At 37.0% G+C, this 72089-nt stretch overlaps 2 protein-coding genes and 1 pseudogene across 6 annotated transcripts; all 3 read left to right on the forward strand.

Moving 5' to 3' along the window:
• Positions 1-8297: 8297 nt before the first annotated feature.
• On the forward strand, positions 8298-8996 carry LOC147482756 (uncharacterized). The gene has a single exon (XM_086579411.1). It carries the CDS (start codon positions 8298-8300, stop codon positions 8994-8996), a length of 699 nt encoding a protein of 232 aa, XP_086435537.1.
• Positions 8997-31981: 22985 nt separating this feature from the next.
• Positions 31982-39999, forward strand: LOC147482757 (protein WVD2-like 4). Of its 4 annotated transcripts, XM_086580205.1 has the most exons (14): positions 31982-32004; positions 32236-32356; positions 32465-32523; positions 32880-32957; positions 33051-33135; positions 33235-33306; positions 33403-33513; positions 33802-33878; positions 36900-37044; positions 37230-37360; positions 37671-37941; positions 38103-38191; positions 38627-38942; positions 39268-39999. In XM_086580205.1, exons 1-9 carry the CDS (start codon positions 31997-31999, stop codon positions 36952-36954), a joined length of 666 nt encoding a protein of 221 aa, XP_086436331.1. In that variant the 5' UTR covers positions 31982-31996; the 3' UTR covers positions 36955-37044; positions 37230-37360; positions 37671-37941; positions 38103-38191; positions 38627-38942; positions 39268-39999. The 4 variants fall into 4 exon arrangements, with proteins under 4 accessions (XP_086436331.1, XP_086436333.1, XP_086436330.1 ...); XM_086580207.1 differs by lacking the exons at positions 36900-37044; positions 37230-37360; positions 37671-37941; ... (1 more) ...; positions 38627-38942; positions 39268-39999 and adding an exon at positions 33583-33671 and having other exon boundaries at positions 33802-33873; XM_086580204.1 differs by lacking the exons at positions 36900-37044; positions 37230-37360; positions 37671-37941; ... (1 more) ...; positions 38627-38942; positions 39268-39999 and having other exon boundaries at positions 33802-33969.
• A 28582-nt stretch (positions 40000-68581) lies between these two features.
• Positions 68582-69630, forward strand: LOC147482758 (dehydration-responsive element-binding protein 1B pseudogene; annotated as a pseudogene). The gene has a single exon (XR_015205821.1). The product of XR_015205821.1 is annotated as a dehydration-responsive element-binding protein 1B pseudogene (transcript).
• Positions 69631-72089: the final 2459 nt, after the last annotated feature.

Genomic DNA, 72089 nt, shown 5'->3' on the forward strand with positions numbered 1-72089 from the left:
GTAAATTCAGAGTCCAAATTCACTCAATCATTCTTCTGTGCTTAAATTCATTGTATGGTCTCATTTTTTTCTTATTTTGGTCAATCACGAAGTGACATCAACTGGGGAGATAGCCATTAGGTCTTGTAGTCTATTCGAAGCAGAATATCATACTGATAAGTCAAGTAGTGAACCAATTAGCCTTTATCTATACCACCTAGTATGATTTTCATGGTAACCCTTTGAGCCTTAGATATTAAGCCTTTTCTTCTTAAACCAACTATCCTTAACCTAACTCCAAATAAGGAGTGTAAACCCATATTATTAGCCTTACCCATATTTCTGAGGATTTCTAAAGGACTAAAAAGAAAGCTAGAAGAAGAAGATTCTAAAGGGAAAATTTACTAAAGTCAAATGAAGAAAATCATTCCTTTTGCTCAAAGTGATTTAATAGAAAAAGAATAAAAAAAAAAAATATATATATAAAAGAAAAAGAAAAAAAAAATCATTGAGCAGAAGTAGTGAGAAAGTCAAGTAATGTGATCTACAAAGTGAAGAAATTTTCCATAAAGGTTAAGTACAAGATGGTCTTTAGTTTATTCTCAGAAATTTTTTATTCCTTTTTACCTTTTTCTTGTCAGCCTATCCTAAGCCCCGTCTTAATACCCAGACTTATCACAAAAGTATGATATGAAGTGTAAAATAGGTGAGAGGATGCTAAAGTGAAGGACCCGACACTTCACATGTGATTGATATTCTTTTCATGAGACTAATTTGTTTTTGAAATTTCATATGTCCGTCTTTCTGGCTAAGTATGTGGGATGTTCTACTATTTTACTCATTTCCCTGCATACAGAGGTAAAATTGAAACTTATCTGAGAGAGAGACTTTCTTGTGAGTGTATGAATGGTGAGGATTGAGGTTGATATATTCTTTGGATAGTAAGTTAGGGATTCCGTTACTTGGATAAGAGATTGTATCATTTTGACTAAACACACACACGCTTTGGTTTGGAGCAGTTGTAAATCTTTTCTATCTTTGGAAGTAGTAATGCGTGTTGGTGATAATGATGGAAACTGTGATAATTAATAATTTTTGAACTTGTGTCGTAGTGGGCGAAAAAGATTTTATCTTTGAAAAAATTATATCACCATTGGTTATGCTATGTTAATGTTTGTGGGTACCGTTTCTGAAAACCCTCACGAGACTAAACTCGTCCACTAGGGGTAACCTAGGGGTTTAAAAGGCTTGTTACACATGCTAAGTGTAATCGTGATTCCTACGAAAGTGAGTTAGGATTTTTGTTAATTAGTTTAGTGTTAGTTTTTCTCGAGGACTAGCAAAATGTCCCATCTTGTCCTTATGCCTCGTAAACTTAAAAGTAAAATACATAATTCATTAACGGTCTGATTTTTGCGAATGAGTTATGAAAATGATTAGCAAAGAGAGTACAAACCAATGATTTATAAAAAAAAACTCAAATCTAACCTTGGTTGACATATAAGAAAATGGAAAACTCCTTGAAGTGCGTGAATGACATAAGTTCTGTAATAAAAAAAAATCTAAATTCATAAATAGTGTCAATCCAAATCAAAATACGACTAAACGACATAAACAACAATAATAAGAAGTTGAGAGATCAAAATGGAAAAACCAAACACCCCACCCCCAAACAAATTTTGAAAACAGGGTTTACAAAATTTGTTTAAACACGCGGGTCTTTTAAAGTCAGATCCCCGAGACTTACTAGACTAAAACATGTATGTAACATGCAGTTTTCCATATATCAACAATCTAAAGAGTTGCAGGTCTGTCCATAAATAATTAACACAGACGGTTGCATGCACTAACCTAGCATGCAATTTCTTCTATTTTCTCCGACGAAAGGGTAGCCAAGTGAATGAATGTGAGAAAATGAATGGTTGTGGAAGATATGGTGGATATGGATGAATTTTAGAAGTAAGGAATGGAAGAAATGAGAGTGTGAGGTTATCACAAAATTCAGTGGTGGAGTGGGTTGGTATAATCACACAACTGAAAATGAAAGTATCAGGTGGCTCTTTAGGTAGTATTCTCTTACTAGGAGAGTTTAGAAAATCATGAAGCACAGAAAAAACAAGAGGGTCAAGCGCAAATGCAAGGTTCCTTTGAAAAGGTGGAGGGCGAGAAACATTGATGGAAGGTGAATGAGTGACAGGATGATGTGAGGTGGGTGAATGGTCAGGTGGTGTGTGAGGTAGGTCTTGAGAGGGTGGATCATCATAGGCTCTAAGAAACTCGTCAAAAGCCTCATCTAGCTTGGTCGCATCCACATGATTATGGTAGACTTCTGCATCTTTGAGAAAGTCAAAAATATCATCCAAGGAGTCGAAATTGTGATTTTTGTTCTCGTCCATAAGAGAGGTATCTACTAGTGTAGGGACAAAAGTGTCGGAGTTAGAACTTCCGAAGGTTAGAAATTTGGGCATCTGATTATCAGGAAACGTGTTGTCGAAATAATCTTGAGCTAAGCTCTCGATCATGCTAACCTCTCCATCGATAGTCGTATCTGGGAACTGTTGTATCGTTTTGAAAACATTTATCTCAATAGAAAGATGGCCAAAGGACATGGACATCGAACCATCGTGGCAGTTTATGAGCGCGTTGGCAGTTGCCAAGAAAGGACGCCCTAAAATGATAAGAACAGAGTCGTTAGCGACTTCTATGTCGAGGATAACGAAGTCGGCTGGGTAGTAAAAATTTTGAACTTTAACCAGCACATTTTCAACCACACCCTTAAGATACTTAATAGAAAGATCAGCTAATTGCAACGTCATTTTAGTTGGTTTCATCTATTTTAAACCTATTTGTTTATATAAATAATAAGGGAGCAAGTTAACATTCGCCCCCAGGTCTAATAGCCCAGTCGTCGTGTGGGTATTCCCTAAGGTGCATTGTACAGTAGGACGACCAGTGTCCTTGTACTTAACAATTCCATTATGTTCAGATTGAGTTGGAAACTGTTCAGTTAAAAAGGCGTCTTTTGGTATATTGGTCTTCCGCCTAGTAGTGCACAACTCTTTTAGAAACTTAGCATGTTGTGGTAACTTTTTAATAGCGTCAAGAAAAGGTAGGTTTATTGTTAGATTTTTAAAAACTTCCCTAATCTCATCAAAGTTAGTATCCTAGTGTAACATGGCTAGTCTCTGGGGAAACGGTGGGTTCTCTCTATATTTAGCATATGGATCAATATGAGTTTTAACCTTGGTCGCTTTCCTTTTGGGTTGAGGTTTGACTGGCACCTTTACAAGAGTAGGATTGTCAGTTACTACATCGGTATCTAGTAAATTATCAGGTGCAATGACCACAGGTGGGGTAACAACAGGCATAGTTACGGCGTTATCCACCACCTTGCCAGAACGAAGAGTGGTGATGACATTTAACTTACCTATGTTTAAATGTTCATTACTAGTAGTATTGGTTACTTCAAAGGTTGTGTTTGGCATTTTAGGATTAGGTATGGCTTGACCTGGAAACACACATTTGGGTTGGATTTTCTCTTGGGCTAACTGTTAGATGGAATGATTAATGGATTGTAAAAGCTATTGGTTAGAATGATTAATAGATTGTAAAATCTGTTGGTTACACTAACACATCAAGTCTTATGTGTTATGGGGACCTTTGTGGTTTTTATCTCGGATACATCAAGTCTTTAATCTCGGATACAAATCTTTGTGGTTTTCTAACCATGGGGACCTTAAGTGAGAGAAAAGGGGTAACTTAAGTTTATTCTAACCCAACGATCTGGTGCGCCTATATTTCCTAAAATAGAACTTTTTAGATTAGGTTTCTCAATCCTATCTTCTTTTCATCTAGTTTCTTTCCTTTTCTGGGTAGTTTCAGACCAACTGAGAAAAGGATTTTTTATCGTTTTCTGTCAACCTTTTCGATATGGCTTCATCTTCCGCTTCCCACCCCTCTCTCTCTCCCCCCCCCTCCACCATTCCTTTAGAGTTCGCTGTTCCAGAACTTAAACTGAACTTCTACAGCTACCACGACTTTAAATAGCTATTCACCCATCATAGAAGATGGCGCTGCAGTTGTCCCGCAAGAACTTATTGAAGAAGGTATTGATGAATGGAAAGATACATTGGTAGGGTATTTCTTAGATAAGCGAATGGGATTTCCTTTTGTTAAGAATACTCTGGAAAGAACCTGGAAGATCAAAGGATCTATGGAGATAACAACAGACAGAGATTTATTTTTCATCAGATTTTCCATGATTGAAGACAAATAGATGGTGATGGAAGGTGGTCCTATCTTCATTGTAGGGAAGATATTTGTAGTTAGGTCTTGGTCACCAGAGATAGAAGGGCAAAGGAACAATACTAACACCGTACCAATATGGGCAAAAATCTTCAAAGTCCCAAAAGAACTCTGGACAAAAAATGGGCTCTCATACTTGGCCAGCTTGATTGGTGAGCATCTCTGTATGGATGGCACAATATCGGAGAAAAAAAGACTCGACTTTGCTAAGGTCTACGTAACTATTCCCCTGTCTTTTGATTTTCCCAAATCAGTAAAACTCAAAATCGGGGGTAAATATGTGTATCTGGATGTGGAGTACCCATGGAAGCCACCCTCTTGCACCATATGTTGTCGGTTTGGGCATACAACAACCAAATGCCCTGCTTCCCCACCTCAGGTCTGGGTTCCTAGGCCAAGAAATGTAAGAGTCCAAGAAAGGACTGCACTAGCTACAGTTATGAACTCTGACAATTCCCCTGAAGCTCCTCCCCTCTGACTCGAACTCTGAAATATCTCTCGATGATCTTTGCTGCTTCTGGTTGCAAATTCTCGATCATTTCTTTGTTATAGTTGTGAGCTCTGACATTTCTCCTGATACCATTCCAAGCTCAGCTTCTGACAATACTTCAACTGCAAGACCTAGCCCCTCTTTACAGTTGGTAACCTCTGAGATCACTGCGGAATTACATGGAGTCACAAATGGTCATGCAGAGTCAGCCCCCAGTAGTAGGGGGCCTTTATTAGCCACTCCGACACTCCTTGTTAGGAACTTACCTCCTTCTGGAGGCTCGCTGCTCAACTCTCTTCAGGGCAATACTCCATTTGCCCTGAGAACACCCTCATCTAGAGACAGAAATAGTGATGCTGGGCCTCGAGGTAAAGAAGTAGTGATCTATACCACTTCTCAAGAGCAAAATGAGACAACAAGGAATGATAATAGCATCCTTACTAAGGAAGAGTTATTCCACTTCAATGTAGAGAATAACACTTATGCAACCCTTGTTCTGGAGGAAGAAGGAATAGCAGATGACGATATCTCTGAGCAGCAAGAGGAACCATTTGATGACCAGAATGTGATATTGAATCTAGCTCCACCTTTGCGTATGCCATCACAGGTTACCACTAGAGCTCAACTTCAACAGCAGCAGCTATTAGGCAAAAGAGGTAAAGGAAGGGCCAAGGGCTCAGGTAGCAAAAACAAACAAAAAAGATAGATTTTTTTTATGAAGATATGTATATATAATATTAGAGGAATAAATGATCTGAAAAAAGCAAGAGATCTTAATAGTTTCAAAGTTTGGAATAAATTATCATGTTTTTGCTTCCTAGAAACGAAAGTCAAAAGAGAAAAATTTCATGGTATAAGTAATGTTTGTTGTCCTTCTTGGACTTTTGAGAACATTTACTCTAGTGATTTCTCTGGTTGTATTTGGCTCGCTTGGGATCCTTCTAAGCTATATGTCTCTAAAATCCTGGAAAGTGCTCAATTTATCCATGCTCAAGTCACTGTACTAGCTTCTGCACAAGCTTTTCATCTTACGAGTATCTATGCAAGCAATAAAAGATCGAAAAGCGGATACTCGGCAAGATCTCATCAACTGCATGGAGCGATTCTTGGGCCTTGGTGTGTGATGGTGACTTTAACAATGTCCTTTACTCTCATGAAAGGATCAGATCAGAATTGGTTCATCCTAGGGAAACTACTCCCTTTGCTCACTGTCTCAACACTGTAAGTCTTTATGATCATAGCTCTAGTTGTTTTTTTTTACTTGGACTAATAATGGAGATGGCTTTTTTAGAAAGCGGTCCAAGATAGACAAGTGCATGATCAACCCTATGTGGGTAACTATGTTCCCCTCTTCTGGAGTCGAGTTCTTACCATAGGGTCTCTCTAATCACACTCTAATTGTGTTAACTCTTTCTAACAAGATTACTTGCAGACCTCCTTTTAGATTTTGCAACTACTGGGTGGTCAATCTTTTATTCAAGGATACTCTTTGCAAATGTTGGTCCATACCAATCCAAGGAAATTCTTCCTATATGCTCTCAAAAAAGCTTAAACTTCTAAAGGCGACTCTCAAAGGATGGCCTAGACTCAACTCTACAGATCTTCAGAATTTGCTGAACACTAGAAAAACAAATCTTAAAGAGATTCAAAAGCAACTGCATGCAAAACCTCTAGACATCCATCTATGCAATCTTGAAAGAGTAAAGAGGTCGGAGCTATGTTCTCTCATGCTCATGGAGGAATATGATCTCTTGCAAAGAACTTACACTGATTGGCTATCTTTTGGGGACAAATGCAATTCTTTCTTTCACAACTCTGTGAAAGAAAAAAAGACCAGAAATAACATTTGGTCTATTATTGATTCACAAGGGGATTTACAGGAGGGGCAAGACAATGTTGCCCAAGCATTCATTTCTTATTACTCTGATCTCTTGGGTGAAGCCTCTCTATCTACATGCTCTCCTCAGTTCCTCGAGCAGCTAGACCTCCATGTGTTAACAGCAAATATGGCCAATAACCTGGTGAAGGATATTTCAGACTTGGAAATCAAAGAAGCAATATTCTCTATGGATGATAATAAAACCCCGGGACCAGATGGGTTTAACTCCTTCTTCTTCAAGAAATCTTGGGATATTGTGGGTAAGGATTTCATTCTTGCCATTAAGCATATGTTTTTTTATAAATCCATCCAGAGAGGTACAAACTCTACTCTTCTAAGCTTAGTACCTAAAACTCTTGCTCCTTATAGGGTTGATAAATTTTGACCCATTGCTTGTTGTAATACTATCTATAAATGTGTTACTAAGATTCTTACAAGCAGGATGAAGGATTGTATCACTTTCTTAATCTCTGGAGCTCAGTCTGCATTTGTACTAGGTAGAAATATCCAAGATAATCTCATTCTGGCCCATGAACTTATTCGAGGCTACTCAAGGAAACATGGAACAAGAAATTGTGCAATCAATATCGATATCAGGAAAGCATTTGATTCAGTCAACTGGAATGCAATGGAGATAATTCTACATAGTTTTGGATTCCCCTTCTCTTCATAGACTGGCTTACAATGTGCTATGGCTCTCCATTATATTCCATTATTATAAATGGCACTTCTGAAGGCTTCTTCGAAGGCGAAAAAGGTTTGCAGCAAGGTGATGCTATCTTGCCATATCTATTTTTTCTGGTTATAGAGATACTATCTAGACTTCTAAGGTAAGCACTCATCTCTGGGCAGATTCATCCTCACTCTAAGTGCAAAAAATTAAGTATCTCGCATTTGTTTTTTGCGGATGATGTCTTACTTTTCTGCAAAGGTGACATGAACTCCATGCTAGCAGTGAAGGAGATACTCCAGAAATTCTCACAAACTACAGGACTGAATATAAACTCTGCCAAATCCACTCTTCTTGTTGGTTGTATGTCTCACGCTGTTGGTGAGGATCTAGCCAATGCAATGGACATCTCTCTCATATCACCTCCTATCTCTTATCTTGGTCTTCCCTTGACATCATCAAGACTTGGAATAAGAGATTGTCTCCCATTGGTGGAAAGATTAACTTCCAGAATATCCAACTGGAAGAATAAAACTCTATCCAAAGCAGGTAGACTAGAACTCATTCAGTCAGTTCTATCATCCTTCCAAGTTTATTGGTCCAAAAATTTTGTTCTACTTAAGAAAGTTCTTGACAAGGTCTCCAAGATTTGCAATCGATTTCTTTGGTCTAACCCTAGCATGACAAACAAGATGCACCACGCAAGTCATGAGGCTCTTAGATACTCAAAGGAGCAGGGTGGTTTGGGCATAACAGATGCAAGAACATGGAACAAGGCTGCATATTGTGGATTAGTTTATAGAATTACAGTGAAAGAGGATTCCTTGTGGGCTACCTGGACATGGAGTTAGCAAATCAAAAAGCAGTATTTCTGGACTATGAAAATTCCTTCCAGCTGCTCTTGGGTTTGGAGAGGAATACTACAGCACAGAGATATAACCAGAAATCATATTAAGTATATTAATGCAGACGACATGAATACTTGGTTCTGGCATGACCTATGGTGCACAAGCAAACCTCTGTGGGAGATACCGGAAGCAAGGAACCTTATCAATCTCAATGAGGATGCAAAGGTCAGTGATGTATTGGAACAAGGAGAATGGACTTCAGCTATCACTTCTCTTCTAAATGGACACATTAGGAATTCTATTATGGGGACTGAAGTAAATAGATACCTAGAGAAGGATGAAGTGGTATGGGCTCCTAGTACCACAGGTGAATTTACAGTGAAATATGTGTATGCAGTGCTAAGGAAAATGCGATCTAAGGTGAAATGGTATAGAGTAGTGTGGGGGAAGCTCTCTGTACCTAAGCATTCTTTCACTTTATGGCAGTTACTCTCAAACTGCCTTCCTACACAAGACAGGCGGACCCAAAGGAAAGTTTTGCAACACTCTGAATGCAGTCTCTGTAATGCTTCGACAGAACACTCTAAGCATTTATTCTTTGATTGTCAATATTCAAAGAAAGCCTGGGAACAAGTTAAGAGCAGATTTGGGATAGGTGGGAATGTAAAGGGCTCTACTGAAGAATGGTATAAGATCTTCAGACTTTGTAGAATCAACTCATCCAGTGTTGATATCTATAAGGCATGCATTGGTGCTACTATCCATGAAATATGGTGTGAGAGAAATAGAAGGAAGAAAAAGAATCAAAAGGTCCCATCACAGTAGTTAAGTAACAAGATTATGTCCAATATGAAGCTATACTTTCAAAGGAATCTATCAGATGTAAATGAATCCGCATCTCTGAGAATATTGACAGGGAGATTGGGACTTAAGCTAAACTTCAAATACTCAGCTCCCAACTGGATAAAATGGGCACCAGCAGAGGAGGACTCTTTCATGTTAAATACAGATGAATTAGTTCAAGAAAATGGAAATGGATTTGGCAAGATCTTTAGGGATTCTCTGGGGAATGTAAGTCTAGTGTATGCAGGAAGTTCGCATAAACCTTCGATACTTTACCAAGAACTCCTTGCTATAGCCAAGGGACTTCAGTTCGCGAAGGAGATAGGAGTATCCAAGCTCAAAGTCAACTCAGATTCTTCAGGAGCGGTAAGCATCATTAGGGGCCCAGGTCAAAGCCCATGGTACTGTTCCAATATAGTGGCCCAAATTGAATCGCTTAGAAAACACTTTCTCAAATGTTGTTTTAAGCATGTATATAAGGAGGGTAATCAAGCAGTTGATTACCTTTTAAAGATGTACAAATCTCGAGTTGATCTTGGCATTTCCTTTTATCCTCCTCTTGATTTTAAATTACATAACATTGTCGAAGAGGATAGAAAATGAACTATGTACTTGAGAATTTCTTAATACAGGTTGAGGTCTGCCATAACCTTTAAACTTTTGAAAAAAAACAAATCAAGTCTTCATCAAAGTTTTAATCAAACCCCTCTAATGGGGGTTTAGCTAAGATTCATTAGACTATCAAAATTAAAAGAATAATAATAAGACATAGTTGAAACAATATAAATAACTTGGCTTTATTAATGGTGTCTAGGCTAGAAAACAATAATTACATTTTTAAACTAAAGAATAAAACTAATTTATTATCTAATAGGAGAGAGAGTTAGAGAACCCTAATTTACAACTAAACTAAATAGGGGAGTAGCCAAGTTTTGTTTAGCCTTAACCCTCTTTATATAGGAGAGGGTTAGGTTTACAATTTCGTGCATGGGCTTTGGAGCTATGTTTTAGGCCATTAAATCAAGCCCAAAACCTAATTACTTAAGTCCAAAAAGGATTTATCTACTGGAAATTATTGCAATAGCCTTTGCATTTATTTTTACTCTTCTGATTGGATCAAGATCAGAACCATTAGAAATCTCTTTCTGAGCCGGTCGTTTTGACATACAGTAGTCTCCATTCTGAGGTATGAGTCCAAAGATACGGCTTGCGGAAGTTCTATTGACTTTTCTACTCTATTTCTACCCACGTTGATTTTGACTTTTCATCTTTGACTGGGATTTAAAAAAACTTTTTCTCCTTGAAACTTGGGCTTTAACCATAGAACTTCTTAGCAACCAACCTTTGCTCCTTTCTCTTACAAAAGTGACATATTTCTTCATATATTTGACTCCAATACCTGAAATACACAAAAGCACGTAAACAGTACTAACTCTTATTTATTATACACATAATTGGTCTAAATATAATATTATTAAAGGGTTAAAACTACAGTTTTGGGCTCTTATCAAACCAACCCCAAACAGCATTTTGCTTGTCCTCAAGCAAATATGAGAAATTAAAATAAGTGACCAAAAATAGAGTTCTAACTAATCTTGTTTCGCCAAGTGCGATTGCATTAACCATATGCAATAAGGCCTTAAACCACTAGTAATTCCCTAGTGGACTAGTTATAGCATCGTGAGAGTTTTCCAGAGAAGGTACTCACAAACTTCATCTATACTACAACGACTAAGAAATAAAATTATTGTTTTCTTATTTATTCTCAGATATCTATACATTTCACTAGCAATGAAAACAGAATAATCAATTCGAAATCTAAACTAATATGTGTGTAATAATCAATAATCTACGGATAAACATATATATAATGAACTAAGCTATGAAATGCAATAACTGGTCTGTTTCTGAAACTTTGGAATAACGTCCTTAAGTAGGTCCTCACATATATGTCAAGACAAAAACACTCTGATTTTTCCACTCAAGTTTCGCTTACTCCAGTGTGTAGTGGGCACACTTTACCTTACAATCTCAATGACGTACAAGAAAGCCGAAGTCGATCAAACACATCTGTCACTTACTATCACACTAACCTATTCCTAATTGAGCTAGAGGTCTTTATTAGGTGTTGCGGGGATTAAGTGATGGTTTAAGAAGGAAGAAAATGGATATTCAAAAGGACAAGTCAGAGATAATAAGGTCTTCAAAATATGTAACTAGAGAAAACCTTGTTCTTAGTTTGCTTCTATACTTTGTTTCCATCCTTAGCCATTTTTTTTCTTTTTCTTTTGGCTTTTGACTCTTTTGATTCTGTTTTTAGAGTTCTAACTTTTTTTTTTCTTTTTTTCTTTTCTTTGGATGGAAACTGCCTTTTCTTTTCTTATTTGAAGCAACTAACAAATTCTTGGTTTTCCACAGGTCTTTCTCTTTTCTTTTCTTCATTTCATCTCTATTCTCAGACTCATTTAAAAATTGGTAGGCTGATTTTATTTTTATTTGTTTTTTATAAAAGGGTAAAGGATTGTGGTTTATGAAAAGGCTAAGGAAAGGCCTCAGAGGGGCGACTAACGGAAAATAACTTCATATAAGTTTGAATTTCTGGTTATATCGATCCAAAAAGGGCATAAATTCTCGCTTAGGATATGGTATAGTGATCAAACAAGTGGTCGTGTTATTTCTCTATTCGGAATTTACTTCTCCCTTGTGTCATTACTTAGATACTTCACTCATATAAGACTTTTAGGCTATATTCTCAAAGGATTTGTAGAATAAGTACTCTAGCCTAGATTTCAGAAACTTACTGCCAATACAAACATAGATGTTCATGCAATATATTTATGGAAAGATGCAATGATTATTACCTACATATTAACCTAAGTTTCTAAAAACTATTCTAATTTAAAAACTAAAGTGAAACTTCTAGACTACTATCATCACAGAAAAAGAAACAATACCAATATTCCTAAGTGCATAATATATATATATCTTACTCGGTGCCTAATTTTTGCAAATGTTTTTATCCCACCCCCAAACAATCGAACGCTTTGTCCTCAAAGTGTAAAGAGATAAGGAAATAATTTACCATAGAAACGTGATAAAAATTGGCAATACCTATAACAAAAATATGATAACATGAAGCACAATTAAGCTGTTACGTACTAACTAACACAAATTCTACTGGAGTAAACATGACAAGCAAAGGGTGAAAAACAAATTTGAAATGAAATACCAAAATATGCCACCACCAAACAAAATTTGAAAACTCTTTATAAGTTTAAAAAAATTCCATTAAGGTGGTATTTTACAAAAAATTGTATAGGTCTTTTAAAGTCAGATTCCCCTAGACTTAATGTGGGGTCGTTTTAAGTTAGATTCCTCTAGACTGTGCACACCCCCAAACAAGCAAGAAATTGGGGTGGCACAAAAATGGATGATGCGTGGTCAACTATAAACTAATAGTCGAAAGAGTTGGGTCTAGCCATAAAAACGTGATGAAGTTGTATAATTGGAAGCAATCATGTAGAAGGATGAATGAAAACTTATGCAACCCATCAAAGAACATATGCAAATCATCATGTTGTACCTATTTTAAAGAGTTAGAATGACCCAAAAGATGAATTAGTGATACTTTAGGTGAGAAAGGAATGAAGTATAGATCCTGATGTCTTTTATGAGGCTCAGATGAGGAAATATAAGACAAACTAGGTTTCTCGCTACACTCGGTCAAAGCTTGGCTCTCAACTATAGGAATGGTGTACTCATGGGATTGTGTGCTAGGCAAACACTTTTCACCATGAGGGTTGAAAAAACTATAGAGGGTCTCTGAGGCAATTGGCTCAAGTGCAAATTCGAGGTTCCTCTGAAATGGTGGGTGAATGGATGGCTTAGTTGTGGTAGATTGTTTGATTTTAGGAGGTGGTAACTCAAGTTGATGGTGGTCGGTTGGTGGATCCTCAGCTGCCAAACTAAATTGAGATTCACATTGCACTAAATAAGTTACTTCATCTTTTTCTTGCACATTAACTTGTTCATGCCTTAAATTAGAATTGTTAATTTCTATTTCCTCACCCTTTTCCTCTAAAACACTATAAGTATCCTCAATGGCATCATTCAAATGTGTTGAGGAATCATCCAGCCAAGTATAGTTAGCAAACACAAAGTCCTGGACATGCGCAACAGGAAGGTCCATATTAAGAGAATGTCAATAGTTATCAAATTCTTCCTCCGTCACATCTTTATAAATATCTTCTGATGTCTCATCATTATATTCATCTTCAGATGGATCAGTGGGAGGTTCCTCGGAGGCATCTCTCAAATTTGAGTGGTTATCCAAAATAAGTCCTAAAGAGTCATCTTCAAGAATTTCCTCATCTAGGTGGGGTGTGGAGTCAACATAATGGTTAATGGGAGGGTCATGGGTAGGTAATGGTTCATGAAATTCAGGGTAGGTCTCAACTAGGTCGAATGGTTTGGTTGTGGGAATAGGTTGTTCTACTTGTCTGTCGATCTCTAACAAGGTTGAAAGTTCTGTGTTAAGTGAGGGGAACATGGAAATCATTTGGGCTAGATTCTGAAGCATAGTTTGGGTTTTGGCATTTTGTTCTCTAAACAATTTTTCATTGTTGGTTATTTTTTCCCTAAATGTTTGTTCAGAGTCAGTCATTTGTTGGGAAATTTAGTCTGGGAAGGGTGGCGAACTAGATGGGTGGGTGATTTCTGGCATGGTGGAAGGGTCTGGCGTAGGTGAGGTTAGCATCAATCTTGTCCGTTCTAGATCCTGAAGTATTATTTTGTTTTGGGCCATTATTTTGTCAAATGTCGTTAGCAGAGGGGAAGCTTGGTGGTGTGGGTTTGGTTGGTATGGTGTTTGATAGTCATAGTTATTGGCGAATGGATATGATTTGAGTCCTTCTTGGGATATGGCGTTTGAGTGACTCTGGTTGATCTCGTACTATGATGGCCGGGTTAGGCTGAGGCTGAATAAATATGGGACATTAATGGGCAGTGTGGTCTAGATCTGAACAAATTGTGTACATAAAAGTGTTTAGTTCGTTGTACACACTCATCACGAAACTAGAAGTAGACGACACTGGTTGACTCCATGTATAGTTTGGATGACTAGAAAACTCTTGATTGTATTGGTTACTATGAAAATTTGAAAATTGAGGCTCATAATTATTATTATATCCTATAGTAGGTCCAAACTCTTGGTATGATGGGCACTGAGAAGCCCAATGGTAAGGACTACTACAGCATGAATATGGTGAAGAGTTTGCATAATAACCACATGATTGTTGGTCTATATATTGATATGCCATATTGGTTTTAAAAATATATTCTAAGATAATTAATATGCAAACAAAACTCTAACTATAAATATCTAGATAGGCGTGTGCGTTGACGTTTACGATAGATAACGTTAGATGGTTTAGTCTTACTGGACCTTAATCTCATGCAAGGCTAAGGCCAATATGAAACAAAACCACTAGCAGCAGTCAAACAACCACCTGATATACTAGAATTACAACTCTTCTGACATAAGAGACGAGGAGTGAAAGAAGGAGTACATGAATGCCTCCTTGCTACGCGTATGAATAGCGTCTTTGATACGCGATCTCAGTGTATTAAAGAAGTTCGGAATACTGAATAGTAAAAATAACTTGAACACAAAGAGAGCCTGTAATTAACCTGTGAATTGGCCTTTTTCGGAAGGGGCGCGGGCGCGCTCAAGGTACTGTTCGATTTTTTTTATTTTATTTTATTTTTATTTTTTTTGAAGAGTAACAAGATGGCGGGAGCACTCCTAATATAGGTATCATAGGGTGCGGATGCGCTCCAAAAAGTTTGAAATTTTTACAGTAGTTTTCTAAGACATCCAGTAAGTCGCTTATAAAATTTCAAAACAATTGGAGTTATGAAAGTCCTTCTACTGCCCTGAAAAGTTTGTTAAATAGTTTTCAGACACAATACAAACAACCGAATGATTAACCAATCAAAACAGAACCAAAAATCTACAAACTTTTACTGGAGACTCCTAAAAATCATGCGTGTTTCTGTAAAATATTTAGAGCAATTGGAGTTCTACAAACCCTTTTTATCGGTTGTTGTTCCATAAATTAAGTGATGCAAAACTACAGAAACACACTAGAAACAATCCACTAGTTACGTGGTCAAAACAAATCCAAAACTCTTCAAAATTTTACTGCAAACTCCTGACTTATAATAGATACTCCTGTAAGAAGTTTAGAATTTTTGAAAGATCCTAAGTAACCCTACTTGTTTGTTTTTCCAGAAACTTACGGTGTGAAAACTGAAATATAGCAGTGTAAATATGGTAATAGTTCACTAGGTAAAACCACTAGGAAAACTATTAAACAATTCCAGTAAATCAACAACACCTTAAAGATTATGGCTGAACAATTTCAGAATTTTCATAAATTAAAAAATACATTTACAGTAGTATTCTTCATTGTGAGTCCGCAGTCTTAAGGGAGCGCGGGCGCACTTTGTGCAAGGCAAAAGGGTGGGCGAGCGCGCTCTTACTTTAAAACCGTGAATTTCAAGCTTGAACAGTAACAAAAATATGAGAAACAAGAACAAAAAATTAAATGGTGGGTGGGTAGAGAATGGGGGATTGCCCCTTGGATTCAACCAATTGAATTCTTATCCTGAATGAGTTTAAAATGGCAATGGCGCCATTTGGTAACTCGTAAAAACTCGACTAGATTTCTCTAACTTTATTCTTACGTTATCAATTATTTATTTCCTACTCTCACATGTATATTCATGGAATATATAGAGTACGGAATTATTCCACTCTTAACTATCTAGACTTAAATGAATTCAACTAATCAAACACAAGGAAACAATGGTGAGAGCAATATTTATAGATGTGAATTTATACTATGAAACTAAATATATGAATTTAACTTATACTAATTTAATTAAAGCAATTGAATATGAATTGAATAAAATATGGAGAATAATAGAGAAAGAATAAGAAGGATTTGATTCCACCTTGATTAATTCTTAATATGCTAGTATAAATTTGTTGTAATCCTAATCTTTATGTTTTCACATAAAGGTTAGGTATTTTTAATACCTAATTATTCATGGCAATCTCTACCAACTAATAATCAGCATGTGAGGCAATTTAAACCCATTCTCATGATGAATTAACTACCTTCTAGAGTGGAATAGATTACTATAACTTATTCTATACTAACACATCAAGTCTTCATCAAAGTTTTAATCAAACCCTTCTAATGGGGGTTTAGCTAAGATTCATTAGACTATCAAAATTAAAAGAATAAGACTAAGACATAGTTGAAACAATATAAATAAATTGGCTTTATTAATGGTGTCTAGGCTAGAAAACAATAATTAGGTTTTAAAACTAAAGAAGAAAACTAATTTATTATCTAATGAGAGAGAGAGTTAGAAAACCCTAATTTACAACTAAACTAAAGAGGGGAGTAGCCAAGTTTTGTTTAGCTTTAACTCTCTTTATATAGGAGAGGGTTAGGTTTACAATTTCGGGCATAGGCTTTGGAGCTATATTTTGGGCCATTAAATCAAGCCCAAAACCTAATTACTTAAGTCCAAAAAGGGTTTCTCTGCTAGAAATTACTCCAATAGCCTTTTCATCCACTTTTACTCCTCTGATTGGATCAAGGTCTAGACCATTAAAAATCTATTTCCGAGCTGGTCGTTTTGACATATAGTAGGCCCAATTCTGAGGTCTGAGTCCAAAGTTACGGCTTGCGGAATTTTTGTTAACTTTTCTGCTCTATTTCTGTCTGTGTTGACTTTGACTTTTCAGCTTTGACTGGACTTTAAAAAGGATTTTTCTCCTTGAAACTTGGGCTTTAACCATAGAACTTCTTAGCAAGCAACCTTTGCTCCTTTCTCTTGTAAAAGTAACATATTTCTTCACATATTTGACTCCAAGACCTGAAATACACAAAAACACATAAATAGTACTAACTCTTATTTATTATACACACTAACAAAATGCACGTGTTCTGCACATGAACGATACACAAAACTTATTGAAGAGAATGTGAACATAGTTAAACTTATCAAGAGGAGAGTTAAGCTGCTCTATATTTAACCATAATGTCTTCTACGAAATTTTCATAGATCGTGTCTTTTTGCATCTCAACACCCAAAGTTTTTATAGCTGTAAGTATGTGAGTAATTCTCGTGTAATTTAAATGGCCAGGTTAATTATGGTGTATTTTATCAATAGAGATACATAAAATATATACTGACACATCATTAAATTAAACTCTTGCTTTAGGGTGCATCTCGTTCAAAGATAGTCGTCACTCAAGTTTGGACTTGCTATATACATTGGTGCATGCTTAAGGTTGCATTCCAATTCATCCGCTTTGAATCTCCAAAGGATGAGAAAAGACCTATTCTTTGTATAACACAAAGAAAACCATTGTTAAATCAATGCCTGATAAAATCAATTTATATACCTTTCAATAAATGCGAAACGGGTCTTACAACAACTATAGCAAGTGCATTGGCAAGTAGTTCAACTGCTAATAGAACATATTAAGTAAATAGATCCTCGACTACTGATTTGAATATCATTATTACATCTAGCCCGGGAAAAACTCTAGTACATATGGAAAAAGAAGTAACATGAGCAGAACATGCTAATGGCCATGATATAGTAAAAGGAAAATCATAAATTATGTATATTTGAGATATTAGTTATTGTTTAAGCTGCACCAAAACCAATAGCTACGATTATGGAGCTCAAATTTTATCATCGACTCTATTTCCCAAACAAAAAATAAACCCTGTTCAATATGTGATTTTGAGTCAAGATGACCATAAACCATTTCTTATATTAGTATTAACTGATTCAATAGTTACTATACCAAATCCTTCAAACAAACCCTTTTTTTGTTCCACTTGATTCAATGCCTATTCACAATTTTAAGTCTATATAACCAAATCAAACATAATTAAAAGGATTCGAGTTCTTCTTCCACTATTGGAAAAATCCTTGCGTCCTTCGTAGTTTGAACGAAAATGATAGGAAGTTTTTACTAAAAATACACCCTTAAAGAATGTCAAGAAGAAAATCACTAACCAGTATATATAAAGTTGCTCGATAAAAATCCCCATAATCCCAAACCAAATACTTGAGGCAGAAAATCGAAAACCTCAGAGACACCCAATAGCGAAGCCTCAAATGTAGTAATGAACACATAATTTAACTGAACTTTACATGAGAGACTTAATGCAACTAACCTTAAAAGATTAAAACTGGATGCCTCAGAAGATAAACATCATCCCATCTGCCACTACAACCATAAGCAAAAACCATTGAAGGAACTCAACTTTGTGTACTCTTCAGTATCATAATTTAGGAAAAGAATATAATACTTCCTACGTCAGTTGAATTCAAATTGGATTTATATTACATTTTACTATATTATGAACCTTAAGGTCGTGAAAAATTGAACAACCTCAAAGTGCCTTGATCCACCAAACTGAACCATGGGTATCCTTGAGGAACCAAGATACCTTAGATCACAACCTCCTAATCCACAATAGTGTCTTGCATGCATTTAAACCAAGCAATAAAATATGTTACCTTGGATATTTGTTCGCCATTGTTAGACAGAACAGATTGCTTTGACATTGCAGTTATCTGAGCATGTGCAGCTACTCCAGCAACAAAATTCTCAAACTGCTCTTGCCTGTTATCAGCATTAGTATACACATTACACTTCCATTGTTACTCATATTAATATCACAGCTCATATATAAGCTCAAAACTCCTTGTAGTTTTATGTTCATTTTAGTCTTCCATATAGTTATGAAAGGATAGAAAGTTTAAGACAAAAAAAAACACCCTTAAAGAATGTCAAGAAGCAAATCACTTACCAGTATAAACAAAGGACGCAAGGAAACTCAACACGCTCTGTAGAAGAAGACACATTTTTTATTATTTGAATGCTTAAAGCTAAAGTAATTAGAAGTTTCATACACAAAACTTGTATAACTATTTAATCACACTGATTATGCTACTAACATTTCATACCACTAAAGACGATCATAGATGCCCAACTCGTTGAGAACATGATAAAGTTAAGCAGAAAAGGATATAGAAGTTCAATGGGAGATAAATAACACCAACTCTAATTAAGCATACTGATATAAAATATGAACAAAATCAGCACGCATACCTTACAGAGATTGGATGCACTTATTTGTAAGACATTTAAAAAAAAATAGGGTAACGAAGAAAAGGCCTATTGGGAGACTGGGTGGAGAGATGGCTTGGAACAATTGCCTTAACGGATCAAAAATTGAAGTGTCAAAGCTTAGGTATTCAGGGAAGAAAGCACTGAAGCAGAAAGGCAAACATTGATAATTTGATATATTGATATCAATATAATAATATTGTAGAGACACAATGTTAGACACCAAACGGTTCCGAAGTTATCGGCATTACACAGTTCGCAAATAACAACGGCATATACAAAAGAAAAACAGATCAAGACACTATGTAACGGATGTGCCTTCTTAAGGTTAACACAATGCATACTTAATCAGATGAATAGCAAGATCAGACAAAAAAATGAGCTAAGAATACATAACCCTGTCAAGGGTTCTTTGATCATTGTCTTGTGTATGGACTTTTTGTCTTGTACTTGAATTATTGTCACATACTCGGATACTCCCATAGATCAACTTCAACCGTTGGCCTTGGGTCAACTTCTCTTTGCTAATTAAATAAGGCTAACACCATCAAGGGTTGCCAAGCTAGACAAACAGCAAAGGTTCAAAGTATAAATCATTCACGTGTTACTCATGTTAGCCATTATTTGAACCATGATTTCTAACATGGCCATTAATCTATTTTTTTTTAAGAAAGTTATTGGGTTAAGGAAGGCCAAACCCATTATTAAAGATTAAAAATCTTACATGGATTAGCCCTTGAGCATCCTCATTTACATAGTTGTGTAAAGCACTAATATAACATGTGACGGCTAACACCATTATAAATCACATAATATGAGCATCCTCATTTACATAGTTGTGTAAAGCACTAATATAACATGTGACGTATAAATCACATAATATGATTTAAACAATTCTAGCACCTTTCTTGTGTTTTTTGAGGGGTTATGCCATCAAAGGCCAAACTGAGCATCAAATACTACATAAGAGCATACTAAAATTCAGAGATGCCAAGTTTTTGGCATTTGACCACTTACAGATCATTCAATAATGTCAAATTTGAAAGCCTTGATAGTTTTTAACCTTCAAAAGAGTTTCCTTCAAATCTGCTACACAAAAGGTATAAAAGTGAATGACTTAATACATCATGTAAATAAAAAGTTGAGTCACAACGTTGGTAAGCACAATAACTTTAAGAGTTCATGTAGAACATATTGTGGGAGAAACCAACCTAATCATTATCAGCCAACACAATCGACTCAACTCAAAGGAATTTTGAATCGAGTCAAACATTAACATTTTGAGCCCCCGACCTTCTGGGATGATGGAGAGATGATAAAAAGGTGTACGAAAAGTCTAATTGAAAATTGATCGAAAACCATAACTCACAAAGACATAAGTTTTGTTCAATGTTGTCGGGTATATCTCATTTTCAAGGGTTATCTGCTCAAAAGAGTTATAACTAATCCAGACGGTAGAAGTAAAAATAGTACAAACCAATTAAAGAAACCACAATATCACTCAACTCATTGGAATTTTGAACTGCATCAAACATTGACATTTTTTAGCCCCTGAACTTGTGGGAAGATGGAGAGATGATAAAAAAATTTAACGGAATGGATAACTCATTATAGTATGAATCTATAAGAGCATATTTAAAAGATCGCTATCAACCGCTTAATCAAAAGAGTCGAGGAACAACAACTCTAGTCCAGTCCCTCTTTCATTCAACTTGTCTTGGAAAAAGTAATTTAATGGATTAGTAGGAGTCCTCAACCGGTCATTCGAAATTCAAGCATTCAAACATATATACTTTATAAGAGGGCTTTTACAGAAGATAAAAATGAAAAGAATAATATGCTAAGTTTTTTGATTGAGACAACTAATCCCAGTGAAGCACGAGAACAAAACGGATCACAAACAATAAAACCCACATCCTTACTTATCAAAGTCCCGGTTACACACCCAAAACAGTTATGAAGCTATAATCACAATAAAAGTCGAAAACCTTGCATACATGAATGTTAAAAAAACTCTCCACTTAAGCACCAAAACCTATCTCGAAACAAAGGCAATCACAAACAGAACCTCGTCCAAACATAGCCACACTCTGCAGCAAAGTATTAAGAAAAAACAGAGTAAATATCAAAACCATACAGTCTCTTGCTACTGAGTTTATGCTCTGGAGAAGCTTTAGAAGTACCCCTAGAGTAAGAGATGCCATTTTACCTTCAAACTCTAATTCTCTTAAACATGTATCTGCAATTCAGGCATTCGTAGAGGTCAATCTAATTTGCATTTCAAAACTTGTGCTTGTAAGCATATTTCAAAATTATTACTCTGTATAATTGTAACAGCACGCAGCGTCGACTACAGGAATGATGAAATAACATATGCATAGCTTAGAACGTAGCAATGAAGATTCTGATGACCACTGTTGCAACTTACAAATAATAACATTCAGTTTGAAAGAAGACATTATCTGGTCGACTCTACTTGCAGTTCAATGTTCCATACTCTCAACAAAACTTAGTGCCATATACCTTTAGGATCATTAATGGCTTTTGATTCAGCACATCAAATCATAAGAACCTGCTGCCTCAAGGATAATCTTAATATAGATGGTGGATCATGGTCATTTAATTTGTTGAAAAAAGACCGAGAAACCAATCGGTAGATATAACCATCACAAGTCTGCCCTGTCCTTCCTTTACGTTGCTCAGCCTACAGAAAATCCTAGAAATTGATTAATCAGGTCTTCCAAGCAAATCTCAAACCGAATAATAAGTTCTTTTGGGTACCTGAGACTTAGATACCTAGGTAAGTTCAGCTGATTCCTTTTTTCTGATACTGTCCGAATAGACTTGTTAAGATCGACATGAATCAATAACAGACACTATTCCAGGTATTGTTACTAAAGATTCTGCTATGTTAGTAGCTAATATAACCTGTGATAAAAGTAAAATCCATTAGAGAATTTCATCATAACCACTGAAGTGGTTCATAATTTTTCAAAAGTTTCTAGAGTTATGAGCCCTGCAACATTCATTTTGCCCTAAGGTTTGATAAGAATCTAACGGGAAAGGCTGCCCCAAGTACTGCTTATAATGATTCTGCAATAATTGCAGCATATATAATATGGCAGTCAACGGACTGGATAAATATTAGGCAAGTGTGGTTCCAGGTCCTACAAAGGTACTAAAGTAGTAAAGTGTTTGTATGAACTCAAAGATAGCATCCAAAACCAATCCAATTACAACCCAATCTGATTTGAATCAGGTGTAAAGAATCAAAAGCATTTATTGTGTGCAAACATATCTTCTTTCAAGTAAAATATTGTCCAGGACCTACCTCTATTTGTAGTAGCTCTAATCAAACTTCAAGGAGAGAAAGAATGTTTACTCAGAACCTCTCTGCTAATTTCGTTGGTGTCTGCTAACCAGCTTAAAACGATCTAGTAAATGCTTTGCATCATCACCATCACTTTGGTTTTTTAATAATTCTATTTCATGATTTTCCTCCCTGTTCTGTACTCATATAGTTTCTAGCCATGAATTCTATGAGGTGGAATACTTAGGAATATAATGATAAAAGGATCTGGTCTAAGTTGCACTTTTCTTGCTAGTGTCCCTAATGATGAAAATGTTTAATATCACAAGCTGCATTCATTGATGATGAAAAGAATGAATTAATAACTCCAGTAGAAAACAAAGGCAATCTTAAATATTACCAGCTTCTTGTCGTCTATCAATAAAACAAAACTACTTCTTATATATATATATAGGAAGAACTCATATAGTCATATGCATTTAAGAACTCATATATATAGAAAATCTTACCAGAAAGATACCATATACTAATTACTAAACTTTCTTAACCAAAAAAAAAATACTATAATTCTCAGAGTATATTGAATTCTATACAATAAAAAAGAAACTTGTTGAGAATCTCCAGTGGTGCATTCTGCATATGCTTCGCGCCTAGCTGGTATATACTATGTGCTGTGGGATCTCCTATGGTGCTAGCTGCTCATTTGTAGTGTAAAGCGACGACTAAACACGACGATGTCAAGAGTGATTGAAGAGTTTTTATTCCTTGAACATGCTATAGAGATGCTACATATGAAGTTAAAAATAACAGACAAAAGAGATGCGAAAACATGAGAAATACCTTTGGTTACGCGTCCAAGCTCAGCTCGATGACTCAAGAGAAGAATGAACAAAATGGAAGAGAATGTGTGAAGTATTTGTTTTTGTTAAAGATTTCCACTCAACATCTATGACATTACAATCATCACTCTTTGTTTCAAACTCCATGCAAGATTTTTCAGATTCTCGAGTGACACGAACAAAAAAAACAACATAATGTAATATTGCAGTAAGTACGTGTACGTTAAGGGTAGCAATTGATCATTACCATGCCTATGCAAAACAATTAAATAAATGAAAAAAAATCAGGAATTTCATAGTCAATATACAGAACTGAGAATATGATATATACGAAGAAAAACAAAACTACAATGACACGACCTCAAATAGAACTTTCAGAATCAGCCGAAAGTAGGAGGAATAAAAAAAAAATGCGTTGGAAAAGAAAAACCAAAGTTGGTTATATTAAAGCTTCCGGCTCAGATTGAGAAGCAATGAAATAAACCAATTGAAGATAAATTTTCAATAATGGGAAAAGAATATATATCGTTGTGGCTAAATCATGACAGTATACACATAAATACTAAATTTGTAAACCCCATGAAATTCCCAAATACCAATAACCATATTTAGAAACCTCTACTAACCTTATCGCTGTTGATCATCATGTATCTAATTTCTTCATTGCCATTATTGATATCTCTAATCTTCATGTTAGCCATGAGTATTTATGCAATGAAAGATCAATCATCCTAATCTCCTGTTGTATGCAGACTTTGTACATGTGCTTCCTCCTGGATAAGGGATATATGTTTTTTTTTTTGGTTTTCAATTTTAGTTTTTTTAAGAGAGAAAATTAGGAGAGATTTGGGAGAGAGAAATGGGTGCATAAGAAGAAGAGAAGAAGAAGAAAGAGACGGCTGGTTTCTTTTCATTTAATTTCGGTATTAATGGTAATAATTTGGCAATTAATGTTTAGGCTAAGTCGCGAACAATTGAATAGTGGCGTGTAGTTGATTTACACATACTTCCTTTAAGTATTATGTAATCTTAAGGGTATAAATGGTAGTCAATTTTGAAATGATGAAATAGTCCTTCTTAAAGGCATTGAATAATTTGTTAGAATATTTTATCAAGGGTATTTAGTGGTAGAAAAAAGGGTGGTCCAATTTAAATGTCCATGTTAATTATGGTGTACTCTACTAATTGAGATAATTGGTCTAAATGTAATATTATTAAGGGGTTAAAATTACAATTTTGGGTTCTTATCACATACCATCCCCAAACAACACTTTGTTTGTCCTCAAGCAAAGAAGAGGCATTAAAATAATAAGTGACCAAAAATGTGTTATCCTAAACTAAGTCTCATTTCGCAGAGTGCGGTTATATTGACCGTATGCAACAAGGCCTTAAACCACTATGAGTTTCCTAGTGGACAAGTTATAGTCTCGTGAGAGTTTTTCAGAGAAGATACTCACAAACTTCATCTATACTACAACGACTCAGTAACAAAGGTTTGTTTCCTTAATTAATCTCAGATATCTATACATCTCACTAGAGGGGGGGGGGGGGGAATGAGGATTAATTCCTTTGAAATTCAAGTTAATATATATACAATAATCAAAACATTCACATATGAACATGCATGCAGTGATCTTTACAATGAAATGTATGAGCAAGGCCGTTTCTGGATCCTTTGGATAGCGTCCTTAAGTAGGTTCTCACAGGTATGTGTCGAAACACAAATTCTCTCATATTTTTCCACTCAAGTTTTGCTAACTCCAGTGTGTAGTGGGCATACATATCCTCACATACTCAATGACAGTCAGAGGAGCCGAGGTCGAGAATTCACATCTACTACTTATTATCATACCATCCTACTCTTAATTGAGTTAGAGGTCTTTACTAGGTGTTATAGGGCTTAGGTGGTGTGTAGAAGAAAATAGAATGAAAAATTCAAAAATGATAAGTATGAGAGAATAAGGTCTTCGAGATATTTATAATAGAGAAATCCTTATTTTCTTTCCTGCTTCTAACATGAGTTTCCATACTTAGCTTTTTTAAGCTTTTGTATTCCCTTTTGATTTGATTTTGGGAAAAGTTCTAACTTTGATTTTTCTTTTGATTTATGGAAACATATTTCTATTTTTCTTTTTCTTTTCTTTCTGAAGCAGGTAACTGATTTTGATTTGTGACAAGTTTTTCTCTTCATTTTTCCACACTTCATCCTACTTCTCATACTTGATCATCTAGGTGGGCTTATTTATTTGTGGTTAATAGATGGGTAAGGATTTTTTATGTGAAAATGAAAGGTTCAGTGGGGCGACTAGCGGTAAAAATTTTACAGGTATGAATTTTTGGCTATATCGATCCAAAAAAGGCCTAAATTCTCTCCTAGGATTCAGGTACTGATCAAGTAAGTAGACGCGCGATTTTCTCTATTCAAAAAAGCTACTCCTTTGTGTCATTACTCATATATCACACATGTTGATGCTTTTTGGTTAGATTCTCACAAGATATGGAAATTAAGTTGTCTAACTGTGGGTCTCAGAAACTTACTACTAAGTACATTCAATAACAGTCAATGCATGAATGCTCATGAAAACATGTAAAAATTATTGCATACGTATTAACTTAAGTTTCTAAGAACAAATCCTAATTCTAATGTTATGGTGAGATTTCTAGATATTTTTCATCACAGAAAAGATAACGAGACTTTGTCACTAAATACACTTATTCAGACAGAAAATAAAGCTATATACAACCTAGAATTGCTTAATTTTTGCAAAAGATTCTAACCACCCCCAAATAGTAGGACGTTATGTCCTCCAAGTGTCAAGAGGAAGAAAGAATATACCTGAGAGGCTTGAGCAAAAATAGAGTTGATATCTTCAATAGAAAATTATGCTCACACAACATATAATATACAAAAACAAAAGGGAAAGGGCACATCAAGAACTAAAATAACAAATATGTACATCAACTTACACTGCCCTAATCAAGAATTAGGGGTATGTACATTCTAGCTTCATCTCTATCGAAGTGTCATTCTTTGGCGTCACGCCAGTTTATCATAGCCTACCAAACTTCGCTCCACTTTCTCTTTTTAGAAGCATCCAAATGAGCTATCATGTCTTTGTCTTTAGGAAAGCAACAAACGTACTTCAGGTACCTTGAAGAGCACCAACGCCAGACCCGAAATCTCAAAGAATGAATTATTCTATTCACCGAACACATAGAATCTACTCATACCCAGTCATGAAAAGTGGTCGAAAACTGTGAGAAGAATGCCCTCATTATCCGGCATGCGGTAACGGGCAAGGTGATATAATGGTGTCGAAAATCACAAGCCCTTTTCAGGTTCTCAATTAAGAGGTTCATTATGTAGAAGAAAATGTGTTGCTTAGTGAGAGCATGGAAAGTCTTGCAAGCTGATTTGGTGGTAGTAGAAAAATGTCAATCCCCCATGATGTTCAGAAAGATAAACAACATGGCAGTCCCGACATTCATTGTCATACTTGCTAGGGGAATTGTTTTGTCTGGCCATCAGCTAGCTTCCTCACGTTCAACGACTCGAGTGAGGCCATCACCGTAAAGGTCGGTGAAATCTTCCCAAAAGTAGTGATTAAAGGAGTTCTGTATGATGTATTGAATGGTACGGTGGGGGTGGGCTCATGATAAGGAAGGTCCAAACTCATAGCAACTGTTGGCTCGTGAAAGATATGTCTGGTGTTACCCATACGGATTGCGAATCCGTTCAAAAAGAAACCACGTGCACCATTAAATATTGTTGTATCCTCCATATGATCATAAAAACATGCTGCTAAACGTGTAGAGTATGTCTGCTCAGATTGCAGAACAAGGGAGGACCAACCAGCTTGGGTGAGAAAGTCTCTAAAATGAAGTCCATACGAAGGAGAATCCAACATAGCCTAGAAGGATTGTTCAGGGATGATCTTTAGAGATTCCATTATTGGAGATGCAAATAGAAAGGCAGGAAATGGATGAAAGAAGACGTGTGATGAAAGACACACCTGGAGACAAAGGTAAACCAATTTTTAGAATTTGATAAAAATAATTGAGTAAAAACAAATGACACTGATTACAATAGGAAAATTGCGCTACACGTAATTAGGGTTACTAAAGAAAAAATAGAAAACGACAAAGAACATAAATTCGAACAAAAATTTGCGAAATTTAATTTGGGCCATGGCCCGAGTAACGGCAAGGATTCTTAGGTGGGAGAAATCCATTTATAAGATTCTCAATGAAGTCAATCCGTGCAACAGGGTGCTCTGTGTCTGGTAAATCTCGAATTGGTTCTCCATTATGAGATTGTGATTTGTCAAGAACTGGTTGTGGCACTACAACAGAAGGGTCCTGTTGTTCTGGCGCACTCTTTGCAGCGCCTAATTTTTGTTGGTAAAGCATAACATTTGCAACGCCCTAATGGGGCTGCTAAAATGTTTCGGTCTTATTAGTACCACCTTATTGGGATTTAATTGTTGCCATGCTAACTGGCATCGCAAAAGCTTTCATTTGAAATTTTCTTTTACTTAGAATTTCATTTTTATTGAAAAAATTGAGCACTAGCTCTACGCTGCAATAGTTGCAAAAGGTATTTTGGATTTAGCAACGCCTTTGGCGTCTTTAATAAGTTTTATATTTGTTCTCCCAATTTATTTATTTTTCTGTACCATAGTATTTGCAGCGTCCATTGGTGTCACATAAGGCCATAAATGTTTAATATTGGGCGGGATCATTTTCGTTGGAAATAGTTTTCGCGTCCCACTAAAATTCTAAGCGATAAAATTTGGGAAACCAAAAGAAACCTAAAAAAAACTACCACGCTAAAAAAAAAAAAAACATTCTTCACCGACCGATTGTGAAACCGATCGTACTACAAAATATGTAAGGATATTTTAATTTTATCTCTTCTTCTTCTTCTTCAAACTGGTTTTCATTGTAATGTTTTTCTTTTTCTTTTTTACTCATTTCGTCCATTCTTAATTAGACCATTGGTCTTGTTTTAGCTTAAATGAATCGGCAATGTCAAAGCTTCCTTGATTCTGATTGTCGACTGGTACGTCCTTTAAATTGAGATAATCTCCTCGGCTTATATATACTTTAAGTTCCGATTTTTGGTTTTGAATTCTGGAATTAAAGTTACAATCTTTAAACTAATTGAAGTTTGAAGTTACCAAAGCTCAAATATTTTGCGGTGGTTTATTCTATTTCATACTCCATTCTCTCTTAACCCCTTATCGTAATTTATTTACCTTTTTATTGTTTATCTATAGGAATTAAGGTTCTCGCCATTGTTTTGCGTACAAATCCCTGCAGTGTTTCAGGTTTTAATAAACTTCTTAGTGATGTTTCTCGTTAATTTATGAGTATGAATGATTTCGATAATGGTTTTGTGTATTATTGGTTCCTTGGTTGACCTTTGGATGTTTGGCGAGTTCATTCTGAATTTTCTGTATGATTCTCCTTGTTTCATATTTGTTCAATTTATTTTGTTTAAATGTGTTATATATGTGTCGGAGGTTAAGTTATTGGTATAGAAAAGTTTTCTTTGGTTTTGTTGTTACGCATTACCATGGCGAAGTGGTTTGAATTGGTCTTGGTTTCCATTTAAGGATGATTAAATTAAAAAAAGTGAAGTAGGTGCTTGTTGGTTTCCAACTTTCCATCATGTGCCCGTGCTTTGCGAGCTGACTTATGTATGAGACCGAGTTGCCATTATCATTCTCTGATTTTGGTTGGTTGTAAAACTTTTTATTATGTGTATAGATTTGGCATTGGGTCTTGATCCATTTGATACCTATTGATGTCCCATTCTTTACCTTTTGTGCTCCCACCATGGCTACTGCTTTGGCCTTGTCCATTTTCTTCGTGCTGCTACTGTTATTTTTTTCGTCTTTCTTCTCCTTGCACACGATAAATGCGTTGTGGACAAAATATTAGGCGATGCTTAAGAGGTTTTTAGGTGTCATCTTCACAAGTATTATAGGAGTTTTAGAAATGATGGAGTATACGATCACACCCTTAGAGTGGCTTGGCACAAGAAAAATGGAATGCATGTTGTGATTGGTTTAGAAAAGATTTCAAGGTAATATACCTTATTGTGCTAATTTGGCAACTACTATGGAGAGTGTATGTCTTCCAAGTATTACGTTTATAATAAGGGTTGTGTTGAAATGATTCTAGCACTACTCATTACATATGGCAATCTTATTATCCGGGTTTATATTTTTTGCTAGCTTTGGTTTTGATATTATATTTATTTTATTGCAGAAAATTAGCGAGCAAAATTCAAAAAGCTCCCAACAAACCATTGTGGTGGTTCAAAGCCATTCCGAGGATACTTGGAGGAATCTGTAATATTTTTTATTTACATTCATTTGGTTGCTTTTCCGCAATTTGATATTATTTGAAGTAAATTATAAAGGAATACGTTTTCAAATCTTTACAGCGTGACTCCGAGACTCAGGAACCTATTGGCAAGATTGAATTCTATCATCGAACCCACTTTAGTAGTAGTAAGGGATGGACTAGTCATGTTGCTAAAGAAAACTATGTAAGTAAATTTACTTGTATCTAGCTTTTACCATGGTACTTATATTTTTATATATTTATACCCAATTTAAACTTACGGGGACCGAATACGACATCTTAAAATTTGAATGAAGTAGAAGGCGATGAGGCAAAGACCGAGGAAGAAATTTTTATTATAGTATTGGGTGTAAGGTCTGGATACTCGAAGGGCTTGGGCATGGGGTCCTGCCAGAGTCATCTAGCTAGAAGTAAAATAGAGGATATGGTGGTCCGTCAAGCTAGGTTTGAGGCTTGGATCTTTGAAGTTTAATGGGGTTTTCCCACAATGCACGTATGAACTGTATGTAATAAATTGATTGGTTGCATGCCCGATCGAAAGTAACTCCTACGTGATGTTTTGTGTTAGTCACAACTTTAATAAGTTATTATGGTTTCAAGTCCCTAAGTTATATGGTTGGATGTCTTTGGTTAAATGATTGCTTTGGAAGTAACTATATTCTAGGAGTGTTTGGGGGCTGTAATAGTTTTTCATTTCTAGTGGCTTATGTTATAGTAATATTTGGTTATTTGGCATGTTTATGAGGTTGTGTAATCTGGGTCGGGATGTTGACCCTAAAGAGAAGATCAACTCTCTCTCTTTTCATACAAAATTTGCTTCTACTGCGTGGGAATCTTCTCTTGATATGAGTGAGGGTTCTTTTTCATGGCATGACTAAACTCCTAGTTAAGAGGAAGGGCAGGCTTGTTATAAACAAAATGGGGTAGCTTCTAAAGTGAGGGTGGGGTCTTCTCTAGTGGAAGGGCAAGCATGTTAATAGACGATTAAAACAATGGAAATATATTTCCAAAAGAGAGGTGAGATGTGATCTGCAATCATTTATTGTTATGTATATATAAAGTACAGCCATGGACTTTCACATATAGAACAAAAGGAGTACTATCATAGTGGACTGATGCTATCATCCGAAATGACCACTAATCAATTTGAAAGTAGGAACTGCTTGTCATCCTAAAAGCACATTCAAGTATGATTTCCTTAACAAATGATCAGTCATTCATAGTTTCGGACTATAGGCTACTATAAAACTGTCTTCACAAATTGTCGATGCATTCTCTTTTGTCGTAGATTTTTTCGTAGAAGGGAATGAAACAACTCATTAGCTAGTAACGAAGAAAGAGTTTTAGCTATTGATCTCTTGTGCTTGATTGTCTTCCTTGATTTTGTTAAAGATATTATTGCTAGACATACCGGTCTTAAGGGAGCAAGGAGAGGGGTAGTCATCTTGGGATCCGGAACTAAATATCAATCTGGAGGATCATTACCTTCCCTCCCCTATGGAGTTGGTTTAATTTTGCTTTTGTGTTACTCCACCACCGTGAAACCGATTTTCAGGTCACATATGATTGAATATTAGCGGACATCATTGGATATTTTGGATCTAAATTTAGGTTAATGGCCTTATGTCTGATTTTGCTTATTGAACCTTGCTTGTGCTTTTTCAACATCTCATATACATTATCATCTATTATCGGTTTATCACATATGATTGAATATTAGGACATCATTGGATATTTTTGGATCTAAATTTGGTTAATGGCACATGCGATTTTGCTTATTGAACCTTGCTTGGGCTTTTTCAACATCTCATATACATTATCATGTGACTATGAAGGCTTCCGAAATACTTAGCATGAATGAAGTAAATTACTCATGCTTTGATATTGAAAAATACCAATTCATGCATGTCAGCCCTTTCGTTTATTTTGCTACCCATGAATCTCAAAGCTTAGGTGCAAATTGACTGCTCCAAAGGCTGATCTCAAAGCTCTTTGCTTTCTTCTTCTGCAGGCCATGGATTGAATGAAATTTTTTGTTGACTTTCATCTTAACACCCAACTGTCTCTCTTCAAATCATGATCATGTAAGTGGATTTTTTTTTTTTTTTTTTTGCTTGCTATTTCTTTCAATTGGTTGAATTAGTATGACCCTTAATTATTCTTGACTGGCTGATGTAGTATGAGGACAAGATAACACAAAATAACACAAGAAATGTGCTGATTGGAATGGCATGGTGAGTCTCTCTGACACACACATACACATACACATAAACACACCGCACCTGTCTCCTCAGACATAGTCTATGTACCACAGACATATGTATAACAATCATCTATTTTTTAGGTTTGATAAGAATGCAATAAGCACCCCTGTCAACATTTATATTTCCCTATTTTATCGTTAAAATGAAAATTACATTAGTCAAATATCATTATAATATAATATGGTGCATACTTGAGACTAGGTGCCCTCCCACTAGGTGGGTATCCACTGGAGGCAGTTCCATCGAAACAAAACCAACTATTGACGGGAGTACTCCCAAGCGGGCTACTTTAGCATCTGTGCCTAGCGTGCGACGGTCTGCGGTGAGTGTCTGTTTTCTGTGCCATTTGTATTTCTTCTTCGGTTTCTACTTGTGTTATTTCATCTCTTCTTTTTATACGGTATCTTATGCCGTATCTACTTGAAATTAGCCTGGAAAGAGCGATACTGTGAAGGCATCTGTTGATGGCCCAGCTTCTGGAGCTACTGAGTAAGCCCTTACTTAATAATACTTATTGGACATTTGTACCCACGTGACTGTGATTCATTGTTTGCCTTCTCTTTAGTTTTGAGAAATTATGATAAGTTGATTGAAATTTATCTCTAATTGTTATGAATTCTGCAATATTGGCTATAGAAGTTTAAATAAGTATTTAGAAGAATACTTTGGAACTGCCTACCGCGTTCAATTCGCATACAAAAACACACAATTTGAATTGTAGCTCCTATGTTACACTTCACGCTGGTCCCAATTATTTAATGCTAGCTGTATTCTGTAAGTTCTTGATATATTCTTTCTGTGTCAACTATTATCGGTTTAAATGAGATCATTTGCTTTTACTATAGATTGCATGATCAAAGTTCAATCACAACTAGGCAGTCATTGCCAACCAAAGATGATGAAGATGCTCATTCTGCTACCTCGTATTTGTCTCCCCATGGACTTTCATTTTCTATTGATTATTTTCTTCATTTCCTATTTTTTTTAAAGGCTAATGATTTCATCAATATTGCCAGAAGTACCACTCCTCGCGGGTCAAGGAGGAGTAGTGGATCTGGATTTGCTTTCAGGTTGGATGAGCGTGCTGAAAAACGGAAGGAGGTCTGATCACCTTAGTTTTTCAAAGGATTTTGGACTTTTGATACTCACCAGATTAAGCTTGAAAAACTATTCAAACTATTTCTTTGTTCTATTGGCCAGTTTTATTCGAAAATAGAAGAGAAAATTCATGCTAAGGAAGTCGAAAAAAATAACTTGCAGGCAAAATCAAAGGTATAAGGAACAGCTCTTAAATTTTATTGTTTTTCGTGGCTTTGATAAGGTATTTTCTAAGTTTCACTTTATCTAACCTTTGTGTTCATCTTTTAGGAGAGCCAGGAAGCAGATCTCAAGCAACTCAGAAAGAATCTGACATTTAAAGCTGCCCCCATGCCTACTTTCTATAAGGAACCTCCTCCTCCAAAGACCGAACTGAAGAAGGTAGACCATTGTATTTCATTTAATTTTGTGAGATGCTTTTAGGAAATAAAAGTCACCGCTTTTTTGTAGTCTGCAAGGTGATTGCATTTCGTTTAGCCTGCAGTATGGGTGATTATCTACTGCTTGATATATCTGGCTTGATAGACTATTTTCTCGTGGTAAATAAGCTCATTGGTTTGCTCAGTTCTGATTTGCACAGAGGCACTGTTACAGATGTCTCTATCTATTCTTTGCTTGAGCTTGAAAAGTGTAACTTTTAACTGATTTCACTGTTGAATCCATTTGCAGACCAAACTTTCGATATCTGGGAGAGACTTCACACTGACGCTAATCACTAGGCGCTCACGCCATTATGCGGGCACAAGGTTTGGCAATCTTACGACTCGTAAAATGCAATATGATATTAGCTATTTTTTTTTTATGTGGGCACATGTAGGTTAGGGTCGGCCCTGACGCCATTCGCTCCTAACGTCAAGAATGGTGGATTTCCTTTCTTTTCTATTCAGTGGCGAGCAATTCTTTCTTTCTTTTTAAGGGTGTGACTCATCAGTATACCTTGCCTGTCTCTAAGAGGCCTCCCTATCCCTAACCCAGGGAGTGGGTTGAAAGGCCGACAACATTCAATCCTGCAGGAAACTTGCACTTGTGGCTCAGAGCGTTTTATTAGGCTCGCTCGGACTACGTTAAGAATGAATCTTTTGTGCCATTCATATGATCATTGTTATAGTCGGCATAACAGCCAACTACAGCTGTAACTGGAACAACCAGTTATTCAGCTGATTATTAGCTGATGAGACTTGGTGGGTATATATATTCAAAGATGAAATGGAGCATGATGATAACGAAGTGTGTGTGGGATCGAAAAGCCATTTACCTCGTGATTTGAGTCCCAATGCGGAGAAGTGTGAGGCAATTACTCTTAACACTTAGTCTTCATTGCATTGAGAATGTACCTAGACTCCTAGAGAGTAGAGACCTGATCGTCCGGTCTTAGGCCCAAATTCGGATTTTCAGTTTTTCCAATGAATACCGTGTCTCCCTTGCTATAATGAGAACTTACCAAGGGACAAGGAAAAGTTGATTGATTTTTAGATAAATAACCAAGTTCTGATTGCGGTTGTGATAGGCTTTTCATCTTATGATCATAAACAAATCAATTTTATTTGCATTTAATAAGTTCCACTTGCCACCCCCTCGCCGTTCTATGTTACTACTCTTACGCCGATCTATTTTTTGTTTCAACTTTAATTTTGCAAATCATCCGAACCTAGAGTAAAACCATGCTATGTTTAGGCCTCTAAAGTGACATTGCATTTCGACGCCTTTCCCAAATTTGCTGATGGTACATGGGTCATGGGGACCTTATACATTTGATAACAATACAAGAAGTTAATTTTTACACTTTCTTTGGTGTTTCAATGTTAGATGGTAATGACATCGCGGAACAGTTATAGTGGCAATAAATTAAACGTTAAGTTTTTCTCATTTTGAATCGAGTCTATCCGATCGCCGTAGGAGAATTCAATTGGTGATTAGATTGTTCAAGAAGTAGATTCCTAGAATATTGCTCAAGTTGAGTCCCGCATGGATTGGCTATCAGATATTTGGCTCCTACATGGTCAAACACAATTTGATCTTAGGTCCACAACCATTCAATTCGTGCTCTCCCGTGACTAAATGTTATGCTTCTTACCATTGATAAAAGGAAAATGATAGAGTCCCGCAACTTCTTTATGTTAGTAACAAGCTCAACAGATTGATTGGCGTCAAGGTTGCAAACTTAATATAGTCAAGTTAGACTACCTCCGATTCTCTGAATGTCAGAACTAAATGATACGAAAGAACAGTAAAAGATTCAGTACCTTTGTACTATGCAATTATATATTTGGCAGAAACTCCTCCTACAAGGGGCTCTTTAGCCTATGTATGGACTTTTTAATCGGGCTGTCGAATGTAATAAGATTGGTAATCATTAGTGCGCGGAACTTATTGAATAGTACATAAAGTTCTCCGGTGAGTCCTCTATAAATTATATGCTTAAGTATAATGTGTCGATGCTAACATACAAAAAGTTTTAAGACGTCAAGGATGAAGGAACTAATGTACATCAAGGCACTAAGATACTTGCTTTGACAAGTATATATTGTTCATGCACATCAATAATGGTTATCATGTGCAGAGCACGTGCATTATGCTAGTATATGTAATGGGGTGTATAAAGGTAATTAATCCCATTATGTTTATTATATATTGACTACTGAGTGCTTGGTGTCTCACATTCCTCTATCATGTTGCAATGGGAGTTTTTCAAAGCCGCTCTACCATGTAATCTAAGTTTTTGTAAGAGATGATTTTTATTTTGCAATACTGGTCCAAAGTTATAGTAACAATAGTTTGCGATTGCTTGCCCCTATTTTTCATCCATCCAAAGGTAAGAACGCTAGGTGGATCTTTCATATTGAAACCGTTATGTGCCGGTGAAGCTCCTTTTTGTTCACCATTGTTTTTCATTTGTATTTGTTCTTGGTTTTGGTGCTTTGGACATTTTTAAAAATAAAAATGAATTATCACATTTCCTTTGGCTATATATTATGTTGTAGATGTCATTGGATGAGTCCGATTGGTTGTTGTGCTTTTCTAATGGTCTCGCTATGTCGTGGGAAACAACTTGAGTGCTTTCGGGACTGCATTTACTTAATATATTTGTTGTGCTTTGAATACAATTCCTTGTATGTGCCGCAACACAATGGGGCAAGGTCTTAAGGAAAACCCTCTAGAACCATCCTCTACAGTTTTCCTAAGCATGCCACTTCATGTTGGTATCATGATAATATCTTTGCGAAGTTGCTTGAAAAAGTTAAACTTGTAGAACCGAGTCATGTCATTACCAATCTAGATTAACATATAACATACATGCTTTCTCCTTATTAAGTTTTTTTTGTTTTGAGATGTTCACTATACTTTGAATATTGTCCTCAGGTATACTATGAATATTGTCCTAGGTCGTTGGGGTAGATTTATGTCTCCTTATGTCTTTTTTAATTTTTTGTATCAGAGTTAGTTGATGGGGTAGATTTATGAAAGGACTTGGGGAGGGTAGGTGTGTAAGAAATGTGGCAATTGGGAATAGTCATTTGATCTTTCCCCCCTCTTACATTTGGGGAGGGGAACAGGGGGGTCATGAATAATGTTTTCCTTTGTCTACGCCTTCAAAGTATGACATTGTGGTGTGCATGGTTTTCCGATCTTCAAAAACACCTACATGCGTTCAGATCTTTTATAATATCTGAATCAGTTGTACAAATTTGATAGTGAATTAGGTTCACCAAGGTGAACTATGGTGCTTTTTGACCTTGCATCGATGTATGAATGGATTTGCTCTCTAGGCGGAGTGGGAAGACATATACAATGCTTTCGGTGAGATTGACGAGTTGGAAGTAAAGCCCGTCTAGAGGTGGGATGACACCACGCATATTTGAATTCTTAATGCGTAAGATATGTTGCTCCCTCAAAGCACATTCACCTTCTACGGTATGTTTTGTATTTGTTATTAGTAATAATTTACATGTTATATGTACTCAGTATACATGTGTATTATTCATCACATCTAAACATTATTGTCCGATATGCCATTTCAACTTTTCCCGAGTTGTTTCATTGTATAATCGATTTTGTCATAAACTAACCAAGAATAACTTGCATTTTTGTTGTTGTAGAGTTTGATTCAAATTTCAAGTTAATGAATAAGCAAACATATAACATCTCGAACACATGATGGTTCATGATTGGGCCTTCACGGACACGCACTATATTTTATTTGGGAATCGTATTAAGCTCGATATTCCTGGTGAGTTAAACTTTAGATATGCAACATTATCACATGTTCCTAACACAAGTTTTGATTTACGTAAGTGCCTAAACTCAAATAGATCATCATACATGAATTAGCTTTCTAGCATTGTGCTAAAATTTCGGGTTCTCGATAAGCTATTCATGCAAATTACAATTTATATTTGTTCGAACGTGAAAGTTGCTTTTAGTTTGGAATCAAAATTTCACAATATTATGTAAACACTGATTTAGAAGGACCATTGTAACATTATATATCTTTGCATTTGCATAGAAGTGATTAATCTAGTCTAGCATTTGAATTGCAGTGGTCAATGCTTGCATTAAGTGGGATATCTCCGATGATATCTGCGTTGTCTATGGACGATAGCAAATCTACATCTCCTATTTACTTGCTTCCTCGATTTCCAAATGAGATTGTTGAAGATCGAGATTGGAGGGTACCGATTGAGGCTCCAAAACAGATGTGGCTATTACATGTGGGTAATGCCTTGAGAGAGGGATGTGAAAGGGAATCTAGAAATTCAAGTGCATGTTTTGCTTGCTCCTACCAATGGTTCAATTTTTGCAAAATGTTTGGTAATTTCTTTTACTATCACACTATTTTCTGTTTTTATCACCACGATATGATCCTTTTTTTTTCTTATTTAATTTGAATATTGACTTTTACTACGGTGGTAATTTGTAAATCGCCGCATGTAACATAAAGCAAGGATTTTAATTTTTTCATGATTTTGTAGGATATGATTTGGAGAAGTGGTACATTGGACCCTTCTTTTATGAATGCAAGAGAAGGTGAAGAGGATTCACTTTGCCTCATCTAGTGGAGGTACTCTTTGTGTTCCCGTGTATGTTTTGTGATTAAAGCGTGTATGTTCTGTGGACTCACTGCCTTCATCTTCTCTGTTCACCATGTTTATCGTTATCAAAAAAAAATGTTTGTCATTTAAAACTTCTAATAGGATCACCCAACAAACCATATCTTCACCACATGGAATCACTCCAATATTTTCTACCTCAAACAAATAAGATGTGTACTTTTCTTTAGAGCCTTCTAATAATCTGAGAAGGTAATTTTCTTTTAATTTTCAAAAGAACACAGATTACACTAGAAATTAGAAACATTTGAACCGAAGTTATGTGGTTTCTTATGTTAGTAGAATATGTAGTAATCTGTTTAATTGAATGATCTTTTGAGCGATTAAGAAAAAGATCCCACAATTCAAAGTTGTAAAGTTTACGACTAAATCTTATGACAATGTAGGTGTCTATGAACTTTGACAAAGAAGGAAATTGTAAATATTGTTCCGTTGAGCCCTTGAACCTTTGGATTACACCTTTCGACTTTCCTGTGATCAACCCAATGGTCTCAAGTAGAAAAAAACAAGTACATTTATCTTTGCCACATCTACGGTTCCCGCCAAACCTTGCCGCATTTTTCCTTTTGATAATGTTGCAAAGCTCAAATGGGATGACAAGTCGGTTTCGACTTGGTGGGTTGAAATCGAAGATTTATCGGTGAGCCCATCTTCATTTCTAAAGGTGACAAAGAGGATGACGGATACCTCCTTGTAGTAGAGGTAAGAATGAACACATCGAGTAGGTACTTACTCATGCTAAATGACAAAGAAGGCTGAATTGGGGAACCGATCTTCCTTATAGAACAATAGAAATTCCCTATGTTATCCCCCTCGTTGCCATGTTATGTTGGGTGCATTTTGTATTTCAACATGTCCTTTGGGTTTCAAGGTAGTTACATATTATGGCAACACAAACTAACCACATTAAAAGAAAAGAGTATATGGTAACTTTTTGTGCAGACTCCGTTAATCACAAAAAGTTGTGGAACTATCTACTCTTGTCTCTGTTTTAACGGATGTTAATCTATGTTTTTGATTTTTCAAGTATGCAGTTTCAGTACAAAGATGTTACCTTGTGATTTTAGATCCAAGACGGATAGGAAGCCGATCATTAGCAGAAGGCTTGAAGTTCCCAAAACTTAAATTTTCCTCTTGCTTTTCATGGTTTTGGGTGGAGAGAATTAGTTGTATCGTTTCGTATTTGATTGCATTATTACTTCGTTAAATAGTTTGTGTCGATAATTCATTTTATACATAATGACCCAACGCGCATTACCCACAGTTTTCAAGAGGTGAGTGGAAGCAAAGCAATTATCAAATACAAATTATGTGTTATATATTGAAATTGCCATTGAAGCTGACTAAAGCTTATGATCGTCGCAGGTTTCAATTCAAGATGCATGGAAGCAAATCATTTCTCGGATGCCTCTTCAAGACGGGAAAATTTGAATATCTGTGGTCACCAGTTCACCACCATTGAGTCATGAAAAAACATCGATATACTCGGGGAGAGTACCATGCGAGAACTTCAGTTGAGAAACAAATTTGAACAAAAATTTGGAATGTGTCGCCAGTCGCGAGTTGTTCAAACCGCTTTTCTACGGATGATATTTGAGAAGATTTTGGATGGCAAGGGCTATTTATTATCGGCACTATATGCTCTAGTTCAAGTTTCGTTATTTTCTCGTTTGTTTACACATGGGGTGGCCTAAGTAAGATGTTTTGGGTGTACATGTGGAGTTAATAATGAACGAATAAAAATGCATTTCTTTTGCCATTTCATTGTTGTTTTACTGCCAAATAAAGTGTGCTTTTCTGGAATTTATATCATTCGCAACAATTTTGGTGTAGCTAAAAGATTTGATTCTACCGTAACGTAGACACTTTTTGCCACACTTGGTGTGTCGCTAAATTTATGGACGTCTGTTGTCACGCCAAATGTATAGCTAAAAATTCAAACTTTCCGCAACGGAAATAGTGTAGCAAAAGGTTGCCTTTTGCGATGTCTAGTTGTGCAGCTAAAGGTATCACTTTTGCAACGCCATCCTAGTTGTTACAAGCTCTCTTTTGCGGCCTTAACGCCGCCGCAAATAGTTTGAAATAAATTTGTAATTAATTTAATTTTCATAAATGAAGTAGCAACGGAATTAGTGTATTAGGCCCATAGGCGTCATAACAAACTAGGAACATTTGCCACGCCACTTTTGGCGTTGCATTTGAGTATTTGAGACGACTTTTAGCCACGCCTTTGCAACGCCATCCGGGTGCGTTGCGGCGACAGATCTTTGCCACGCTCAAAGGCACCTTTAGCGATGGGGTATGGCGCTGCTAAAACTATGCTCTGTTGTAGTGTGGCTGTGTAAGAATTGTGCTTGTTCCTCGTCGTGCATTGTCTGAAGCTTGTGAAACTCAAGAAGTCTGGTCATGATGATGTTCTGATGTGTGTATAATGTCATTAGTCCTTGGTGAATTGTACGAAGGCCTTCTATATGATTAAATACGTTGTGTATTGCATTGTCAACGAAGATGTTGACAGAGGAAAAAACTTCGCCGGTTTCTGCACCGGCATGGTTCTTTACAATTTCAGGAGTCCAAAAACCGTTCATACAAACGGAGTGAATGGTGAGAATGTTAGTTGTTTTGAGATAGGTAGTAGGAGCAGTAATAGGAAAACCCCAACGCACGTCACAATGGTTGGCAAAGGAGCTGACTTTTTCCTGGCACGTATGATCGCGTTCCAGAGAAATTGAATTATGCAAAAATCATTGATTTTAGTCTGCAGGACCTAGAGTAGATGGAGGAGGGGTTTGGTTATTTCGAAAATGTGTCGAGCACATTATGGGCTAGCCATTGGATCACAGCTAATTGGTTCTTTTGCAATAATCGCTGATAAACAATGCGGTTTTTCCGATTGTATTCGCCGTAAAGGATAGTTGCAAACATTAGATGTCTTATATTGTCGAATGTTGAATCCTAAAGGTGTACCCCAGGGTTTGTTATGGGAATTTGAAAGACCTCGGAGATGATTTCCGGAGTCAATTCGCGCTCGCATCCGTTTGTACGGACAAAGAATTGCCCGTTTTGGAAATAACCGTGTGTATAGAAATATAGAACCAACTCTCTAGAATAAACTACCTCCTTATGATGTAATAGAGGGAACCATCCGCGACGTAAAATTTCAGTGTCAAAATATAGTTAAAATAGACCGCTCTGAAAAAAATTCATAAAGTTTTGCTCGGGCACGAAAATTCGAGTGAGGGCCATTGAAGATGGAAGGAATGGAGTGGTGAAGATAATTCAGTGAAAAAGGGAAGACTAGATTGTAGAGGTGTCGAGCCTAGCTATAAATATGCACCAATCCAAAAGTTTAGAAAATACGGATCAAGGTGTCACAGGGTAGTTAGACCACGTGTATCTTCTAAAATAATTTTATCAAGGTGCTTGCCCAAAAGATCGTTTAAAGTTAGATCCCTGAGACTGTGAGTCAGACGTGGGAAGAGATAGAATATACGAGAGAAGGTTTAACAAGGTAGTTTGACCAACTTGTATATTCATAAATCAATTAAACAAGGCACAAAAGTGGATGTAGTATGGAGGGGAAAGAATAGGGCATGCAACTACAAGGAGTGGCGCACTCTACCTAATTTTTTTTTTTAGCAAGATCTCTAGACGTAGCGTAAGTAGAAGAACAAGTAATACGAATACGTAGATAGGATCTTACATTAAGTTGTAACAACGTACAAGGATATGAAAACACACCATAATCACAACGAAAAAAATACATATCTAGATATTAGATATGACTATATGCCACATCAACAACATTACGATAATAAAACTACCGAGCATGAAGACGTGAGTAGCATATTCAATTTGCTGCTGCTCGAACTTTTCTAGTGCATCCATGAAGCTGAAGATTGGTAAGAACTTAAAAAAAATGTAATTGGAATTAAAGAAAAAGTGTAGAGGGGAGAAGATGAAAGGAGTGAATGTGAAGGATGTGGTGAACTTTCTATTTATAGAAAGGAAATGTAGCTGTTTTCTTATCGTTGTGGTGGCGGTTTTGTGACCATTTTCTGACCATTGCAAATTGTTAGTTAAAGAGAGAGAGAGAGAATAAATATTGGAGATATATAAGATCTAATATAATACTTGACAAAGCAAAATTTTGTGGAAAATGTAGGAAATATAAGACATATGTAGGTAGAAAATTAAAATGGAAACACGTAAATAAAATATCCGATATAAATAAAATACAAGTCCAGGAAAATTAAACTTCTACTGGGAATTCTCTGGGGCTGCTGAAGAAGAACCATGATTCCTGCGATGGCGTGCAGGACGAACTCCCATGGAGACTAACTGCTCATGGATATCGCCTAGAGTATGCATCACCTGGGCTTGAAACTAGTGCTGGTTTTCCATGAGCATTCGCAGGAACTTGTTTTGGCGAGTCCTTAGCTGATCCTAAAATGCATCCATGGAAGTGCTCATTTCTTGCTGAAATTCGCCCATGGCGTCGGTCAGTGAATCATGGCGAGTGCGCATATCTTCCCTAAATTCACCCATGTAATGTTCCATCAATACTTGACAAGTATACATGTCTTGCATGCCACTGTTCATAGTGCGTAGGGCATCTATAGGATGGCTCATCTAGCTCATAGCAGCCTCATCAAAGAAAGGGGGAGGGGATAGGGGAGGTGGAGTCACATTATCTTGTTCCATTGTCATAGCGTGTTGTGGGTTCCCATGGGAACTGTATGCACTTCTTGAAAACATGCATATTCTCATATTGCAGCATAGGAACTAAAGGTGTAGCAGATAGGAAACCCAAATTTATCATAACTTGTGTGACAAGAACGGCAAGAGGAGCTGACCTGAGCGTGGCATGAGTAATGATGTCGAATAGAAAGGTCACAATGTAGAAGTTTCCCTTTCGCTCCTGGAGGACCCAGAGTAGCTGGAGAAATGTCTTGTTAATGTCAGCTGGCTTAGAGGTGCCAATGACATTCTGACCCAGCCATTGAGTCACTGCAAGTTGGTTCCGACGCGGAGAACGTTGATAAGCGCATTTCCCATCAATATTATAATCACTCTCGATTAACGTGTTAAAAATTAGGTCGTAAGTCCATGGATACACGGACTGCTGCTGAGTCGGCACATGGTCGACCAAAGGTATGCCAGTGATCCCGGAGATCAAGGCGGGTGTGACTTGGCGAGGCACGTCATCGATGGTGACCCAAAAATGGTCGCCATTAAAACTGTCATTGTTGTAGAACTTCAACACCAAATCTATCGAATAGAGACCGCGATTGGCATACAACAGATATTCCTAACCTCGAGATTGAATTTCAGTATCAAAAAATGGGGAAAACATCCCATTTTCAAAGAGTGATCCAAAATTCCTTTCTACTAAAATTCGCCTGTTTCTAGCCATTTGAGGATCTGAGGAAGAGGACGGTGATTGTTTTGAGATGAGAGGAAAAATTTGAAGTTGGTGGCAAAACATAAATTGAAATGGGGTTGTGGTGGTCTCATGTGAAACTGGAGTTGAATTGGGAGCTATCTCGTGCGAGACTCGAATGGAGGGGAGCGAGATCCGGTTTTTGTGGGAGAAGAAATGAGGAAATGGTGACACATGGTGAGGTGTCTCGGGTTATAAATGGGCTGAGAATCACGAGATTTGGTCGGGCCCAATTTTTTTCCCAAGCCCAAATCAAACCTGAAAAATGTAAACGTGCACACATGACTCGTTTGGACTCCAAATTGGATAAATGAGCTGCTGAAATGATCGGCATGAAAAATACCATCCAATTTGAGGTGGCATGCTCAAAGGTCAAAGGAATTTTTGAAAAGAAGGAGGGATGTTTCATTTATAAACAAGGGTTTCTTTTTTATGGTTTTATTTCTATACAAAGGGGATTAATGTGAACAACACTAGATGGCTAGAAGACACTCCATCCAACTCTCAGGCAACTGTCATGTTGGCTCTAGAGTGAACCCAATCTAGCTAGACTATGGCTTCACCTTTAAGTATTGTGGGTCTAGGGTGCAGGACGGTACCATCCTTGACCGTGTGCACTACGGTCTAATAATATTACCCTTATTACATATGGTTAGCCTCAAACCGCCCCAAAGGAAACTCAAAATAACCAATATCTAGGGGTTGGCCTGGTGGAATCAATTGCACGTGTCCCAAGTAGGCAATATTCAATGTTGAACACGAATCTTTTTGTGCATAGCGTTAATGCAAGGGGAATTTTAAAAGACATCAATATATACATATATACAAGGTGAGTCTTTTAACGTCAGATCTTCAAGATGAATCCCAACCTGTGGGAGGAACGACCTTGCAAAGTTGATCTCGAGCTGCTAGTGTCAAACAAGTGTATACGTTATAATAAGCACCTTCACCAAGCAGCTGAAGACTAGGGCAGTTAGGGGTTTGACAATGCAAACACCATCCCATTCTGTGCGCACTTCGACGACAAGCAAAAGTACTACGACCTTGTCTAATTCGAGAGGGGTGAGACTTTGTCCAAATTACGATTTGAACATGGGCAGGAAGAAAGTAGAAAAGAGTGGAGAAATAAGAGGGAGAAAATTTTTGGAACCCATCATTTACCAACAGGAACATTTGCTCACATTTCAGAAGACATTTATACTCAGTCCTAAAATAGAGTTTTTGTGGACTACGGCTCCGGCACTTGCAACCACACACTTCAAAGTAATTTTGAGATCATAAAATAGAAGATGGCTTGGCTACCAAAATGACGTACCCTCTACAGAAAAACAAGATTGAGTATGCCAAACAAAACATCTAGTCTATGTAGATTGGATCCTGAAGAAGAGTTTGTTCAACAGTTGGGGAGCGTAACTCGTGGTAATGTTTGAGGCGTTGGCCATTTACTTGAAATTCGCTGTTATCTTGTGGATTAAGCAAAGAGATTGCCCTATAATGGGTCACAGCTGACACAATGAAATGACCAGACCATCGTGTTTTCAATTTACCAGGAAAAATGTGTAATCTGGAGTTGTAAAGTAAAAAATTTTGGCCAATTTTGAAATCTTTACGCAAAATGTGTTTGTCGTGCACTCTTTTTATATTAGCTTTGTAGGATTTTGAGAGATCATAAGCATCACTCTGAATCTCCTCAAGCTTATTTAATTGCAATTTTTGCTTTTCGCCTATCGCGTTGATATTATAATTGAGACTTTTGATGGCCCATAGAGCACGATGCTCAAGTTCAACCGACAGATGACAAGATTTTCCAAAAACGATGGGGTAAGGAGACATCCCTATAGGTGTTTTAAAGGTCGTTCGGTATGCCTACAAGGCATCTGATAAGCGGAGAGACCAGTCTTTTCTTGAGGGATTGACAGTTTTCTTCAGAATTGACTTTATCTCTCTGTTTGAGACTTCTACTTGGCCACTCGTCTGTGGGTGATATGGAGTAGCAACTTTGTGAGTAAATCCATATTTCTTCATTAAAAACCCAAAAAAATTATTACAAAAATGTGTACCCCCATCACTGATGATAGCTTTGGGGATACCAAAACGAGTGAAAATATTTTCTTTTACAAATTTCACGACAATCTTATGGTCATTTGAGCGACATGTTAGTGCCTCAATTCATTTGGACACATAGTCCACAGCGACTAGAATGCAAAGAAAATCTTGAGAAATAGGGAAGGGTCTCATAAAATTAATGCCCAAACATCAAAAATTTCCACGATTAAAATGGGATTTAGGGGCATCATGCATATTACGTTGGGTAATGTGACCCAGGTGCTGACAACGAATGCAAGCTTTGTAATATTCGTACGAATCGTAAAAAAGGGTAAGCCAGTAAAAACCACATTGTAAAATCTTGGCCGCAGTTTTCTTCTCACTGAAATGACCACCGCAAGATTGTTCATGGCAAAAAGATAACACGTCAGTGTGTTCCCAGTCAGGAATACAGGGACGAATGAGTTGGTCGGAATAATACTTAAAGAAGTAGGGGTCATTCCAGAAATAATATTTTACAGTAGATAAGAACTTTTTACGATCAGGGCGTGACCAAGAGGAAGGAACTTCCTCAGTAACTAGGTAGTTAATGATATCCACGTACCATGGAGAGGAGAAAATAGAGTACAAATGCTTGTCTAGGAAGGAATCACGGATAGCGTCAGAATCACTATCACTATCAATATCACCAACCATCCTTGATAAATGGTCGGCAACCACATTTTAGGTTCCTTTCTTGTCTTTGATTTCCAAGGTGAATTCTTGCAAGAGAAAGATCCAGCAGAACAATCTCTGTTTCGCATCCTTTTTCGTGAGTAGGTACCGAAGTGCGGCATGGTCAGTATATATACGATGGTTGAAGATCCGACTAGGTAAAGGCGAAACTTATCCAAAGCATAGACAACAACTAGAAACTCTTTCTCAGTTGTCGTGTAATTACGTTGAGTGTCATTAAGAGTTTTATTAACGTAGTAAATGACAACGGGTTTGTCATCACGACGTTGGCCTAGTACGGCGCCAATATCAAAGTCGCTAGCGTCACACATCAATTCGAATGGTTGAGACCAATCAGGGGGTTGAATGATATGAGCGGTAGTCAAGGCGATTTTTAGAGTTTCAAAAGCTTGTTTGCAATTGAGATTAAAGTCGAAGATCGCATCCTTAAGCAGGAGATTGGTTAAGGGTCGAGCAACTTTAGAAAAATCCTGAATGAATCGCCTGTAGAACCCGACGTGGCCTAAAAAGGCACAGATATCGGAAACTGTTTTGGGGATATGTAGAAAAGCAATTTTAACAATTTTAGCTTTATCAACCTCTATCCCGTCTTTTGAAACAACATGACCTAGAATAATTCCTTTGGTAACCATGAAATGACACTTCTCCCAATTAAGTACCAGATTTTTCTCTTCACAACGCGTTAACACTTTAGAAAGGTTGGATAGGTAGTCGTCAAAGGAGTTTCCATAAATGGAAAAGTCATCCATGAAGACTTCCATATAACGTTCCACCATATCACTGAAAATGTGAAGCATGCACCGTTGGAAAGTACCAGGGGCATTGCAAAGACCAAAAGGCATTCGTTTGTATGCAAAAGTTCCAAAAGGATATGTGAAAGTTGTCTTTTCTTGATCAGCTGGATCGATGACAATTTGGAAGTAGTCAGAATAGTCATCAAGAAAATAGTAGGAAGCATGACCAGCTAAACGTTCCAGCATCTGGTCAACGAATAGAAGAGGGAAGTGATCTTTATGTGTTACGGCATTAAGTTTGTGATAGTCAATGCAAATTCTCCATTTCACTGGAATGTGAGTGGAGATGCATTCATCATTTTCATTTCGCACAACTGTAATGCCGGACTTCTTTGGAAAACACTATCAGAGATAGGGTATATGATACCCGCATCAAGTAAACGTAAAACTTCCTCCCTCACCACTTCTTTCATGGTGGGGTTAAGGCGACATTGTGGTTCCTGTGATGTCTTTATGCCGTCATCTAGATGTATGTGATGCGTGCATACACTAGGGTGTATTCCTTTGATATCATCTAAGGACCAACCAATAGCGGAGCGGTGTTCACGAATGACATGAATCAAACACACTTCTTTTTCGGTAGTCAAGTGGGAAGAAATTATTATAGGGTGAATACCATCGGGATCGATATGCACGTATTTCAAATTAGAGGGTAGAGGTTTTAAATCCAGAGTTGGAGGATTGGGGATCAAGGATTCGTGAGGGACCGCCTCTTCAATGGAAAAGAGCGAGTCAGGTTCTTCTAAATTGGTCGGTAATGCAGCAGTAGGGTCAAATAGTGGTACTGACTCTAATAATACATTGACATTCTTAACGTACGAGTCATCATCAAACTCAAGATTATCAAAAGAAAGAAATTGGTGTACCTCATCTGCGAGAAAAAAGTTTGTGAAATATTCCTGTGCCAGACTATCAACCGTGCTAATCTCACCCTCAATGTCAGGATCGGAAAGTTGTTTCATTAAGTTAAACACATTGACTTCTACAAAAAGGTTCCCGAAAGACATTGTCATTGAACCATCCCGACAATTGATGAGAACGTTAGCAGTTGCAAGAAATAGACGTCCTAAAATGATAGGAATGGAGTCATAAGCAACTTCGGTATCTAGAATGACAAAATCAACTAGATAGTAAAAATCTTGGACCTTGACTAGGACGTTTTCTACTGTGCCCTTTGGGTACTTGATGGAGCGATCCGCGAGTTACAAGGTCATGCTGGTAGGTTTTAATTCATGAAGACCTAACTACTTGAATAAGTAGTAGGGAAGTAAGTTAACACTCGAGCCTAGGTCTAAAAAGGCGATAGCGGCATACTTGTCGCCCAACGTGCATGGCACAGTTGGTCGACCTGGGTCTTTGTATTTAACCACACCATTAGTAGCAGTATTGGAGGGAAATTGCTCATTGATGAACACTTATTGAGGAACATTCGTTCGTCGTTTGGTGGTGCACATGTCCTTCAAAAACTTGGCATGCTTGGGCAAATGCTTAAGTGCATCGAGAAAATGTAGGTTTATGGTCAAATTTTTTAAGGTTTCTCGAATCTCATCGAAATGCTCGTCAGGTTTGTTCTTTACTAAACGGGCAGAGAACGGAGCTTTTGGGTGGAATCGCGCATATGGATCAGTGGTGTCTTTCCCCAGGGACGTGGTTGTAGATTTGGAAGGAACAACTTCGTCCGATATAGGTTACGAGGTAGGAGTTTGAAGGACGTCAGCCACGGCTTCCATCGGTTAAATGTCTGGCATATGTATGTGATTGTCGACGGTTCGGCCAGATCGAAGGGTGGTGATGGCATTCACCTCACCCTGGTTGGGATTACTAGATCCTAGTGCATTAGTGAGTTCAAAAGCAGTGTTTGTGGGCTTAAGGTTGGGAACTACTTGGCCAGGAAACACGCCCTTTTGACTTTTATCCTGTGCTAAAAGTTGAAGAGACTGTTAGATAAATGCTAGGATTTGAGACTGTTAATTCATGTAAGTCAGTAAATTTTCAGCCGTTTTATTGGCAGTGGATTGTACCAGTGGGGCAGCAGGAACAAGTTCATGGTTATTGTTTACGGATTGATTTTGGTAGCCATAATCTGGAGTAGCGGGAACAAAGTTGCGGTTGTTTTGGTACCCTATATTATTGGCGATGTTGGGAAACTGACTTTGCCCTTGCGGGAACTGCTGAAGATTCCCTTGACGGTAGGAATTGTAGTTTGTGGATGGCCATACAGGAGGGTTGTTGAAACCCGGAGGAGCTGGCTATTGGGTAGGGGTACGCCAAGCAAAATTCGGATGTTGTCGCTAAGGTGTATTAGGGATGTTGAAAGCACAAGTCTCTTCAGATGGTTGGTGAGGGCACTCATATGCCAAAGGGCAATATGAATTGGAGTGCTCAAGACTTAAGCAAAGAAGACATGGGGAAGCGTTGGCGGCCATGACTTGTTTGGGTTTTTGATCATTCACTTGAATCAAAAGAGCATCAACCTTTTTGGTTAGGGACTCGATCAGTGTTTTTAATTCGGATCGGGTTTGACCTCGAACATAGATGTAGCTTTGGTAGGAGTGTCTTTAGAATATCTAGAAGAATCAGTGTTACCCCAATGGGTGTTTCGTGAAGTCTGTTTCTCGAGAAAAGTGTATGCTTCAATACCACCTTTATCCATGAAACAATCGATGTTCATGATATCTAGTGTTTCCTTTTGATGGTCAGAGAGACCATTAAAAAATGATCGGACTAAGATAGCAGTGTCGAGTTGATGATGGGGATATTCGAGAAGCAGATCAGTAAATCTGCTCCATACTTCCGTAAATGATTCATGGGGATGCTGGCGAAATAATTGAATCTTCTGAAGCATCTCTGTAGTTTTCTTCTGAGTATAGAACTTTATCATGAATGCTTGTACGAGCTTGCTAGTAATGAATAATGTAACAATTAACCACAAATTCTTCTGGTATCAAATACAAGCAAGTCACAATGGATTTAAATAATTTTTCCATTTGGCCCATGTGTCAAGGGATTGCGACGCTTCGCCCACGAGCCAAACTTAAGCTTTATCAGCTAAGGTGAAGGGAAACAACCTAAGCAAGACTTGTTCGTTGGTAACGGTCGGATGGTGGAAAGTGGTGGCCACTTGTTGGATCCTACGAAGGTGATTGTACGGTTTTTCATGGTCTAGACCATGGTAAATAGGTAACAATCCAAAGAAGTTTGGCGGAATGCAAAAATCACCTGCAATCTCATTGAGTTTAATGCATGAAGCAGGTCCTTCCAGTAAGGCAGTATAGAAGTCTGAAAGGGGTTTCTCTACTGTGGGATTTTCCTGAGCCATAACTATGGGAGGTAATGACAACTGAGATACTTGACGAGATTGGTTTACGGAGGAAGAATTATGTCTAGAGGATAACTTATGCAGTTGTTTATTGTATTTCCAACGACGATATGTATGTTCTAATTCCTTATTAGTACCAGACCGTAGTCTCATGCAAACACACATTTTAATTCTAGGCTCATAAAGAACGAATTATAACATGAGGATTAGTAATTATGGAAGGAGGGAGGTGAACCACGTCCTCCTGAGCTATTGCTAACGTGAGCAAGGGAGCTAGGATAACATGTGAATATTCCAGCAGCCAGGTCACATGAGAGAATTGAGGGAGATTGTCCATGCTAGCATGTTCCTTAATTAGAGAACCTCAATCTTTCAAGTTTACTAGACACTGATGGAATAGGAGGATAATTGATGATGGTATATTATGTGATTATTATATAATTATGATGAAATTTTTTTATTAGGATTTTTTTTTTAAGTTTACATAATTAATGTATTATGGAGAAGGGGGAAAAACACATCGTGCAACCCTATATGTAGCCTAAACATGTGATTAGATTATGAAACATGCAAATAAAGATGAGAAATGCCAAAATAGATGACTAATCATGTAATTAATATTCTAATCATGCAATAAGCACATGCTAGTTATACATAGGAAGGCTACACATGCAACCCTATATTACTCATATGTGAATAGAAACATGTCCTACACATGTAATAATATAGCTACGCATACATAAAATATAACCTACACGTGTAACTAGATGCGAGATAGAGGAATATCAAGAACGAACTCATGCAAATTAATGCCGCGTATGTGAATGGATGTAACATACACATACAAAAATAATCTAAGTAGACTGGTTAAAATCACACAGACATCCAAATATATTCGAATCATATTAACCGTATTAACGTCAATATGCAATGACGAAACTCACATACTCAGGAAAAATTCTATACATGCAAAGAGTTCTCATGCCAACATACAAATACGGGATGGAAAACAGGTTATAGCAATTAACCAAACAATTTTCTCGACAAAGTTTGACAAGGAGTGTAAGAATGCGAAACTTGGAGCTTCCCGCAACTTCACCTATTAGAATTAAGCGACCGAATTAACTCCTGAACTCGTGAGCATACTGGAAGTTAGTTAAATAGGTCCAGAGAGTCTAAAACAACACTGAGAATAGAACTAATTTGGGCCTAAAAAATGGAGTGATGATACTCCAGGGCAGTCTCGCTCGCAACCCGTCAAAGTCTCGTCCGAGACTATGAGATAAGTGCAGTAGTTTAACTTCTTACAGCGTTCTTAGAATGTCCTAAGGATGATAATTCCGATCTGGTTCATAGGTACCTGTAAGCAGAAAAATAAAAGTCAGTACGAGCAGTTAAGAGAAACGTTAGAATCGCAAAATAAATGAAAATTTGAAAATTTGTAAGAGAAGGGGGTTATCCAGTGATGTATTCCAATTGTTATATTAAATGTCTAGAGTCATTAGGCGTGCAACGGCGCCATTTGATAATCAGACTTTTTAGGTTTGTTCTTTCGAGTCCAAAATCTGTAAAACGTCCGACTAGTCAAGTTACATTACTCACGTGGGTTGGTAGCATAGATCGAGTAAGGGATCGTCCAAACCTTAGGACTAGGCAAAGTTCACAACTGAATTTACAGCTTCAAAGGAATTAGTGAGTTGGATTTTAGGTTATTTCTTATGTTGCTCAATTAAAACTTGGAATGCAAGTTAACGTAGAATTACAAAGATTGATTTCTTAGTAAACTAGATAGAGAGAGAGAGATACAAGAAAAGGGTTAATCATAATCATGCAAGGTCAGTTACAAATTTTTAGAGTACCTTATCACTACAGTTCTAATCCGTCTCGAGTTCATAGACAAATCCGAAACGATGTCGAGTATCGATCCCTAGTAAGATGTACTCATCTCTGAGTTCATATCACTAGCATGAGGAGTTGAATTAACATTCCATCTCTGGAATATCACTTCAACTCCTGGTTTAATTATACACCAGCTGGGCAAACTAGAGGGTTAACGACTACCATAGGATTTCGCACGAGACTTGACCTAGGGTTAACTGGGTCTCGCACGAGACTGATCTGGAGTATCATCACTCCAAACTTGATCAGACTCTGTCATTTTGGGACCGGATGTATAATCAAAACCTATTTTCCTAAGTAGTGATTATGGACTACTAAAATGTAACCTAATCCTCACATGAACATCATTAACCCTCCCCTTGGGAGGGTTTTAGCTCATGGTCCTTGGATGGATTTTATGTCTTACATGTATGAAATGAAAAAGTAAGAAGAAGCAAAAGAAGAACTGGAAATTTAACTTGAAGAAAATATATTTTATTAGAAGTTCAAGACCTCCTGTATCAACCTAACACAAAAGCTTCAAATGGGAGAAAATACCATGCATGAAAAGTAAACTGCAAAAATGGAATGCAAGAATGAAAAATGGAATGCCCACTTTCTCCAACATCACAAAGATACACCCCCCCCCCCCCCCCTCTCTCACGTGAAGCCTTCCCACATGCCATTTATTACAAGTTTGTCTTTTTATTTTCAAATCATCCAAACTTTTTTCACACCTTTTCTAATCAAAAGTCTAGTCATGCATTTAATTTCTTGTCTTATCTTGTTTTGCAAGGCGTCCAGGAGTGCCCATAACTTGCCATTTGTCCATGCATGATGACTCATCACTTTTTATGGGCCCGCAAAGTGGGTCCACGTGCTGTGTCCAGTGGCAGCACGGGATGTTGGCATTTTTACAACTTTCTGTCCTTGCGTAGAGCTAGTCGCCCTGGTCGTTCTGGCAGTTCACTTGTCAAAATCGGAGTCCAGGTTTGAAAGATGTGAGCTTCGAAAGTTTGCTACTTCTTTGCACGTGGTCCCGTTCTTTATTGGTTTTGTCCCGTTGGAATCTTCGGCTCTAGTCAGGCTTTTTTGGCCTTCATTGGGGCCGAGTGGGAAGACTTCAAGTATACACAGTATTCTCGTGTTTTAATACAGGTTTTATCATCATATTCACGTTAACTGCGAAAACCTGCAAAAGTACGAAAATATAATTATTTCATGATTATTAAACACATAATTACCCTAAAATGATATGTCTCTACGGGGTTTAGTATTATAGTTTTGGGTGCTTATCATTTTGGCTTCTTGTAGTTGTGCGTGTTTGTTGTATGAACATACCAAGTTCAAATTTAAACCATGATCTAGCTTTTCAAATTTGATAGTTGTAATCAGTATGTGATTGAAGTTATTGTTTCTTTTATAGTTGATTAGGAGTTATAGCTTTTCTGATTTTGGTTCAAATTTTATTGTTTAAGGTGGTAATTCTAATCAGTTTGCACTAATGTTCTACCACAATTACTATAAGTATTATTTATTTATTTATTTTCTGTTTTGTGGGGGTGGGTTTTGTTTCTTTGTTTCTTTGTTTCTTTGAGTGTGTTGGGATAAATTAAAACGGTATAGTGTTAGTGACGTACTATTATGGTGCCCGTGTTTAGCGTTGTCAACTGTTTTCTTATTGCAAAGTGTAGCATTTATCATACACTATGTTAGTAATTATTCTTGCTGCATAGTTTTCCTTTTCTTTGATTCTCCTAATTGCTTACTTGAACATGCATATTTTCTAGCTCTAATTGGATGGTTGTGGTGTTTGCTTTGTTGTTTGTGATGACACATTGCTTGTAGCTTTGTGATGCAATTTTTGATAGAATAGGATGTGCATGTGTTGAAATTATTGGTAGATTCTACTCTTTTATATTTACACCAAACCCCAAACACTTGAGCTGTTGGGACTCCCGGTACAACAAGGTTGTGATGATTCTTAACTCTTTGTTGTAGGTGTTTGCTCTGTGAAGAGTCCTTCAGCCATTGATAAACAGAGACAAGCTTTCAGTTCCCATTGGAAGTGAACTGGGCGGTCTTCTCTAAATGGGCCTTTGAATTTTTCCAAGGTTTCAACTGTTTGGGATAAAGAGTAACTGTGTAATATAGGACAACAAAAATATTGGTCGATTTTTCATTTTTCCGTGGAAACTATTTTTGTGAATCATTGAATATTAATACATGAATTCATACTCTTTTCTTTTTTGTAGGTTGCTATTGATCTTATTAATCCCCAACACTACTCCTGATCAGGTATATCTAAAATAAAATTTTCTATTATTTTTTTGTTATTTCAATCTGTTTTCTTGTTGCTATATACTTCAATGGGTTTGATCACTCGGTCTATATTATTGTTGTTATATACTCCTATTCTACAAAATTAATGATCACTTGCTGCTAATTGATCTCTTGCAAAAATGATATTTGGTCAACTTGGTCATCATGTCATTCATGTGTGTTTGTTACATGTGTTTCATACCCCACATCAAACAATATATTTATTTTTGAGTTCGTCTACCCCGAGGATATCCTCATAGGGACGACATCCGATACCGTTGGATCCGAGATCCAACGGTCCGAAAATCAAAAACAAATTCACATTCTCTCTCTTCCTTTTTGTTTTTGATTTTCGGACTGTTGGATCTCGGATCCAACGGTATCGGCACACTCATCCCTATAGGGATATCCTCGGGGTAGCCCAAATCTTTATTTTTTCTTGCTGATGTGTCAAAATGTCTCATGTAGTCACATTTTTACCTTAGGCACGACACTTGGGCCCTAAATGTAAGTCAATCATGATGTCTGACGGGTGTTATTTCTTGCATGAGATACATAACCGCGTAACCACCTTTTATATATCATATCATGGTCACTTAGGCTGAGTCCAATGTTCTGGTCTGCCACTCTCTATCTCTATTTCTCAAAATAACAGTGTTATACGGATAGATAGTAGGTTTGGCGAACCAATGGTTTGAACAATCCTATGCCATTTGAATTGGTACGGTTTGAAACCCACTTTTTTTTACGCCACTTCGACCAGCGCGGAATGGGAAAAAAAATAATTAATTAATTAATTAATTAATTAAACTATTCAACGCCTCTTCAAATGGCGTAGAATAGAAACCCAAATTTCTCAAAAGACAAAAGTGCACATGCGCCCTCTTTCTTCCTCAACCAATTTCGCCCCACACACCTTCCAATTCAACTGCCCCCGCCACTTCCCCTCCACTCAACAATTGGTGAACACCACCACCGAAAAGAAAAATCTTCCAATTCACTCACTCTCTCGTCAATCCGTACGATAAAAGAAGTTAAGGTTCAAATTTCAGTTAGTTTTTCTTACAATTTCTCAAATTTGAATTTTATTGAATATTTATTTATTTATTGTTAGTTTATCTTGAAAGATGAAATATGTTATCGAATCAAAGAATGAAAATTATAGTGTTGTAATACATTATGAGATGTTGTTATCCGAATTGATGTTCTGTTGGGGAGATTTCTTCTTCGTCTTCTTCTTTATTGATTTGATTAAATTAAATTTGTACGTACTATTCTTACTGGAAAAGGGAAATTTGTTTTAAAGGTTTTCAGATCATATCACGAATCATATGCCAGTAATTCTTAATTTACTTCGATTTGGTTTCTGTTGATGCTTTAGCTTTTATATTGAATGTTTGGTTTCACTTACTGTTGGAGCTTTTATTGTTGGATTTCATCCGTCGTTTAGAGTTAAGGATCGTTTGTTTTTGGTGAGGAGGAAGTTGTTAATGGGGGTTTGCTTTCGATTGTTGGTAGTTCGTAGTTCAATGCAAGGGGGTGTTCTTAATCAGCACGCTTTTCCGCTCACACCCCACTGCATTGCATTATTCTAGTCTAAACTCGATGCAGCTTATAAAATAAAAAAATCAATAACAAGTCGAAGAAAGAAGACTGAAAAGTGAAAACAGTGTCGCTTGGATTTCGATCGATTTTCTCACTGGATAAGTCTTCCTCCCATTTCAATAATAATTTGTGTATCCTTAGACCTTACTAGAAACCATAATGCATGAGTGGGATTGACTTGAGGTCTGCAAAATTAAAATCGGTGAAGAAAGCAACATATGGTACTGTAGCAATCAAAAAAATCAAAAACAAGTCGAAAAAATCAATTTTGGATAGGATGTAGCAATATGGGTTTTGGGAATTGTATTTGGCATTGCTTCATTTATGGTTGTACACTTTGTCTTTTCATGTGGTATTGTGTATGAGAATTATTTTTCAAGTGGTATTGAATATGAGAACTTTGTTTAATAAGGTTAGCTTAGTGTAGTTTGTTTCGTATTTGACTCATGAAACACGGTAGTTTAGTAGAATTATTGTTAAATTATATCTTCATGTACATTGTTTAATTCGAGTTAATCTCCAGTAAAATATCCGGATTTGGGCATGTACTTTGGAGTTCAAGGAATAGAAAAAAGATCGTGAAACAAATATTTTCTTATTCAGAGGATACAAATCTTACTATTACATCGGATGATCCCACGTTGTATGAACGTGTTGTTCCAAATGAAGAGACACATATATCTTACAGTCTTCGAAATAGTAGGACAGTTGCAAAAACTGGTCTCAAAGGGACTTGGACTCCTGTGTTGAAGTTGATCAAATTAGTATACACCGTCAAATTTAGGCAATTTATTAATGACATTGGGTTTAACATTTTTGCACGAATAGATGATGAGCAGGCCGACCATGCTTTAACAGAGGCCATTGTGGAGAGATGGTGGGATTCTACCCATACGTTTCACTTACCGTGTGGGGAGCTAGGAATCACGCCACTTGATTTCACTATGTTGACTGGTTTGCATATTGGAGTTGGGAAGCCGCTGGCTTATGATAAAAGCTTTGAGTCATTTGAGTTGGCTGAAGAATATCTCACATTGTTAAATGAAAATGACATTCCGTATGGTAGCATCAAGTTGGTTCATTTGGAGCAATATACGTGATATGCCTATTCCGATGAAAAAGTGGAAAAGGATATGTTTTTACAAGCTATTATGTTGTATGCTACTGGTCATATTTTGTGTCCAAAAAGCAATAGCACGGTGCGTTTGGGGTATTTGGCTAGTCTTATTAATATAGATGATATTTGTGGTTATGATTGGGGAGGAGCTGCGTATGCGTACCTAATTTGATCTTTGGACAAAGTATGTCGCTATGGCACTAAACCTGGGACTAAAACTATGTCGGCGATATGGCAAGTGCTTGAGGTAATGAAAATTAATTACATGTTATTTATTAAATTAAATACTTATTTATTTTAATTTGTAAGTTAATCTAAATTAATTGTGTTTAGTACTGGTATTACTCTTATTGCCAAAATGGCATGCACGTTAGCAAAGTACCTAAGCCTAACCAGTTTCCAGCTATAAATAATTGGGGTCCAAGTTTTCGTCAGCATGCCTCAGGTGAAGGTTGTCATCCATATCAATCTTCATCAAATGCAACTGTTTGATGGTATTTTGTACTTCATTAAGATGCTCAGACATTGAAGAATTTTCTTTGTACTTCGAGTTAGCAAATTTCTTAATGAGTAACACTTTGTTTCCAACAGACTTTCTCTAATAGAGGTCTTCGAGTTTTTTTCACAAGTTAAAAGCAGTAGTCTCTTGGGATAGATAGTGGAATACACTATCGTCAATCCACTGTCGAATGTACCCAATAGAATTTTTCTATCAAGTTTGCTCCACTCGACCACAGATATTGTATCCGATTTTACTCCTACATTCTCAATGGCCGGGTTGTGTAAAGTCTTTGTAATAAAGCAAGTTTTCAATCTAGGCTTTCAAAATAGTGTAGTTATTTCTATTTAGACTAGTCGTGCGAGTGTTTATAGAATGATCCATCTTCAACAAACTATTTTAACTCAAACCTCCTCTTAAGAATTTAATCAAACACATTTCGAGCAAAATTTGAAACAACAACCTTTGTGATTAATCTAACCACAGCTCTAATATCACTTGTTGGGAAAAACAATATCAATCGATCCCCACTAAGATAGCTTGTATATAGACACTCTAAACTCCAATCAAAATATAAGCTTTCACTACTACCAACAACCTCTATTTGAAGCAATGGAATTAACTATCACCAAACAAGCAATAACAAAGTAAACTAAAAACATAACACAATGAGGCAAGATTTACTGTGGTTCGGCCAATTATGCATCGTCTCTCTCTCTCTCTCTCTCTCTCTCTCTCTCTCTCTCTCTCTCTCTCTCTCTCTCTCTCTCTCTCTCTCTCTCTCTCTCTCTCTCTCTCTCTCTCAAAATTGGTTTATCTCAAAAACATATATTGCTCAAAAACCTAACTTTGGTTTTAGAGTATTCTGAAATTTCAATGAGCTGCAAAATTTCGGTTCCAACCGACATGCCAATGTCGAGATATTGGCTTCCATTCGACGCGGTGGCCTCGAGCTACTTCCTTTCGGTTCGATATGGTCAGATTGTTCGAACTCAATTCCAGAAACATTAGCTTCAAATGATGTCATGGGGTCGTCCAAAGCTGCATGTGTCAATGCCACCATACCATATATTGAGTTATCGAAGAAAAAACTTTTTTTTTAAGAAGTTATGGGTTAATGCCGACCCAAACCTATATTGAGTTAAAACCTTTTGTAGATAGATCCTATGGCATCTTCGTGAACTATTACAAACAATTTTTCCTCAAGAGGACATATATGACAACTTAGATTTTCATTTTCAGGGGAACAAGATTTAGCAACCACCCTTATACAAAAGTATAACTCTTCCTTCTTCGTCCCTGAACACTCCACCATAACATGCAAGAAGATTTTGGAGTGTACCATCACAGTTTAACATAACAGTATGAGGAGGTGGTTTATTCCATTGCATGTGCTTTGTCCCTATACTTTTATAGCTCATGTCGATGCCCAAACTATCCATCATAAGTCTTGGTGCCCATGTTATCAGCATTCTTGAGTTCCTTCTGTAAATAGAGCTTCATTTTTTTTTCATTATATCCTTTAGAACTTGAGAAGGAGAGTGGAATCTCTTCTTGAATATCCTGCAATTTCTCTCGTTCCACAATGCATAAATCACTGCACTAGCTACGGCCCTTATAATCTCAGAATCAGATGTATTCTTCCTTGTTCTTCAAAATATCATGTATCGCTCTTGATTTGAATCAAGTACATCTGCTTCCAATCCCATACTTCTTTTAGAGCCTGACCACACCTCCTTGGCACAAGGACCTAACAGTTAATTACAGTCTCAAAACAAAATACTTCCACCAGAAACGAACAGTCACAATCAATCTAGAATATCCTAGTGAGCATATTTGCCGCAGTAGAAATAGCTACTCTAATGATGGCACATTGCACTATCTGCTCATGGGAGCTGGCATCTAAAGTGAGTATATTAAACTCATTTGCTTAACATCATGCCCCACAAGTTCATGTCCATCCATATTGTTCTTGAAAGTGCTATATAATCATTCAACAAAATCAAATATTTGAGAAAACGAATCATGAAAGGCTAGAACAAGAATAGTTTATAAGATAATACCGTGGCCTCATTGTGGCAGTGACTACAGGGAAGGCTTCATTGCAACAAGGAGCACGAATCTTGCATCTTCTACGATAATGAATGTGTTGTGAATATATAAGTGCGGAAACAACGTTACCCACAACAAACGGATCAATCCTACACAAAGATCGATCCTTCACACTAGAAAAGACTTCAACACCCTCCAAGCAATATCCCAACACTTCTCAATATCAAATAACAAGCATATAAAGTAAAACAATTAATGTAAAGGAAGAACAAACCATAAGGCGAGAGATATATCGTGGTTCGGCAATTTGCCTACTTCCACACTGCGAGTTCCAAGCTTTACTGGATGTCCTGAGTAACAGATTACAAGTCTCTCAATTCACTCACAAAGAATGAACACTCAACTCACAAAGAATTGCTCTCTTATAATCTCTCTCTTTCTTGGTTTTGGAAAAAGTTAGGTTTTCCAAAAAACTGATTTTGTTTTTATACCAAAAACCAAAATCGCGGTTACTGTAGCGAAGCCCACAAAAAATGACTGGCGGGTGTGGTTGGTGGCGCGCTTCTTCCGAAAGCGGGTGGCGCCAAAAACATGGACCATGAGTGCGGGTGGCGCTTCTGGCTCGTGGCAGCTCTGAGATGTGAAAACAGAGAAAAACTTCTTTTTTCTCTACATTCTCCACCTCGGTGAGGTTTTAACACATAAAACCAAGCCGAACACATCAAAGAAGATCACATCCAAGTAAGAACACCTCCGGAAAGGAAGACTTCGAAATAATCGCCCGAAGCGGCTATGCCTTACTGGGGCTCTTTCAAACATGTAGGATTTGGAGCAAGTCCAAACGGTGTTGGAACTTAACTCCGGTGACAACTTTCGTCAAGATATCGGCGGGGTTGTCATGGGTGTCTACTTTTCTCAAGTGCTACATCACCATCATCAACGACATCCCGTATAAAGTGATAACGGACATCAATATGCTTTGGTCCGACCATGATGAACTTGGTTCTTTGCCAAATGAATAGCACTCGACTATCACAATACACAAAGAACATTGTTACGCTTTCAATACCCAAATCATCTAGAAGACCTCGAAGCCATATTGCCTCTTTCCTTTGCCTCGCCCATCGCCATATATCGCGGCCGGTAGTAGATAGAGCAATCAGTAGCTGTAGCATATAGACCTCCAACTAACCGATTGCACCATGCATCATAAACACATAACCGATGAGTCGATCGCCGTCTATTTAGATCACCTGCATAATCGGAATCCACAAACCCGGTCGGACATAACAAGTGCCTCCACCATAAGCTAATCCCACATCCAAAGTACCCTTCAAGTACCTTAGTACCCATTTCATCGCCTCCCAATGCCGCTTCCGGGATTTGCCATATACCCGGCGACAACACTAGCGCTTTCAGTGGAAATGTCCGCGTGTGCACACCATAGCATACATCAAACGCCCACGGCACTTGCATAAGAAACATTTGCCATATGCTTTTTGTTCCTCCGCTGAACTAGGGAGAGAACTTAGTGAAGAAAGTCTAAAATGCCCAACTAAAAGTGTAGAAACCGACTTTGCATTCTCCATACCAAATCGAGAAATTACTTTACGAATGTATTTCTTCCGAGATACAACTATCCGCCGCTTCTTCCTATCTCTGTCAATCTCCATGCCGAGTATCTTCTTGGCTCCACCTAAGTCTTTCATCTCAAACTCGAGCTAAGTTGAGATTTCAACTTGTCTATCTCCACCATGCTTTTGGAAGCAATAAGCATGTCATCTACATAAAGCGGGGAGATAGATGAAGTCATTACCACGAAGCCTTCTAAAGTAGACACAGTGAGGTCATACTTGCCGGTGTACTCATGTTGCATCATGAATGTGTCAAAGCTCATTACCATACCATTGCAGGCGATTGCTTTAACCCGCATCTGATGACCGATTCAATTTGCATACATAATCTTCTTTTCAAAGAACGACAAACCCCCGGGTTGTCTCATATAGATCTCTTCTTCCAAGTCCCCATGCAAGAAAGCAGTTTTCACATCAAGTTGCTCTAACTCCAAGTTGAAGTGAGCAACTAAACTTAATAACACACGAATGGACGTATGTTTGACCACCGGGGGAAATACCTCATTGTAGTCAACTCCTTCATTCTGTGAAAAACTCTTTGCTACCACTCTTGCCTTGTACCCAGTACTGTCGGACTCAGGAAGGACCTCTTTCTTTCTAAACACCCATTTACTGCCGATAGTCCTTTTGCCCTTTGGCAATAAAACTAGGTCCCATGTGTGATTTTTATCAAAAGATTCCATCTCTGCTTGCATAGCTACCAACCAATCTCTGTAATGAGTATCTCTAATAGCTTCCTTGAAGCTATCTGGCTCATCATCTTTGATATTCAGTGCATATGCCACTAAATCCACCTGACCATAGTGTTTCACCGGCTTCTCGTGCCCATACTTGTGCATTTTTTAACTTGTCTCGTGGCTGTGGTCGGCCACTACAAGTTGTGGATGCTCTTGCTCTTCTTCCTGTTCTTTGTGTGGTTCCATGATTTGGTACCTCATCATGATCTAACCGGTCATCTGGCAGATCGGACAACTCAAGCTCATTAGCTTGAAATTTATAGACTTCACCATTTACGCCTTGGCTACTTCCGACTTCTTGAAGATAACACGGAAGTCTCATCAAAGGTAACATCTCTGCTGACCAGGAACTTGTGGTCTTCTAGACACCACAATCGATATCCCTTTACCCCATTTGCAAAGCCTAAGAATATGGCCTTCTTAGCTCTAGGATCTAGCTTGCTGTCCCTCACATGGTAGTAAGTGTCGATCCAAACTTCGCATAAAATACTATAATCAATTTGGGTTACGACCACACCTCATAAGGTGTCCCGCAATCTATAGCTGGTGCGGTGGTGACCTATTATGCGGGTAACATGCCATGGACTTTGCATCGCCCTAATACTCTTTTGCCTAGGCGGCATTAGACAATAAACATCTTGCTCTTTCAAGCAAAGTTCTATTCATCCTCTCGCCATTCCATTCTGGCGTGGCGTGCTTTTGGTATCCGATTAATGCGGCAATTCCCTTGCGCCACGGATGTCTTGGAAAGGTCCATAGGTATACTTTCGATTACCATTGTCGGACCGTAATGTCTTTACCTTCCTATATCTGCGATTCTCAACCCTTGCCTTCCACTTCTTAAATGTCTCAAACACTTCATCTTTCGATTTCATCATATACACCCACACATAGCAAAAGTATGATCATCGATGAATGAGACATAATAGCGGTTACCTCCCTTGGAAGCCACCACGGAGGGTCCCAAACATCCGTATGCACATAATCAAGGATGCACATTTGTCGTGTGCTTGCTTGACTTGAACTTGACTCTCTGATTTGCTTCCCATAGGCCTTGAATGCTCCACGGAACCCCATACTTGGCTTCTTCAAGTTCTTCAAGAACACAAAACAGACAACTCGGACAAACCCTTTTCACTCATATGCCCTAACGATATGTCATATCTTAGTGCACTTTCGGGAATCATTTCTACATGTACCCATCTAATCGCTACATCGCTTTATCACCGTACTACCTATCGAGTATACAAGGTTCCATATTTTTACCCTTCATAACAACTAAAGAGCCATTAACAATATTTAGGACTCCACCCCGCTACAAACTTGTGGCCTTTGGAATCAAGGTACCAAGAGAAATAAGACTTTTCTTTGGCTTTCGGGAACATGTCTCACATCGGTTAAAGTCCTCACTACACCATCATACATATTGACTCGTATAGTTCCATTCCTCCTACGATCTTTACAAAGCAAGCGTCATTACCCATTAAAAGCGGAACCACCATCAATGCTCTCATATAAAGTAAACCACTTTCTATTCGGGCACATATGATAGGAACATCAGGAATCAAGAATCCACTTTTCGGTCATATAGTCTTGTGTGGGACACCGAGAGTGAACTCATCCTCTTTAGAGCTGAAGCATAATTTGCCTCAATTTTTGCCTTACCTTTCTTTGACCATCTCTTGTTCTCTTTCTTCGGGTGAGGGACAATTACTTGCATAATGTCCCTTTTCATTGCAATTGAAGATCTGTACATATTTTAAAGGCTTCTTTGACTTGGACCTAGAATTCTCATTACTTGAATAATTACGTTCATACGAATTTCCTCTTGCCACTAGCCCCTAACCTACATCAATGCTATTCTCTACACGTGTCTTCTTCATCAACTCATAAGAAAGAAGTGCACTTTGAACTTCGTCAAGTTCGACGACTTCTCTGTTCATGAATGTAGTCATTAGATGCTCATAGCTTTCTGGCAAAGAGAATATTAAACATGTCGCTTGATCCTCATCATCCATCTTCATACCAACATTTAAATAATCCGCTAAACGTCGACGGAACTCACTAACGTGCTCTTGCATCGTTGAACCATCGACCATCATGTATCAATAAAGACGCTTCTTAAGGTACATCTTGTTCGTCATGCTCTTGGTCATATACATAGACTCTAGTTTGAGCCAAATACCGGCAGCGGTATTTTCTCCCATCACACTATACATAACCTCATTAGCAAGACATAACCGAATTGATGAACAAGCGAAGATCGAACTCTTCCCAATCATCATTACTCATACTCACCGCGCCTTTAGATTTAATCCCCTTTAAAGCCTTGTGCAAACCTTGTTGGATGAGGATGTCCTTTACTTGGACTTGCCAAATCCCAAAGTTATTCTTCCCATTAAACTTCTACTTCAAGCCTTGCGTTTGACATCTTAGGAGCCATCTTTCAAGTTACACACAATAACTCAAAAAAGCGGTTTCACCTCGAATTTAATCGAACACCTTGTCTACACAAATTTTGAGCACTAAACTCAAAAATCCTAGGTCGTATACCTAAGCTCCGATACCAATTATTGTGAATATATAAGTCGCGGAAACAAGCGTTACCCACAACAAAGCGGATCAATCCTACACAAAGATCGATCCTTCACACTAGAACAAGACTTCAACACCCTCCAAGCAATATCCCAACACTTCCGATATCAAATAACAAGCATATAAAGTAAAACAATTAATGTAAAGGAAGAACAAACCACAAGGCGAGATATATCGTGATTGGCAATTTGCCTACTTCCACATTACGCGCGAGTTCAAGTTTTTCTTGGATGTCCGAAAGTAACGATTACAAGTCTCTCAATTCACTCACAAAGAATGAACACTCAACTCACAAAGAATTGCTTTCTTTATAATCTCTCTCTTTCTTGGTTTTGGAAAAAGTTAGGTTTTCAAAAAGCGATTTTGTTTTTATACCAAAAACCAAAATCGCTGATTCTTTAATAAGCTCACAAAAAAAAATGACTTGGTGAGCACGGGTGAGCGCCCCGGTGGCGAATTCGGCAAAACACTGGACCATGAGCGCAGGCGCGCTCTGAATGTGAAAAACAGAGAAAAACTCGTTTTTTCTCTACAGAATGCATCTAAAAACCGACTGGGCCAACAAACCATAAATCGAAACACAAGCCTCAAAAACAAGAAAAAAGAAACAACTACCATGGGAAAAAGACTTAGTCATATCCCATGCATCTTTCCAAAATCCAGGCGTTCATTAGCAGATTCTTCCATACTGAACCGGCTCGGGCTTTGGGTTTAAGTGAGTTGGTTCAGCGCCAATTTACCAGTAGCTAGCATCATCTTCTTCCTCACACTGCTTCAACAATCGACACACATCATTCGAAAACGACCCTAAACTTCCACCCTACATAAAAAATCCAAATACCGATTTCAATTAATATCACAAAAAAGTATTTTATTCACTTTTGTTTCTCATTGTATATCTAATTTCTATGTATGTGGTGAAGGCATGAAGAGGTATGTTTGAGAATGAAAACGACATTGAATTTGAGAATGTTCAGATTCAAGAAGCAATCAATGCGAAAGCAGTTTCTCAAAACCTTAAAAAAACACTGATTCATTACTTATATTGAACCAATAGACAAACATGAGAATGTTTCCTTAAACCATTTTGAAAACAAGCTTGATAGATCAAAATCGACACATCCGCCGTTAAGCTTCGAAGCACATCCAACAACGATTGTGTTTCCAAGTTTCTACTTCCACCATTCATTTTCTTCTTTCAAAAATAGCAGTCTTGTTTATAAGGATTTAAATAAAAGAAGAAAACCCACAGAGTTATTTTGACGCAAAATTGGGTCGGCCCCAGTTTTTTTTGTGGGCCTTCATGTTGTCGGATACCGTCCAGCTTTCAAGACTGTCACAGTGTCCAGCACACTTATACAGCCAATAAATTAGCTCCAAAGCCCAATTTCGTTTCAAAACAATTATAGAGGACATAGTTTTTTTTTATAATCGCTCACAAATCCAATTTTCACGTTTTAATAATCCATGGACTCAAGATTTTAATTAAAATAACCCTCAAGGACAAAATAAGTTAGCCTGTTTTTTCTTATTTTTTTAAATCCTATTTTTACCCTTCAAAGTTACTCATCGTTATTTTATAAGCGATTCAATCAAAACACTCATTCTCTTATTCTCACCATTTTGTAGGTTCATAGTGGATTATTAGTCAATCATGGAGAAAAAGATTCAAGGAAGGAGCACAAAGAGATGCAAAAAATTCGAAACATTAGTAGACTGGTGATCATATTAGTCATTTGTCTGATTTCTTGCTTCTACATATCCTTTCTTTTCTAAAAATGCCAGATGTAGTTAGAACTGGTGTACTCTCAACTAGATGGAGAGACTTGTGGACCTCGATGTCATGTTTAGATTAAAAAATCAGAAACATTAGTAGACAGTTAATGGTGATCGTATTAGTGATTTGCTAGATTTCTTGCTTCTACATATCCTTTCTTTTCTAAAAAATGTCAGATGTAGTTAGAACTAGTGTACTCTCTACTAGATGGAGAGACTTGTGGACCTCAATATCATGTTTAGATTTTGGGATTGCCGACTGGAAAGGTAAATATTGATTGTTCATAGTTCGGTAGCTATGAACACTATAGCTACGAGCTATGAACAATGAGTGTTCATAGTTCATAATATACTATGAACAATCAATGTTCATAGTTATGAGCTATGAATATTCTTTGTTTTTACCACAATTAGACTATGAACAATGATTGTTTATAATCATGAGCTATGAACATTCTTTGTTCATATCACAATTGGATTATGAACAGAGATTGTTCATAGCTACCAATGAACAGTGATTGTCCATAGCTCGGTAGCTATGAACAATCATTATTCATAACTATGAGCTATGAACAATGAGTGTTCATAGTCCATATTGTACTATGAACAATTAATGTTCATAATCATGAGCTATGAATATTCTTTGTTCATATCACAATTGGACTATGAGCGATTGATTGTTCATATTTAAGAAAGTATGAACACTCATTTAGCCCGCCATAAAGCTATGAACAATTTCATTGTTCATAGTCATGTACTTATAGGCGATAATTGTTCATAACAGTTGTGGAATAACAAAGAAGAATATTCATAGCTATGAACAATGAGTGTTCATGGTCCATATTGTACTATAAACAATCAATGTTCATAGTCATGAGTTATGAATATTCTTTATTCATACCACAATTAGAATATAAACAATAGTGATTTAGTCATGAGCTATGAACATTCTCTGTTCATATCACAATTAGACTATGAACAGTGATTGTTCATAGTTCGGTAGCTATGAACACTCATTGTTCATAGTTATGAGCTATGAACAATAAGTGTTCATAGTCCATATTATACTATGAACAATCAATGTTTATAATCATGAACTATGAATATTGTTTCGGCTGGGACTTTTATTTTTTTTCTTCAACCCATATTTGACCTTACAACTATCCAAACCGATGTTATTTCGCGTTAAGGGTAAACATGAACTTTCGTCCACCCGTTCTTTATGAGTTATTAAAAAAAAAAGTGTCCTAGATTTAATTTTTGAGCATGTCTTCAGTGCGCGAGATGTAGTAATGTGTGGATGATTACTTTTGCCATATAATACACGCAGACCCCTTGTGATTTGATAGCATACCATACCCTTTGGATCCTTAATTGTTACGATTTGTTTTTGCCATATAATATAAAAATCACGGATACCGTGTAATACCTTGATATGAATGGGTATCTTAGGGATTTGATAGCATACCATACCTGCGCACCATAGATTTAGCCTTAATTGTTCGGGCGATTTGTTTTTGAGAGTCGCTCTCTATATAATAGCAGTAAAAATCTTGAGATATTTATGTGCCCCCACCCTGGATACCAATTAGCCGTGTAATAACGTCTGAAAGTCGTTGATGGTATCTTATCCTTTGGTGATGGTGGTAGTGTGGTGGTGGTGGTGGTGGTGGTGGTGGTCGGTGGTGGTTAGGGTAATGGAGTTATTTGGAAAATAAGATAATGAAAAGGGAATTTTTAGTAATTCTTTTGAGTTACTAGGCCTTTTTTCCTTCAAAAGGCCTTTTTCCTTCAAAAGGACACACAAAATTTCTCTGTTTCTATTGCAAAGTAATAAAACTTCAAACACTGAATCACCAGAAAATAAATATGGATCCGCAATATGATTGTTCTTCAACAACGTCCTCTTTATCTACAGCTGATGAACTGTATGCCTCCTTACATCTTGCTAGCGATATTCCAGCGATTGTAATTAGTCACAAGAGAAGCGCAGGTCGAACCAAGTTTAAAGAAACGCGGCACCCAATTTACAGAGGTGTGAGACAGAGAAATGGATGTAAATGGGTGTGTGAAATTCGTGAGCAGAACAAGAAGTCTAGAATTTGGCTTGGGACACATTCTACACCTGAAATGGCAGCCACAGCTTACGACGTGGCGGCGCTTGCGCTTAGAGGGAAGTTTGCGCCACTCAATTTCCCGGATTCAGCTTGGCTTCTACCGCGACCCAAGTCATCCTCAGCTGAAGATATCAAATCCACAGCTTCTCAAGCTGCTCGAGCATTTCGTCCAACCGATGTGACGTCAGCCTCATCCCCTTTGCTCACGTCAGCCTCATCCCCTTTGCTCACGTCAGCCTCATCCCCTTTGCTCACGTCATCCATTTCAACAGCTTATGTCAAGTTGGAATGTATCAAAAGTTTAGAGATACTTCCAGTAATTTCAACTCTAGAGGAATTTCCAGTAAATTCGAGTTTAGAGGTATTTCCAGTAATTTCAAATTTAGAGATACTTCCAGTAATTTCAAGTTTAGAGATATTTTGGGACGAGGAGGCAATGTTTGATATGCCAAGTCTACTTGACAGCATGGCGGAAGGGTTGCTACTGACGCACAGTAAGCAGAAATCATTTGATTTTGATGACGTGGCCTGGACCCTGGATCTCTCGTTGTGGTCCGACTGATCTCAGTGATCTGCAGTGTACTACACATCAAAATATCATACAGAAGGTGGCGAATCAATTCATTTTTGTTAAGTTCTTCCAAATTTTGTTGTATTTCTGAATGTAAATTTATATACTGATGACACAGAAAATCTACAGTAAATATTGGATTTCTAGCAACTTACATGCTATAGTTTTGTACTTCTTCAACTCTCTAGTGTCTTCAACTCTTCAGTAAATAACAATTCGTTTCAAGCTCCTTGAACGCCATCAAGAAGCCTTGGCCAAGATGAAATCTAATCATAGAATCGCATGCGTAGGTTTAAACAACATAGAATTATTTAGTTAAATATTGGGGACAGTTTATGACGGGTGATTTTGGACAAGCCTATAAAAACAGTCGGCTACCCCAATTTTAAAATAAATAAATAAAATTATTTTAAACATATTTAAGTTTTTATATGGCTCTTTTTTTATTAGGCTTACCCAAAACAAAAAAAGTTATTTACTTATTCTTATTTCTTTCAAAAAAAATTTTTTTTGAATTCTTCTCCAATAATTTACCTCACACTCTAAGTCTCTGCCAATATTTTTCTCACCAGTAAACATGAGCATGAATAAGTTATACCAAAGTAATGAGCATGAAAAAATAAAAAATAAAAAAATCAAATTTTGACGAATGGGAGAACTTAGAAAATTATTATACTTTGGATTACTACAATGGACAAGTATAAATACCCACGTTTTTTGTCCAACCTAAGTCTCAATCAACAACTAATGATTTTGAATTCTGAAGTGCAAGATTACAATACCATATTGTTATTTTTGTTTTTTTTTTTGCCCTTATTAGAAATACCCCAAATAAATTTGGGAGATATTATTGGATTGAGGCGGTTAGTGGGGTATGACAAAAATTTTAGTTAGTTATGGGGTATGGGAGTGGTTTTATGGGTGTGTCCAAGATCGATTGGTTTACATCTTGATTATCATGTATATGAAAGGAATTAACTAAGGGTACCATTTAACTAGTATTTGGGGAAATTAAAAAGAAATAAACTGATCTTAAATATCAAATTAATAGAACTTACATTTCCCATATCAATAACTGGGTGGTCTTGACACACTCATAAAAACACTCCTATACCCCATAACTAACTAAAGTTCGTAACTGACTAAAGTTTTTGTCATACCCCAACAATCTCCTCAATCTAATAACCAGGATTTGAGTTTAATTTCCCTAGTTAAAAAACCAATCCATTAAAACTCCCTCAAATTGTAACAACTCACAAAACCTCTATGATATTTAGAAAATAAGAAACTGACAAAAATACCCCCTACTTAAATCCAGGCCCAAGACAAAATTTGTCCTAAAACTAAAATTCTAAAACCACATCTTCCTTCTCTCCAAATCTAAAATTTCTACTGCCGAGTTGAATGAAAATTACTTTACAAGATGGTGAAACAACGTAGAATCATCAACACGAAAGAAGAAATCAATATGTAAAAATTAACTTTTCATAGAAAATTAATATGTAAAAATATATTTTCATAGAAAAATTACTATGTAAAAATAAATTTGCATACTGAAATTTCCTCGTAAAAACAAATTTACATAGTCATGAGATATGCAGATAAATCACTATGTAAACATAAATTTGCATACTGAAATTTCTATGTAAAAACAAATTTACATAGTCATAGACTCACACCCGCACATAAAAATCATTATGTAAAACTAAATTTGCATACTAAAACGATTATGTAAAAACAAATTTACATAGTCAGTCACGGGATTTGCTGAGAAAAATTAATATGTAAAAATAAATTTGCATACTTAAATTCCTATACGAAAACAAATTTATATAGTCACGAGAACCCAATTTATTCTAATTAGGAAGAAGAAAGAAAAATCAATAAAACAAAAACAAATATTCACAATAATCAATCGAAATGAGAAAGAGAGTGATTCTTCACGGTGATTTCTTGTTTCTTCATCATGAAACCACGTTATTTCATTGTTAAACTTGATTTCTTCATTGTTGAAAAATATTTATTTTTTATCAAACCTAATTTAACTTGTTCGATCTTCTAATTTTAATATTGAATTGTGTGTTATTGAAGTTGAATTAGTGCTCTTCTTCGTTTAAATGATTGAAAGAGATTGAAGTAGTGTTCTTCTTGTTAGTCAAGGGACACAACATAATACGCAGCGGATAAAAAATTAAATAGCCTATGTAAACAACCCCATAGCTAAAACATATCTTTTTGCACATATAGAGTATGTTTTCAACATGTACGTAATAGAATATAGAATCATAAGTATGAAAACTTACTTATGAAGTGTGTTTTATCAAATAATCTCCTTGTTAAACCTTTTGATTAATCCGTCTAAAGCTCATTGACAATGTTTCTCCAAGCCAACAATATCTTCTAGTAATCAAGAACTCAAGAGTATCTCTCTCTAATACATTCTCGCTCTCTCTTTCTCTTTTGTATTTCAATATTCAATTTTTGTACTTTGCTTCACCGAATTGTTTCCCTATTTGTAGACCTGTCATACAAGATTAAAAACCCCCACGTTTATCTTCCCATTTGTTTCTCATTCACTACCCACGTAGGTGCATGGATAAGTTATATAA

The sequence above is a fragment of the Coptis chinensis genome, chromosome 8, assembly GCF_015680905.1.
Source record: "Coptis chinensis isolate HL-2020 chromosome 8, ASM1568090v1, whole genome shotgun sequence".
NCBI lineage: Eukaryota > Viridiplantae > Streptophyta > Magnoliopsida > Ranunculales > Ranunculaceae > Coptis > Coptis chinensis.

What these genes read in the sequence shown, in the direction of transcription:
- LOC147482756 (XM_086579411.1), top strand. Translation starts at nt 8,298, where the DNA reads ATGAATACTTGGTTCTGGCATGACCTATGGTGCACAAGCAAACCTCTG.
- LOC147482757 (XM_086580204.1), top strand. An exon ending in CTAGCGTGCGACGGTCTGCG is followed by an intron (nt 32,357 to 32,464) that starts GTGAGTGTCTGT and finishes ACTTGAAATTAG; the next exon opens with CCTGGAAAGAGCGATACTGT. An exon ending in CCAGCTTCTGGAGCTACTGA is followed by an intron (nt 32,524 to 32,879) that starts GTAAGCCCTTAC and finishes CTTTTACTATAG; the next exon opens with ATTGCATGATCAAAGTTCAA.